The sequence below is a fragment of the Plutella xylostella genome, chromosome 21 (genome assembly GCF_932276165.1).
Source record: "Plutella xylostella chromosome 21, ilPluXylo3.1, whole genome shotgun sequence".
NCBI lineage: Eukaryota > Metazoa > Arthropoda > Insecta > Lepidoptera > Plutellidae > Plutella > Plutella xylostella.
The window spans coordinates 374,068-446,156 of NC_064001.1; the positions used below are offsets into that span (position 1 = coordinate 374,068).

At 40.7% G+C, this 72,089-nt stretch overlaps 3 protein-coding genes across 3 annotated transcripts; 2 read left to right on the forward strand and 1 right to left on the reverse strand.

The window, feature by feature from the left end:
• Nucleotides 1-4,072: 4,072 nt before the first annotated feature.
• Nucleotides 4,073-5,799, forward strand: LOC119690760 (keratin, type II cytoskeletal 2 epidermal-like). Its single transcript, XM_038106499.2, has 2 exons — nt 4,073-5,289; nt 5,658-5,799. The coding sequence occupies exons 1-2, from the start codon at nt 4,231-4,233 to the stop codon at nt 5,661-5,663; spliced, it is 1,065 nt and encodes a 354-aa protein (XP_037962427.2). The 5' UTR covers nt 4,073-4,230; the 3' UTR covers nt 5,664-5,799.
• Nucleotides 5,800-7,053: 1,254 nt separating this feature from the next.
• On the forward strand, nt 7,054-9,473 carry LOC125490164 (uncharacterized protein K02A2.6-like). Its single transcript, XM_048628576.1, has 2 exons — nt 7,054-7,498; nt 8,090-9,473. The coding sequence occupies exons 1-2, from the start codon at nt 7,183-7,185 to the stop codon at nt 9,073-9,075; spliced, it is 1,302 nt and encodes a 433-aa protein (XP_048484533.1). The 5' UTR covers nt 7,054-7,182; the 3' UTR covers nt 9,076-9,473.
• A 50,869-nt stretch (nt 9,474-60,342) lies between these two features.
• On the reverse strand, nt 60,343-63,180 carry LOC119693574. The gene has a single exon (XM_048628641.1). It carries the CDS (start codon nt 63,178-63,180, stop codon nt 60,343-60,345), a length of 2,838 nt encoding a protein of 945 aa, XP_048484598.1.
• Between the last annotated feature and the right edge of the window lie 8,909 nt (nt 63,181-72,089).

Here is a 72,089-nt window from a genome sequence, read left to right on the forward strand (position 1 = left end):
TATTCTAATTTTGAAACCAGAACAAAGAATGGGGTGAAGTATAGATATGCTGTGATACCTCTAAATAGTGGTTATGACAAAATATTATCGACACTTAGCTGAGGATCCTGAGGCGCCGCCGCCGGCCGGTCGAAGCTCCAAAACCACCCCGCCATAAAATACACTTCCACTATCACTCCCATATGCAAACGCTCCCTCCTATCACCCGAAACTCCACGAGAAGACCAAGGGCGAGTTTTCTTCCCGAAGCCTATTTATAGCCTCCCTGACCATCGACTCCCTTTTCTTTTTTTTTTCCTTTTTTTTTTCGGTTCATCCATCGAACTTTATCGATTCCACTCCATCCCTAAGATCCTAGACTACCGGTGGCGCCACTGAGCTAGACAATAACACAACTATTAAATATTTTTAAGGTAATAAACCGATGAACTATTGTTCTATAATTATTGATAATTAATATTATTATTATTTAACTAGTATTTATTAATTTTAAGTCCTGATTCAATTAATTAGAACTAAAAGATACTCAGTTGAGCGTCAAGGAGGCGTAGTACGTAAAGTGTCGCGTAAATTAGTGTTGTGCAAATCTGATCCTCATAATAATAACTTATCACTATGGCGTCATTCATTTCAATAATCAAACAATAATTAACAGAGCCGTATAAACGGTTGAAACATAATATAACCGAATCTAGTATGATATCTCTTTAAACTCTAAGCGTCAACAATAAGACTTGTACTTATTCTAGGTATCTGTCGATTCGAACGACACAACAGCCCCCGAACATTACCATATAAGGAAATGCATCATCGAGTCTAACCCATTAGATGGCACTAGTGTGGCATTTCTACATCGCGGTATGGTTGTGTTTTCCAACCAGCGTATAGTCTTATTTTGCTTATAATAAAAATTTCGCCAATCTATACATAATGTATAAGTCTGCTACGGACGGACTATGTTCCGTTACACTATCCTGGGTGCGCAACCCAGAGAATTTATCGTACGATAAAATCAACGAAAAAATTGTTGAAACTTTTACTGGTGGTGACTACTCAAAAATATCAAATGATCTTCTTCAAATGGTGTGCGGCCACAGGGCGGACATGGTGGAGCAAAGAAGGGAGCTCATTCTGTCCTCCGTGAAAGACCCGCTCATTAAAAGTAACCTGCGCAAGGTTCCTCCTTCTTGTAAATACCTGTTCGATTCTGAACAATTTACACTAGCCCTGGAAAAGGCCGGAGGAGTAAGGAAATCCTTTTGGCCTAAGCAAACAAACAAACCGGCTGCGCAAGCTGGTAATTATGAATATTCTAGAAACCCCGCGCAGGGTATTAATTGCAACAAGCCTAACGGTGCTAAAAACAAAGCTCCCGCGCAGGGATGCTCTCACTGGCCAAATAACAACAGGTCCCAAAGCCACTTTTACACAAACAGCTCTGCGCAAGGGCCTAGCAACTCTAATGCTAATCACAGACCCTCCACCTCAAACATAAAACCAAACAACTATCGCGAAGGGAGGGGGGGGCACTATAACAACAAGCAGCAGCGACCCCGTAAACGACAGGCATCGCCTTCGTTTCGATCAAAAAATAAACGTTACAAATACTGACTCGAGGCCCTTTCGGGCGGGCCAACTGAAACATTTTGTACATACGTGGGCCAAGCTGGGCGCACCAGCACGACTTCTGAAAATGATAGAAGGGTACCGCATTCCATTCTCTCGCAAACCGCCATTGATACATCCGCATCACACAAATCACATTCATACACCTCCTTCAGAAGAAATGTCACAGCTAATATCACAAATGAAAAAAGAAAATGTACTACAGCCGGTACCAAGCTCACCCAGCTTTCTTTCAACAATGTTTCTAAGACCCAAGCCCGACGGATCACTACGACCGATTTTCAACCTGAAGAATCTGAACAAATTCGTGTGTACGCCACAGTTTCGACTGGTGAATATGCACAAAGTTCCAGAATTCCTACAAAAACAGGACTGGATGGGAAAAATCGATATTTCCCAGGCCTATTTCCACGTGGCAATAGCTCAAAGCCACAGATGCTTTTTAAGGCTCATATATCGCAACGAACTGCTGGAAATGACGTGCCTACCTTTCGGCCTCAGCTCGGCGCCATCAGCCTATGCCTCCATAACCGCATGGATAGCACAGCTCCTGCGAGACGAGGGCATAAGGACACTGGTCTACCTGGACGACTTCCTCTTGGTCCACCAAGACCCGACCACCCTGAGCCAGCACTTGGACTACGCGGTCCAACTGTTGAACCAACTGGGTTGGCAAATAAATCGAGCGAAGTCAATCCTGAAACCTCAAAGAACCCTAGAGTTCCTGGGAATCATTTGGAATCCATGGCCCAACACAAAAACCCTACCGGACAAAAAGACTGCCAAAATAAAATCCAGTATAAATCAAATTCTATCCTCAGGGCAAGCCAGCTTCTCAGAAATTCAATCTCTAGTCGGCCTACTGAACTTTTCGAGCTTCGCTGTTCCGAGGGGCAGATTGAATTATCGTCACATACAATCATTCAACCACAATCTGCCAGAAATAGCGCAAAAATTCAATGTACCAATTCTCGCCAAAACAGAAATGAAATGGTGGCTCAAAAATTGTTACCAATCAACAGCCATACATATAGCGCCACCGTCTCACTTCCTGACGACCGACGCCTCGGACATAGCCTGGGGGGCACGGCTGGACAATACCAATATACAGGGCCTGTGGAGACCGCACGAAAGAGACCTTCACTGCAATCAAAAAGAGTTACTCGCAGTCCACAAGGCAATAGAACGAATGCGAACGACATTAGCCAACAAAACTGTAATGCTACAAACCGACAACAGAACAGTCATCGCATACATTCGAAACGAAGGAGGAACAAGGTCTCAGGCACTGATGACCTTAACGTTCAACTTGTTTGCACTACTGGATCGGTACAACATAAAACTGACAACGTTCCATATTCCGGGCATCTACAACAGCGAAGTGGACCACCTATCTCGGAAAATGCTATCACCGGAATGGCACCTGCTGCCGTCAGCGCTGGAAACAATATTCGCCAAATGGGGAGTGCCGACAATGGACCTCTTTGCATCGAGAATAGCACACGTGGTGAAGGACTATTGTTCGATAGACCTCAGCGACGACCAAGCGAAAATGCACGATGCGTTCGCCCATCCATGGTCATTTCAACTAGCTTGGGTATTCCCACCACCCTGTCTGATGCCACGCGTACTGAACCACTTGAACAGTGCATCAGGGATATATCTAGTAGTAGCTCCTCGGTGGGAACGAGTATTTTGGCGACCGGACCTGAAACAAAGAGCGTTAGGCCCACCACACACGATCTGGAACTTACGCCAAGTACTAGTGGATGCAACGTCAGGCCATCCTCCTCCGAAGGTAGACGAGATGACTCTGGAAGTATGGAGATGTGGGGGTGGTCGGATGAATTACCAAACTGGTCACCAGAACAGAAAAAACTTCTACTGACAAGTTGGCGACCATCGACCTTGAAAACTTATAGGCCAGCATGGAATCGCTGGTGTGAATGGGCGAGGACAAAGGGAGTTGCCCCTACTAACCCCTCGGGTTCCGATCTAGGAAGATTTATTATCGACTTGCACCTTATCCATAAACTTTCTTACAATTCTATACTGCTACACAAGTCGGTAGTTTCTACTATGTGCAACACTCACTCATCACACCTTAGTTCAGACAGCGTGGTTAAACATGCACTAAAAGCCGTTGCCCTACAAACCCCAAAAGCATCCAAATCTCCAATATGGGACATAGATATTGTAATAGATTTTATATCTAAATCAGATACTCAAACAAGCAGTTTGTATGAAGCGTCAAGACAAACAGCAACCTTGCTTCTACTATGTTCGGGCAGAAGGGTCCACGATCTCACCTTGTTACGAATTGATGCAGATCACTGTGTGACAATGCATGACTCTATAATATTCTGGCCCGAATTCGGATCCAAAACTGACTCTTATTGTAGGGTATGCTTAGTGAGTTACGAATATTGATTGAGGGTAGCATATGTGTCATTCATTCTGGGAATAAAGTGCGCTCGGTGAACATCAGCTCCCTGGTTTTATTGGAAGATATCCCCCAGGATAGGGACTTCACAGTGGCGACGAAGAAAAATCGGTGCCGGGACATTTGTGCGCGTGTAACGAAAAAAATTCGCGTCGAAAACAATGTCGGTCGGCAAATTAGCGGAGTTCCAAGTGCGCGGCGGCACGTGGTCGTCATACGTAGATAGACTCGAAATGTACTATAAAGTGAATAAAATAAGTGCCGACCTAAAACTACCTATATTAATTGCGAGTATGGGTGATGAGGCCTACGAGTTACTGGTGAACTTGGCGTGTCCTAGTAAGCCGTCGGACATAACCTATGAGGCCGCGTGTGACCTACTACGTGACCATCTGCAGCCTTCCCCGTCGGTGTGGGCGGAACGGTTCAGGTTCAGACAGAGGCGGCAAAGCGCAGAAGAAAACGTTTCGGGTTACGTGGCCGCACTCAAAAAGGCGGCACGTCTTTGCAACTTTGGAGATAAGCTGAACGACAACCTCCGGGATCAGCTCGTGTGCGGGCTGAGGAGCGACGTCATTCGTCAGCGCCTGTTCGCCGAGGACGACACATTGACGTTCACGAACGCGGTGAAGCTGGCCACGTCACTGGAAGCGGCGGAGATAAACGCGGCAGCGGTGGAGGCGCCGGGAGCCAGTGGCGGCGGCGGCGGCGGCGGGGCGGCCAGCTCCGGGGGCGCGGTGCATGCGCTCGAGCTGGCGCAGCAGGGGCGCGCGCGCGGGCCGCAGCGGGGCGGCGGCGGCGGCGCGGGCGGCGGTCCCCACAGCAGCCGGGGCGCTGGTAGCTACAGCAGCAGCGGCGCGGGTGGAGCGGCGTTCAATGGAGCCGACGGTTGGCGTCAATCGCGGGGCCACGAGGCAGTGACGGCAGCAGGGCCCGGCCGAGGGGCATGTCGTGCTTGTGGTGCGCGCAACCATTCGGAGAATAGTTGTCGTTTCCGGGACTATGTGTGCAGCCGGTGCAGGGAGACGGGCCACCTGAGGCGGGTGTGCCCGCGTGCGGCGGGGCGCGGGCGGACCGCGGGCGGCGGCGGCGGCCGCGCCCCGGGCCGGGTGCACTACGGAGCGACCGCTGCGGAACCTGACTCCTGGGAGGAGAACCTCGGCGAGGGCGCCGATCTCGAGGAGGCGTTACACAGCTTGTGTCTAAACGATTACAGAGCGGTGAGTGTACCTATGTGTTTAGACAACAAAATTGTAAAAATGGAAGTTGACACAGGAACAGCTATATCCTGCATTAGTAAACAACTGTATGAGGAATTATTTTCACATAGAAAAATTGAGAAAAATAATATTTGTCTCAAGTTTATTGATGGCTCTAAAGTTCGTCCTTTAGGTATAATAAAACCTTTAGTTAGGTATAAAGATAAGGAAGCTATCTTAGATTTATTCGTAATCGAAGGGGCAACAACGTCTTTATTAGGTCGTCAGTGGCTGGCAGAACTAGGTGTAGTGATACCTAGTTTCAATTGTAACAATGTTAGCGGTGACTCACAGCCTTTGAATAAAGACATATGTGTTTTGTTGGGCAGGTATAAGGAGTTGTTTTCGGGCGGACTGGGTCGGTACACTGGCGGCGCGGCGCGGCTGCGCGTGCGCGAGGGCGCCCGGCCCGTGTTCCACCGCGCGCGGCCGCTGCCCTTCGCGCTGCGGGAGCGCGTGGACCGCGAGCTGGACGCCATGCTGGACGCCGGCGTCATCGAGCCCACCGACTGCTCCGACTGGGCTTCTCCTCTGGTACCCGTTACAAAGGCTGATGGTGGGTTAAGAATTTGTGCTGATTACAAAGCGACCTTGAACCCCGTCTTACTGGTTGATAGGTATCCGTTGCCTAGGATAGATGAGGTACTCGTAGGACTCAATGGGGCGCAATATTTCTCAAAAATTGACTTGAGTCAGGCTTATAACCAGGTAGAACTCGATGATACTAAGAAATACACAGTAATAAACACTCATAGAGGTTTATTCACGTACAATAGACTAGTGTACGGCTTAGCATCGAGCTCGGGCATATTCCAGCGTATTATGTCGACGCTATTAAGCGGTATTCCAAACGTAGAAGTTTTCCTTGATGACGTCATCATAGGCGGACGGACGGAGGCGGAGCATTTAGAAGCATTAGAGGCGGTATTCCAGCGGTTGCAAAGTAAAGGATTAAAACTTAAAAAGTCTAAATGCATTTTCTTAACCGATGAGGTGTCGTATTTAGGTTATATTGTTTCAAAAGACGGCATTAAAACGGATCCTGCTAAAGTTTCAGCTATTACTAAGATTCCCCGGCCGGAAAACGTTTCCGAATTACGATCGTTTTTAGGTCTAGTAAACTTTTATGCAAAATTCGTCAGAAACATAAGTGCTACTTTAGTACCGTTATATGATTTATTAAAAAAAGGCCGTGAGTGGCGGTGGGGCTCGGAATGTGAGCGGGCATTTAAAGAAGTGAAAAATTTATTGGTCAGTTCGTCGGTACTAGCACATTACGACCCATCAGCTGAGCTGATAGTGACGTGCGACGCGAGCGCCAAGGGGGTGGGGGCGGTGCTGTCGCAGCGGGGCGCGGGGGGCGTCGAGCGGCCGCTGGCCTACGCGTCACGCACACTCACGGACGCTGAAAAAAATTACTCACAGATACACCGTGAGGCGCTCGCGATAATATTCAGTATGAAGAAGTTCCATCAATATATTTACGGGCGTCATTTCATTCTGCGAACCGATCATAAACCCTTGGTTTCTATCTTCGGTTCCAACGCCAGTATCCCGGTAATGGCCGCGAGTAGAATGCAACGTTGGGCTATTATTCTATCAGCTTACGATTACGATATAGAATACGTACGGACGGACGTCAATGGTGCTGATGGTTTATCGAGACTACCCGTGTCTAGTAGTGAGAATAGTAAAAACTGTATACTGCCGGAGCAGACTTATTTACATTTTGCTCAGGAAGCCTTGTTATTAGAATATAATGAAATTAAATGTCAAACTGCTAAAGATCAGATTCTAGGTCGGGTTCTAAATTATGTTCGCAACGGTTGGCCTGACAGTTGCGACATAGTGGGTATGCAACCCTATTTTAATAGGCGAAACGAGTTGTATGAGGAGTTGGGTTGCGTAATGTGGGGACACAGGCTAGTAGTACCAGAAAAATGTCGGGAAAAAGTATTAAATATGATACACGAGCCCCACATGGGCGTCGTGAAGTCGAAGGCGATAGCTCGCAGCTACGTGTGGTGGGCAGGAGTGGACGAGGCGGTGGAGCGGGTGTGTCGCGCGTGCGCGGTGTGCGCGGCGCAGGCGGACGCGCCGCCGCGGGTGCCACACTCGCCCTGGCCGTGGCCGGCGCGCCCGTGGACGAGGCTACACCTCGACTTCATGGGACCAATTAGTGTTGCCCAAATTCAGTCTTGGTCTTGCAGTCTTGGTCTTGTTCTTGCGTTTTTGCAAGACCAAGACCAAGGACAAGACCGCGTATTTTTAGCAAGACCAAGACCAAGACTGACCGTGCAAGACTTGAGCAAGAACAAGACATAGCCTGCAAGACTCTTGCGTCTTGCAGCTAGGACTTAGCGCTATTTCACTGAGTAGTTAGGTGTAACAGTTCGGTGTATAGGTAAGTACGCTTAGGAATTCTATGAGATGCAAAAAACTGTATCAAAGAAAATGAAAAACTGGACCTATGCGCATTACGACTAATACCATAAACATAGCGAATAAAAAAATATCTATTAAAATCAAAAAGTAAACTTTAATAAATAGTAATAGACTAATAGGTAATTGCAAGACTTGCAAGACTCTTGCTGCAAGACCAAGACCAAGACCAAGACTGGGAGCGCAAGACCAAGACCAAGACCAAGACCAGGTGTATTGGCGCAAGACCAAGACCAAGACCAAGACCAGGTGTATTGGCGCAAGACCAAGACCAAGACTGGCTAAGTCTCGTCTTGTTCTTGCATTTGGGCAACACTAGGACCAATATTCGGAAAGACTTATTTAATAGTTGTAGACTCCACTTCCAAATGGATCGAGGTGTTTCCGGTACCTAGCACAGCAGCCAATTGGACGATAGACAAGCTCGTTGAATTATGGGGACGATGGGGCATTCCTAAGCAGTTGGTCAGCGACAACGGCCCGCCATATTCTAGTAGCGAATTTGCGAAGTTTACTAGATCATACGGCATAGATCACATATTTGCGGCACCGTATCATCCATCCTCCAACGGGGCAGCGGAAAACGCAGTTAGGACTATCAAACGAGTTGTCAAAAAGGCCATGTATGAAAAACAGTCGATAGATAGGGCTTTGCACACATTTTTGTTGTATTATAGAAATACGGAACATGCGACGACCGGACAGAGTCCCAGCATGCTGCTGCAGGGCCGGCGCCTGCGCACGCGCCTGGACGCGCTGCGGGCGGACGTGGGCGGCCGCGTGAGCCGCATGCAGCGCCGCCAGCTCGGGGGCGCCGCCTCGGGGGCGACCAATCGCGAAATACACGCGGGGGAGGATGTGTGGTATAGGCAATATCTTAGGGGCGAAAAGTGGGAACCGGGAAAGGTCATTAATAAATTAGGTCCTAAAAACATGGAGGTTAGGGGCATAGATGGTTCTCAGGTTCATAGGCACGTAGACCAGTTAAGACGGAGATCTAGGAATTCGCTTGTTTTCCCAGCAAAAGATAAACAAGAGAACCCAAACGTTGTGAACACTTCTGACACAGCAGATGTTGTAACGGTGGGCGTTTCGCCTCGAGGGTCGGAGGCTCAGTCGGAGCGGGGCGCGGGGTCCGTGACGCCGGCGCGGGCGCAGGCCCCTCCGCCGGCAACTCCGTCCGGCTCGCCGGAAGAATCAGCTGATCAGTTCTTATCGCCGGAGTCATCGCCCGCCAGTGTGCCGCCCCAGTCTCGTCCTATACGTACTTGCAATTTGCATAAAAACCCTAAATATAGATTTTAGAATAAGTCAATTGTTATTGCTATGTTCAACGTGTATAGACGAAGAATACTTACATGTAATTATGTGTTTTATTGGTTCTTAGATTATTGTGTAACTGATAACAACTAAAGTTAAATAAATAGGTAATCAGTATTGCCCAGTATAACTACAAACGTTGCTTATGTTTTTAATTTTACGAATGTTAAATGCTATATATATAGGATTAACTTACGTCTTTTGTTTGATTGTTAATGCATTCCTTTGTTATTGTTAAAGATAAGACAAACGCTTTAAATTTAGAATTAGTTGTGTAATTGGTGTGGGGGTATTGTAGGGTATGCTTAGTGAGTTACGAATATTGATTGAGGGTAGCATATGTGTCATTCATTCTGGAAATAAAGTGCGCTCGGTGAACATCAGCTCCCTGGTTTTATTGGAAGATATCCCCCAGGATAGGGACTTCACACTTATGATTATAGACAGTCCGGTTGGAAACTGTTAATGAACAAAGATAACTCAGCGCTAAATCCTGTAACCTGGATCAAAAAAGTTATAGCTCTGTCTGCCGAACGACGAAAACATAATGATGTCAAAAACTTGTTCATCAGTACATGTGGTGCTCCAAAAGCTGCATCCAAGACCATCGTAGGGGTAACATGGGTTAAATCTGTTCTAACAGATTCCGGAGTAACGGCCACTCCCGGTAGTGTCAGATCCGCTGTAGCATCAAAAAGCTGGATCAATAATTCTCCCCTGGATGAAATACTGACTAGAGGTAACTGGCGATCAGGCAATACGTTTGCCAGATATTACCGAAGGCAAGTTCTAGAATCTCAATCTAACCTAATATCAAGACTTTTTGATTCCATATAAATATAAAATTACTTGTAATATAAACACTTAAGTATATAATTTATGATTAAATCCCTGATAAGGGTCAATATGATGATTGACAAAGCATATTTTGTATGATTACTTACATAATTAATTAAGTATAAGTACTTAACATAAGCAATAATGATCACAGTTAAACTTGATTGATGTTTAAAAGAGAAAATATTATTTGACCTTGCTAATTGCTGTCTCTGATTTACCTACCTATTTGTGTCCAATTCATTTAACTAAATAAGTAGTTATTGATATGTAAAAAATAAAACATGTATAAAATCAGAATATTTATTGTTTTTATATTTAAAAGTTTACAAATAAAGTTAGTTACATGAATTCATAATCACACATCTTTTATTAAATCACATAAATGTGGATTTACCAGCTCTCCAGGTACTACATGTAAGTGTGTCATGTCTTGATTTCCCAAAAACACCTTCTAGCTATATTATTTGTCGTAGCAAATCGTATTAGGTACACTGCACTCCTACAATGCGAATACATCTACTAGATGTCATCTAGTCACATTGACGCCCTAAGTCCGCCAGGCGATAATAAACAAATCTCATTATGTTTAGGCTTCGAATCAGCTACAGGGTTTAATAGACGTGTTTTACCTACCAATAAAACACTTATTAAACACTTACCTGATTCGAAGCCTAAAAGATTAGCGCTGCCTGGCGCTAAGGAAATGAGTCAATGAGCAAGATTCAATCAAGTTACCAAACGTCAAAACTCAAACTTGACTAAACTGCCTAGCGGACTTGACGTCAGAGACAGCGGAAATCCGCCACAAAGCAAGAAATAAAAGGGGAAAAACGGATGTTACTCTCATTATGTTTAGTCTTCGAATCAGGTAAGTGTTTAATAAGTGTTTTATTGGTAGGTAAAACACGTCTATTTTGTATAATTAAAATATACACTGAAAAAAATTGCACTCGATTTGTAGGTATTTAACTAGTATTCTGCACCTACCAGCGACTGAAACCTGAAAGTGAACATCCATTTAAATCAGATTCCTAGATAATTTGTTTCACTATAATATTTCCTGTTCTATTGTGGTGAAAATAAACTAGTGGTTTGTCATCGAAACAATTGTATTGGTCAAACCAACAAATTTAGGTTAACCACCACGGAAACAACTTACTCTTTCATACGATTATGATACTTTCAATTACCGTTAAGATAAATACGTGTACTTATATAGGTTTGATTTTGGTTTGGCTAAGTATGTAATCCAACTTTATCACATTTTATAACATATTTTTTCATCCATTGCTTATATTATGTATTAGAACGGGAAAATACAATAATGCAATCGACAAAATTACCCCAAGAGTACCCAAAACAGCTTACAAAAAAGAATGGTCCACAGCGCAACCCTATTAACTGCAGATCAGTATGAACTCCGCATCGCGAGTTATTCCCCCGTACGAAGCTGCAGCTAAGCCGTGAATTTTCGCGCCTGATTTAAATTCACGAGCCGGCGTGAATTATGACGTCACCCGTCAAACTATCAATTTGGATTTAGATCGACGCGCCGTGACGTCACGCGGGGGAAACCATTGGTGTAGCATCATGAAGCAAAATGTTTACAGATAACTGTTTTTTACTTGTTTGTTATACTGTGATGATGATTGAGTACTAAAACGAGGGTGATTGATAATATTCATCTGAAACACCCTCGATCAAGTACATAGGTACTACAGGCCTATTCGATAGTTCATTAACTTGTTTGTTCCTCTTTCCAACTTTATTGCTTGAAAGTCGATGTGCTGAATAAGGTAGTACAATATTTAACATCCTCATCGCGACTTTTAGTAAGACAGTGCAATAAATCAGTTCGTTATGAAGCATCTGCCGTATATACAGGGTGCTGCAAGCGGCTACAGACTGCTACAGGGTGTTGCAGCCGCGACGTGCGATCTTGATTTATGGCCCAATGGAACGATGTCGATGGTCAAATTTAACAGATGTTTCTTATTTTAAACCTCCGAGGAACTGAAATTAAAATCTATAGAGTCTTTGCACAGTTCATGGTTTGAATATTATCGGTTAAATACGGTTATGCCAAGCTACTGTTAGACCTAGTTTAAACTTTTTTGTATGTAGGTATACGGGATAATTCTGAACGACTGTTTGTTGTAAAAGTCTAGTTCAGATAAATTCCTCACGTAATAATACATTGAGAATTCAAAGCTATTTATTAGGTTTGTTTGTACTGCAGAAAAATCATGACATGTTATATTAATTATTCACAAAGTAAAACGCTAAGTTGGAAAAATACTATTGTAACGTTACGACTGTGCTGACGCCTTAAATTAATAATTCAATTCTTCTACCTCTGCACATTTTATATGAACCTACGTACTTGTCTATATGAAACCTTCAAAATAATTTTCCAAGTGAAACGCGAATCACATCTATTTTCAACGACGTCATTTGTCAGTCAAATCACAATTCGTAAGCACTCAAGCGCCACTATGAATTCCACACATCGGTCGTGGCATTAAAATTCTAAACAGCCGAGTAATCCGGCTGGTCCCCGTTCTGCTATGCAATGACGCCTACGAGTCATAACCAGTGGGGTTCTGTCACGATGGTCCGACGAAAGCCCCACGGTCTGGTGGAAAAAGGACAAAACTTGTTTTTTTCAGGAGAACGAAATAACAATGGAATGCATATTATTTATATTTAATGTTTAGAGAGTTGAGGTAGTAATGATTGAATGTTGAAGAAGTAATGACTTAATATCGAAGGAGCAATCAGTGAAGGCCATATTTACAAACAACTAAGTAGTTTTATTTTTATAGCTTGACGAGGAGGATTGCCCTTGCAGTTATGGAAAAAAAACACTTTCAAACGGGTTTTTTTAAGTGACGACCGAATGGCGTAGTGGTTAGTGACCCTGACTACTGAGCCGATGGTCCCGGGTTCGATTCCCGGCTGGGGCAGATATTTGTTTAAACACAGATATTTGTTCTCAGGTCTTGGATTTGCCCGTAAAATGGCAATAGGCCCGCCCCCTATTACATTGGGACTAACATAACACTCTGGCGAAAAGTGGGTGCAGCAATGCACCTCTGCCTACCCCGCAAGGGAGTACATTAGTACAAGGCGTGAGTGCGTGTTTTTTTTAAGTGGCTGTTCATTTTGCCTTAATATTCAGGTAGATAGTCAGCCATAAAGATAAACATTGTTATCATCCATAGGTATTCCACTGCGTTTTTAGCAGACTGAGGCCCGTGTAACCCGCGCCCATGCCTGACTCTCTGACAGCTGAAAAATTTCCCTAATCCCTCCGCAAACTGAAGGCAGACGTGGCAACTGCCGCCGCCACCGCCGCCGGGACTTTTTATATTTCACGCAAATCTCTCGCGCGGGGAAGAAAGAGACAGATACACATGTAAGTAATGGGCTAATAGAAAAAAATACAACCCTCGACAGACAAAGATGTGTAAAATCGTTATAAAGAAAAGAAATGGCAAAAAAATACTCCAATATTTTTATCGAAATCAGTTTAGCCGTTATAATCTTCCCATCATCCACTACATTGTCAAAGGATTCTTCTTCATTTTGTTTACTGACTGTTTCTTCACATGCAATCCATCCTTCGTATTATTTCCTAGGCAAGCGTGTGTACTACTCAAGCAACTACTGACTTTTGTGTAAACGCTATGCTAATACAGACAGTTTGATTAGTTTTCAAGTTAATTAAATTGCCTTTGAATATTATCCGCCACTTCAGACGTAAATGGATCTAGTTAATCGAACTTCAGGATTAATTATATTTTGCCTTAAATATGGTAATGGTGGTTAACAATATTACTGTTTTCAATTGAACGCGGGTTTGTTTTTGTAAAGGATGATCATTAAAACGCAAGTTATTGCGGGTTATTTGAAAACATAATCATGAAGTTCTCTCGCTACAGAATATTATGCTTTCAAAGAAAAGAGCAGCGAAAAAAAACTCTTTACACAAAAATCATACTCTCCGCGTCCGCGGCGAGTGCGCTCCACATAATTCGCGAAACTAATTTCAAATTTCTCTCTTTTCACTAAAAAACAGGGCGCGCCACGAAAGTTGCTCTGTGTCACATCTGCACAGTGAAATATGGCCCTCAGTCTACCAGCTTTATATTAAACTAGAGGTCGCGTTGTGGCGCGGGCTGCAAGCAGCCGCGCGGGGCTTTGATGCTTTCGGTTTAGGTGGGTGTCTATTTTCAGTATGAATTTCCATTTCAGTAGGGTATTGACTTGAATAGAACGTAGCAAATCTTTCTTGCGTTTTGTTATGCCTTAAAAACTGTATTCACTATGATTTTTTTTAATTAAAGGGGTACTGACGATTTTGTTTGACGTGGGAAACAGTTTTCAGTATGAATTTCAGTTTCAGCAGAGTATTGACTTGAATATACCGTAGCAAATCTTTCTTGCGTTTTGTTATGCCTTAAAAACTGTGTTCACTATGATTTTTTTTAATTAAAGGGGTACTGACGATTTTGTTTGACGTGGGAAACAGTTTTCAGTATGAATTTCAGTTTCAGCAGAGTATTGACTTGAATATACCGTAGCAAATCATTCTTGCGTTATGTTATGCCTTAAAAACGGTTTTCACTATGGTTTTCATTATAACAGGGGTACTGATGATTTTTGTTTTATGTGGGATACGGTTTTCAGTATGAATTTTGGTGAGATACGGTTATTCACTTGACTACCTATAACGTATCGAATATTTTATGGGGTTTAGTTTTCCCTAGAAATTTAATTTCAGTATGAAATTTGTAACAGATAGGTATTGACTTTGCCATTAACTTTAGGTATGTAAAGCCAAATTCAAGAAATATCCGTTGTACACTCACGGGCAATGAAAAGGTTCAACTGAGAAAAGCTAAACGGAAAATCTAGCTTAATGCCGTCTTCTGCAACAACCAACTAAAAACGGTAATATTTTTATCCAATTTTAAATTAAAAAATCTTTGTAAAAATTGGGGTCGTATTATTGTGTCGGCATTTTGTGTGTGGAACTTTTTCATTGCCCGGGAGTGTACAACGGATATTTCTTGAATTTGGCTTTACATACCTAAGAAAAACTCCACAGGAATGTTAATATTTGCCTTGAAAACTATTTAAATTATGAATAACGGATTGTCTCACACAAATACGGTAGAGAAACTGATCTATATGGTTATTTTTTGGTTTCGTAAACTTAACCTAGTATTGAGATGGTATAGTTTTGTGTACAAATATTGGATTCTTTAATACCTCATAAATCTGAGTCACCTCCTATTCTATACTATTCTATTGTGTGTAAGTACCTACACCTGGCTCTTTCGAGTGGAACCTTTGTGCATATCCCCAAGGTCTAAACTGCCATCCTAAGCTTGGACCATTTCCCACCACGCTGGTCCACTGCGGGTTGGTGGGTTCAGATATGCAGGTTTCCTCACGATGTCTTCCTTCACCGTAAGAGCGATGGTATACATTGTACATAAGTTAAAAGAACTCATTGGTACATGTCAGCGCCGGGATTCGAACCCGTATCTCTTGCCTGAGAAGCGGGCGCTTACCCGACTGAGCTACCACCGCTCACCTCCATTCGCGCGTTTTTCTAGCGTCTCGGTTATTAGTTTACCTACTTTGTTCTGAAGAGAAACTTTTTCATAGCAACGAAATACACACAGGCTTTTTTATTCATTAATTTCTTACTTGGGTTTGCTGTTTGAGACTATTTTTTTTTTAAATTCTCACTCGAACACACACACTTTGAACATTTCCTATGATTGTTGTTTACAGAAGTATGGTTTACTTCAATTTAATCCATAATTGGAACTATAAACGCGCCCAAACTTTTGTCTATCTTTTTTATTCATTCAAGGTATTTCTTTGCCACAATCGGCTCTCAGGTTATATTATCTAGTTGTGTTGACGAGGGTTTGAGTGGTGTTGTTTCGCTTCGCTCGGCGCTCCCGGGTTTGCGGTATGGTGGTTTGATTTGTTTTGCCTCGCTTCGCTCGGCTCCTCTTTTACGGTAAGGTTATACTTAAGTTGTATTGCCTCACTGCGCTCGGCTATTCGGTGGTTGTGGTATAATGTTTTGAAATGTTTTTCCTCGCTGCGCTCGGCTCTCCAAGGTTTGTGGTATGATGATTTGGATTGTTTAGCCTCGCTGCGCTCGGCTCTGCAGTTAAACAGGCAGTTGGTGGTTAAAGTAATTTAGCCTCGCTGCGCTCGGCTCCTCTCCTGGTCTCGGAATGGTAGTCTCGGTTGTTTTACCTCGCTTCGCTCGGCTCTGCAGTTACACAAGCACATTCTGTTTATTGTACTTTAGCCTCGCTTCGCTCGGCTCTTCGGGTTTTCGGATGTTGGTTTCAGTAGTTTTGCCTCGCTCCGCTCGGCTCTCTAGGTCTTTCCACTTCTTAAACGGGACTTTTCCCGTAGTTTTTCTTTATTGATATTGATAATTATGATACGTAATGCCTCGCTTCGCTCGGATTTCTTTCCTTTATGGCAGGGTTACTTGTCGGATGCCTCGCTGCGCTCGGCTGGTTTTATTTTGGTATAGCTTGTAGAAGAACTATGGCCTCGCTGCGCTCGGCACTTACACTGTGGTAAAGTTGATTTACATTTTGTATATTTTTAGGGAAAATATTTTTTCCTCTAAAAGTGGGGAGTTTTTTTTTAAATAATTCTTTGTATTTATCTTCACAAATGCGCCATATACCACAAATCTGTCTGAAAACTTCAAAGGGGTAAAATTGCTAATGTTGGTAATTTTTTCTACGTTTTTAGGGAAATTTTGATTTTTCCCTTCAAGTGGGGAGTTTTTATTTTAAATAATAATTGTTTGTATTTATCTACACAAATGCGCCATATACCATAGATCTGTCCGACCACTTCAACGGGGTGAAATTGCTAATGTTGGTAATTTTTTCTACGTTTTTAGGGAAATTTTGATTTTTTTCCCCATAAGTGGGGAGTTTTTATTTTTAATTAAAATTGTGTACATTTAACTACACAAACACGCTATACATTCGAAACCCCTCAGACCATCTCAAAGTGATAAGATTGCATATTTATGTAAACTTTCCCATGTTTTTAGGGAAATTTTGTTTTTTTTCCTACAAGTGGGGAGTTTTTATTATTAATTAAAAATCTATGCATTTAACTACACAAACGCGCCATACATTCAAATCCCCTCAGACCATCACAAAACGATAAAATTGCATATTTATGTAAAATTTCCCATGTTTTTAGGGAAATTTTGTTTTTTTCCCTAAAAATGGGGAGTTTTTATTTCATAGAAAAATTAAGCGTACCTTATAAAACAAACGCGCTCTTCAAGTCAAAACTGTCAGACCACTCAATACAGGTGAAATAGTCTAAAATCATGTAAAATATCTCTTTTACAAAATGGCTGCCACTTCATCCGCCATTTTGATTTTTGCAGTTTTCGGAATTTTCCCATGAATTTCACCATATATCCAACCATGTACAAAGAAAAACATCACCCCACCTTCCCCCCTTCTGTGAGATCAATTCACCTCAACTTGAATCGACGTCGAACTTTTTCAAAAATATGATGTCCCGTATTTCTCAGGGTTGCCAGCCGAAAGTGATAAAAATAGTCAAATGTCATTAGTATGAGCCTTTCTGACTAAACTGCATCATTGTTTAAAATCCAAAACGGTTATTTCTATTTTTCAGGTTATTGGGGAAAATCTCAAAATTTACCCTAAAAATGGGGAAATTTTATTTAACTGGTATAGTCTACCCAACAAACTACACAAATGCGCCATACAAGACAAATCTCCCCAACCACTCTAAACATGTGAAACAACCAATCAAAAATCGTGAAAAAAAGTCACTTTTACAAAATGGCCGCCAAAGCAGTCCGCCATTTTGTTTTTTCAACTTTTCGGAATTTTCCCATAAACTGCACCATACATCAGACCGTGTACAAAAAAAATCATCACCCCACCTGCCTCCCTTCTGGGAGATCAATTCACCTCAAGTTGGGTCGACGTAAAAAAATCGGAAAAAATATAATCTCGCCTATCGCCCAGGGTTGCCAGTCGAAAATAATAAAAATGGTCAAATGTCATTAGTACGGGTCTTTCCGACAAAACTGCATCAAATTTTAAAATCAAAAGTGGCCATTTCTACTTTTCATGTTTTTGGGGAAAATCTCGAAATTTACCCTAAAAATGGGGATTTTTTTTTCACATGGCAACTCTACTCGTCAAACTACACAACCGCTCTATACAAGTCAAACGTGTCAAATGCCTCGAACACAATAAAAAAATGCTTTGAAAATCCCCGAAAAAACACGTTTTTATAAAAAAATCTCCCCTCCCCCCGCAATAAAAAAAAAAACATTTTTTGGAATTTTCCCATAAATTTCATCATGTGCCCCACCGTTTGCAAAAAACAGCATCCCCCCACCTCCCCCCCTTCCGGGAGATCAATTCACCTCAAGTCGGGTCTGACACGCCCTTAACTTTACCTCACTGCAACTCGGCCGCCATTTTGTTTTTTTATTTTTTTATATTTTTTTTATAATCTGTCAGACACTCTAAATACACCCTCGAAATATAAAAAAATGTATGGTCACCAAAACGGAGGAACAAAAAAAATTTTTTTTTTTTACAACTTTTTTTAAAAAGTCGAGGTTTTTCTCTACTCACCCGAGCACCCTGTACATTTCCGTAAAACATTGTTATATCAAAAAATGGCTCCTTCTGGGAGAACTACTATGTCAGTCAGTCAGTGAGTGGTAATCCAGCTTTATATATTATAATTCTGTGTTATTCCGCTGTTCCATTGCCTCGCTCGGTGCGCTTTTTGATTCCGTCTGAATGACGCTGCACTATGCTCTCGCTACTATCGGAGGCATATTCGGATTTGTGCTTTAAGAGTGTCCCGCACTAACCCTTAAATCGAAGTCAAAATCAATTGATTTCCCTTTAGTAACTGTAAACTGACAAAGCACGACAGGAATATAATAAAATGATGTATACCTACACCCAGGGTAATTAACTATAATGAATATACAGGGAATTCTCATTTTTACCAATAACAATCTAAACAGTAAGCAATTCTAAAAACTGGCAGACAACACGAGCACCCCAAGAGACGCGTAGGAAATCAGCGTAATGCCTTTAACGCCTGGTAGATAAACAGTTTGTACAAACAAGGACACGTCTTGTGCAACACTTTGAAAACACCCAAGGAAAGAACGGCATAAGGGTCAATATGTTATGAGCGATGGGTTCTCGACAGTTCGGGTTCTCCCAGCAGGCCCGTACATCAAGATAAGTATGTAACTACAGCGGCAGCAGGGTTACTCTATACTGACGAAAAACGAACGAGCGAGAGCTGTCATGCAATCGGCACTTTTAATACAACGAGATAGAGTCGTGGCTCGTCAGCAGCGCAATGATACCTCGTTTTTCGTGATATAGAGTGACCCCCCAGCGTCGGCATTGATCCCGTGAATGGAGAACGAAAGGTTTTGTTAAGAGCCGTTGTATGTAGATTTTAGTGAGGTACGTACGTTGTGCTACACGTGCCGGTTTTTCAGAGGTTTTGAATGAGAGCTTCGTAATGCCTGCGCCTAAATGTGAACAGGCGGAGTTTTTAAAATAGCGATCTCAAGCTCACATGCTGCTCAAGCACATCCACATAAACACCACTGCTACACACATCACACACAACGCGTCCCCGGATTTATAACAGATGTAGCTAGTCCCTTTAACATCAGGGATCGCTATTTTAAAAACTCCACCTGTATACTGTGTATTATTATTATTTATTTATTTATATCTGGGGGCACGGCAGTGCCCCCACCAAGTCGAGCAAAAAAGCGGCACGGCCGTACCATCCTTTATTTATACTTTTAGGCGCAGGCCACCGTACCTATTTGTATTAATAACTAGAATTAGGTATATGATTTTTCAAACACTGAAGTTGGAGATGGGTGAACCGTCGTGGTGAAAGAATTAAGTTAGATTATATACATATATTATATCAGTCGCTAACCATCTAGTTTATCTCAAGATGTCCCATATCCAACCACCATGTTATGTCTAAGGATCAAATAGATTATACACAATATTAAGGAAAAGAGGTGCATCTGAATCGTGTCGAATATAAATTGGTGTTCTCTGACTTGGTTACACATATGGGAAACAGGCGTGTATGTACCTACATACTTTAAGATTAAAATTTGTCATAACAATAAAATTAATAGTAGGTATACAAATGTACATAGGTACATACTTTACATCACTATTCTAAAGCATTTTGGCAAATAATTCAGTAACTATTACAAACGCTAAACCTATTTGTATTGACTTAGGACTTTACATAATAGCTTATGTTGTATGTGTGTAGAGGCACGGGCAGTCTACGAACTTTGAGAATGAGAAACAGAATACACTTTATATAAACTTATAGAAACAGATTTACTACTAACACAAACACGGTAAATAGGTACCAGTAATATGTTCGCCGTTAAATATCAATTTATATAAAACGTTTATTTACGAAATCACTACTTATTTAAATATCTAAAAGATCATTGAATAATAAGCTGACCTTTCTTAATCAAACAAAAACGGCGATTTCCGTCAGTAGTTAAAAATAGATTCAGATGAAATCCCGAGTTTGGCCCAGGAACTTTAAATAAATTCCTATGGTCAATGTCGCCATTCTTCAAATTTCTATCGAAGAATTCATAATCACGTCATGTTTGTAGTATATAGCTGTGAAATAATTAGCCAAATATCTAATAAGTGCTGGTGGAGCAGGCAGTTTTTTTTTTGTGATTCATAGGTATTAAGAATTTTTTTTTATTGTACTACCTATTGAGCTTTACTTCGTGTTTTTCATACAGAATAATAGATCTGTACATTGCACAATTGGATAGTTCGGTTGTTCCACTGTTTCGCTCGACTGGCCCTTAGGTAAGTTACAAATGATAAGTTCGTAATATCGAATTGTAAAAGAAGTTTACACGTAATTTCAACCTCGTTTTTTTCCGTCCATATCTTTGTCGCACAGTGACAGTCGTTCAATAAACATTGTATTGAGTACATTTCTCGGAAGTCTCGGAACCCCAGATCAATGACTCTTGAAATTGAGAATACAATAGCTGTTGTCTGTTTGTTGAGATAAAATTAGTTAGTAAATATAAGTAATGAAGATTTCTCGATAAAATTACAATGATCTATTTTGTTTTCTAACTTACGATAGTGATTAATAGAATATTAAAACACAGACTTAATTCGGAGTTGTCGGTCGGATAACAAAAGTCTGCCCTTTAAGAGGTTAAATAATTACATCAGTTTTAAATCAGACATAATCCGATTAGTAATCTACTTCTACAGGCTTTCGTCATGAAAAAGTACAAGGGTATAAGGTCAAATTCAAAGTAAAATGCTTTTATTCATGGTATAAAATTAAATATAAAATTTTCTGATGAAACGTCTATATTTTACTAAATAGTGTTCGTTTGAAAAAGGCTGCTTTAAAACTCCTTGAAAAATATCTTACCAACAATTTCGAGTTACAAACAAAGTTTACCTCCTCATAATAAAATTGAAAGGTAAGCCGTGAGATCTAGCCGCTATCGTTGTATCTCGTGGTTGATTGATCATTCGCGCGGCGCAACGGCAACAGGTGGGTTACTCTAGATTAACATTACTTAACCTAAAAAACCCCTGATACTCAACTCTAAAAGTCGCAGAACTTTATGAACTGCTATGCCCATAACATATATTACCAAATGACCCACAAAAAACAAAACGGAAATCGGTTCAGCCGATTGGGAGCTATGGTACTCCAGACAGATACACGGATACACAGACGCGTTAAACTTATAACGATCCTCTTTTTCTGTCGCGGGTTAAAAAACGAAACAAACGATAGCTGTCATGCAACCGTTAACCGGTACGATTAATACATCAAAAGCGCTCTGAAACTTAATTTTTCAACATATACCTAGAATGACCCCCCAGGTAACTCGGGTCACGTCTCGTCCCGCCTGACTGCACCGCGCAGGACGAGCGTCAACTGCCGACAACTGTTGTTGCGCCGGGAGTTGCCAACTGACACTGTGTAGTTGCGAAGAACAGTTGAGTGTGCATCTACGTGGTTGCGTAGCATGTTGGTGGAGTGAAGTGGTGACTGCCGTTTCATGCAAGGCGTTAAGATTGTTTTGTTCATATTTTGTAAAAATACCTATATGGAGCAAACATTTATGATTATTATTAAACTAGCTGTTCCCGCGAGCTTCGCTTCGCCTTAAAAAGTTTTCCCGTGGGAATTCCGGGATAAAAAGTAGCCTATGTTCTTTCTCAGGGTCTAGACCATATGTATACCAAATTTCATTCAAATCCGTTCAGTAGTTTTGGCGTGAAAGAGTAACAGACAGACAGACAGACAGACAGACAGACCGACTGACAGACAGACAGACAGACAGACACAGTTACTTTCGCATTTATAATATTAGTTAGGATAGGGATAAAAAATAATTATGATGGTCCTGAAAAGTTTTACCACATGTCGATATTCAACTTATCGACTTTCCCACAGAAACGTAACCTCGAACTAAAATTAAATTATGAAATATTTATTTTATTAAGTACTAGCTCTTGGTCTTCGTTTTGCTTTTGATTTCAATGAAGCTTAAGTAGCTTATGTGTTACATGGCGTACGCATTAGAAATTTACTGAAAATTTATAATATTTTAATCGTGAAACAGTGACACACATCCGAATGAAGTTTCCCATTCATACTATTGGTAGGTCACGCTATAATTCCATAACAATACCTTCTCATCTCATTCAAGAAAATTACATGCGAGTAACTGAATGCTGTGGGTAATTAGAGCACGAAACTAATAAAACTATCACGAATAGAAGCAGACACAAGTTGAAACCAAACCGAGCGATGAAATACAGATTTAATTCCGACGTTTATGACTCACTATAAAGCGTGGACTCGATGTAGGAGGCTTATTGAAGGCTCATTTGTTACATAGTGGGCAAAGATATAATACGATCAAGATGGAGTGTCAGTGCAAAAGAAACGTCTCGACAAATCACACCCCACTTCTACCACTGAGCTGTTAAATATTTTGAATTAGTTCGGTAAGAAGATTTGTGTCTTAACCCTTAATTCACTTCCTGAGTCCCTGGGACTCACATCAAATTTTCAAAATTCAATAATTGTAATGTTTGAGCGGCTAATTTCCCCTACGTCTCAGTACCTTCCTAAAGGGACACGGGCTCCGCGGTGGCGAGAGGACGTGCGCCGGCGATGCGTATTTAGTGAGTTATTGCGTCGAGTGAGTCCCACGGACTCATACAAGTGAATTATGCTATATTTATTTTATTGAATTTCATTTTCGAATGTTGCTTATTTGTCGTTATAATTGATATAAATCATATTTTTTTATATGCTTATATGATATATTTTTTATGGATTGGCAAAATGAATCGAAAACAAGTTAATATTAATGAATCTAAGGACACGCCTGCACATAACTCTTCTGCCACACAAAGTTCGCTGCTCGATTTCATCTATCATGAAAAAAGACATCCCTGAAGATGCGAGCCACCCTGAATCTGAAGATATGTTATGAAAGAAAGTACTGCTGTCTGTTCCATTACGAAAAGAGAATATAAACTGCATTTCTATGTACCAAATGTACAAAACCCATATGTTTGGCCTGCTCAAAAAAGGTATGCTGACGTTGCATGTAAGCAATGGCAAAACCCATTGCACGTTTTTTATTTTTGTATTAGAGCATACATTTTTGTTTTTTTATTTTTGGTTTGTATGTCTTTAAGAGTCAAAAAAACGTAAAAACATATATTTGTTACGAATATTTGATATTTTTGTAGAGGTTTTAAAATACCTCTGTTTTTTTAGGCTCATAAAATTAGTTTCTTATTTTTGGAGAGGATCTCAGAAGTCTGTCCAGTTTCGTTGCTTTTTTCTAGTGCATTAATAAGTACTGAATAACATTATTACATATTTTTTTCAAAAAAATACGTTTTATTTGAGTAACCCACGTTTACAAAATATATGAGTCCCAGGGACTCATACAAGTGAATTACGTTAGTAAATTTCACGAAGTGAATTAAGGGTTAATTCATTGGTACAATAGTTGTCATTAGGTTGAATTTAAAACGGCTTGACAGTAAAAATAATGCAGTTTTTTTGTTTTTGTACGTACGTACCATCTTGTTCTTACATCGTTAGTCTAAGACAGTAGGGCTCTTGCTGAAGTGAGTTTATGAACAATGTGTAAGATGAGTATATTTGCCGCTGAGCCGCAGCTCCCGCAGGAACTGAACACACTCATCACAAACGGACGAAAGACGGAGTAGTTTTTAACTTCACCACAAATGTTCATTAAGTTTATTAAAAGAGGTTTAACATCATTTCATTTGCTCATGTATTTTTTTTCATAATAACTTACCTAATTACTTATGAAGAATAGTTTCGTGGAAGTTGAGAAAATGTTTTGTCTTTGTATATAAAATAGTCAGTATAATTATATTTATTTGCCCTTAGCTGAATTAGGTTCTTAGAACCTCCGGCATAAAATCAGAAGTTTTTTTAGCGCATATCTTATAAACCCTTACCGTATACAAAGATTATTTACCGTGGTGAAAGTAAGCCAGTCAGTTTCTTAAAGTATAATCTATTCACATAATAAATTATGTTTGCAACTATTTAAATTAAGTACTTCTTATAATAATACACCTACATAGTACATTTTGAAACTATTTTATTTCATCGGAGTAAATTCGTACTTGACTGTTGTTATCAATAAGCGTGGAACAATAACGAGCGCCGAAAGTCCACATTAAACTTGTAAATGCGCGAGTCAAATCGTTTCCCAATTATTGTTCACATTTGCATAAATATGTAGCGCGGGCGCTCCCGAACCCCGGGTCACTCTAGCTTACACATGAAATGAAAATCAAAGTTTAGGTGCACTGATGCTGTATTGAAGGTACAAACCGATTGCAGGGCAGTTAAAGAAAGTAAAAAAAAAACATTAAAATTTACTGGACACATTGACTTCAAGCAATATGTATAACAAACAAGCAACATAATACAGAACGGAGAATAAATGTTGCTGTCCACAGAATCAAAAGGCACCAGCTCAGCATGTGTTGGAGACAATGAAAACCACGACACTGGTTTTAAGCTGAGCTTTTTATGCTGAATTTAGTCAAGAATACGAAGAATATATAATATGGCTATTGTTTTTATTTGCTCAATTATTTATAGTTGATCTTAGATTATTTTTTGATCATTATTTTTTTATACTACCTATCTACCTACAATCGATTTAAACGAAGCATCAATCAATCAAAAAACTTTGTTTTGTTCGTTTTTAAGTCAATGTAGAGTGGCCCCGCTGCCGCTGTGTTTGCAGGGCGTGTTTACTTCATCGTCAGTCGATGGGACGAGGAAAACGGTTAGGAATCACTTTGACTGTTTGTTTGGATAAGGAGGTCGTTTTGTGAGTTTTTTTTTCTTAAATAAACGAAGTGAAGATGGTTACAGCCAGTTTTAAAAGGTGTTCACAGTCGATTACAACGATATTTAAATACGAATTAGATGGAGTGTCACATACAAAAACAAAGCTAAATACTGTCCGCTTTTTGTTTAGTTTCCAACCGATAATCATGTTAAGTTCTACCTAATGAAAATAATGAATTAAATGTCATAAATCTTCTTATCAAACTAATTCAAAATAAGATCTCACTTAAAAAGAGAGGTGTTATTTGTCGAGACGTTTCATTTGCACTGACACTCAATCGTAGTTCGGTGTACAATATCGTTGGTCGATTAATAAATGATCTGGATGATTTTTTTCTGGATGTAGTCACAAACTTATTCAACGTAAACAAAATAACTGTGTGATAACAATAATGAATCATATTAATTACAAAACGTAACAAGCGTAACAAAAATATTCAGTTAATACAATTTTATAATCAAAATAGAGTAACAATCCGGATAATTTAATACAATTCATAAAATGTATTTAAATACATTCACAAAGCCGGAGGCTAATAAATAACTCAGCTTTGTCATAGAGATGATTTTCATATTTAATTTTGGAGAATTCGCCGTGAGTTATGAACAGCGCCGGACGCAGGCTCGCCGTCACATGTTGGAATTTAGCCGTTGTGTGTTCTCAGAAACGATTCAAATTCGTTTAACCTGCAATTTCTGTTGCGCGTATGTTAATCATAAATGTTGTGTAATGTGTGCATTTAGGTAACTTATCCCTTTGTTACTGAAAACGTATTATCCTTACTAATCCTTATCCTTACTAATATTATAAATGCGAAAGTAACTGTGTCTGTCTGTCTGTCTATCTGTCTGTCTGTTACTCTTTCACGCCAAAACTACTGAACGGATTTAAATGAAACAGCTAGGGAACAACTAGTAGTTTTATAATTAGGTATGTTCGTAATCATGTTGATCATTATAAAACATCGCGACTTCCGCTTACGTATGTCATCCCGTTACAACCGACTATTTGCCTAAAGTATCCACAGCGGAGAATTTTTCAACAGGACAATCAGGATCATAGTGATATCGCATTCAGCATGGTGCTAGTCATGCAGCCAATGTCAAATTATATGAAAAAGTCATCAACAGATATTTTCATTTATTGACAAGTATATACGATGATTGTTTAAAGAATTAACTAGCTGATCTGACTAGCTAGACCTAGAAGTAGTGTACCGATATAAATTAAAAAAAAACCATTATGTTAATATATCTCAGCATATCGGGTACACTACAGAAAATGTATTTTTAATTGCAATTAATGCTTTATTACCATAATCATAAAATGTAATTATAGTTCTGCCACTCTATTCCTGTTTTCTTTGAAGATTATGCGCATATGAATGAATATAATTTTAAATTGTTAACTTTGTGCATGCATGGGTAAGTGTACTTTAGCTAATGGATTACTAAACCAGTTCTATATTTACACCGCAGTTAAAGTACATTAATTACATTCTGGTATCTCATAACAATACATTATTTATTATCTGTTTCTAAAAACAGTTTCAAATAATGTGTAATATACCTAGCTGTTCTGCTTTCGGATTCTTGTATAAATAAGTTTGTTAGCATTTAACAACACAGTCTCTAGGTTAGATAACAGTGCTGCTTAAAGCCGTGTACCCACTAAGGGACAAATAATGTTGAGTGACTCCTTTCTTCAAACATTTTGTTGAAATGCCTTGTCTCGGTCCACATCAATTGTCGAACCTATGATTGCTAGATGACATGGAGATCTTGCGATGGTCCGCGAAATCACTCGGTGTCTTCTGAGCCACCATACGTTATTAAGTCGCCTAGTGAGTACTCAGCTTTACACAGGCTCAGTCACTGGCTAACATTATTATTCAAATAGCCACGATGCAACATGACATGTCAAAAAACTGACATGCAATTAGGCCATTCTAACGGGCCGTTTATGTAAAATATTGAAGGCGTAATGCTTGAAACTGGCATTTTACAGACACTTGATTTGCAAGCAAAGTGCGGGCCACCGCCATCGCGCCATGAATAGAATTACTGCACCAACCGCGCTAGAGCTCTATGGTGAAACCTGAAATGCTGTTCTACAGGATGTTGCAAAAGTAGTAGAGTAAGCTGACATTTTTAATCAATTTTTGATCTGTAATTTTACCTAAACAGGAAACCCCTGTAGCCGGTCTGACTGCCAGTGGCCAGTAGGTACATCGGAAGCGCGTGGATATATCAATTGTACATAAGTGTAATACATGTAAGTCTGTTGTCCATAGAAGCAGGGAAAAAATTACCCTCCTATGTAATGAGTATCGGGTAGGTATATTTTATGTAAATAACTAACCTAACGTAAGAAAAATACCATAAACTGCATGCAAACAACCACAACAAAAACCGGGCTAACAACAAAAAGTTTCTTCAACAAAAAGTTTACTGATAAAAGGGGTCTCTGCACACTGGCCAGTAGTCCACAAGCCGTCTATTACAAGTCTTCCAAATTTGAATTTCAAACTAAGCGTAGAATCGGCGAGGCCATTATTTTTTGCCCGCGCGCCGCTTGTGGCCGAATTTCCGATTGCAATTCCAATTAATTTGTTTGTGCTTTTGGTTATTACGTTTGTGGTCCCCGTGCGGTCGTTTTTATGATGTTCGTTAGTGAACCGCGACTGTTGGTCGTTGAATAACAGGGTATGATTAAAAACTCTACGTGATTACTTACCAAGGATTTTCTTTCATCAAATAATATGCCAGAAAGCATTTAACTATAGAGTAAAAGGCACATTTGAACTTTAGTCAATAAAACATTATTATTATCACCACGTGACACGGATTTGTAGCAGTGTGACCGGCTCGTAGCAAGCCGCTGCTACGCGTGCTATGGCGTAGCACCGCGTAGCACACATACATTTACTTGAAAGTTTGGTATCTATCTTATTACGTGCAACGATGTGTAAACATTACTTTTATTCTCCAAACTAATAAAAAAATAACAAATTTGATTTTTATGTTAGTAGTTGTATTATTAACTCTTAACTTAATCCGGTTTCCCTCAATTTACAACAATATAATGAAGAAATCATGAGTGAGGCAATAATAACTCTAAGAATACCTTGCATATCTGAGTTATAAAACTATAAAAAGTGTGAATAATCATGAAAAGTACGCAAGAGCTCTGTAAAGTTCGCGTGCTAATCGCAGAATTGCGGGAATTATTAGTAATGCACGCTTCTGCAACGGCATACTTCGTAATTTACATTTTATTTCAATTAAATTGTATAAACGTTTTACAGTTACAATATTAGTATACTCTTTCTATAAATAATTCGCATCCTAAAAACTATGAATAGAATTGTACAAAAAATATATAGTTACAAGGAGTTGCAAAAAGGCCGAATTTTGAAATTCTGAATTCATTTTCGGGCTTAGATATAACATGCTGCACATGTACATTTCGGTTTAGTATACTTACCCTTTTCACAACACCCTGTAGATATTAAATTTAACTTGGCAAATGGCATCGACATTATTTAAAATATTATATTTATATTCCACAAGTACCATATTACTTACAGCCCATGATGAAAAATATCTTAAGCCAAAAGTAGTAAAAAAAACCTTTTTACCCTAAAACTCCTTTCTCGAAGTGCAATAAAGAATAAAGTACATTTGAACGGTAAAGGAAGCGCCCAAACGTTTAGAAAACTTTTAAACACCTATCAAAGGCCTTTGAAAGGCTATTACCATTTAATTATGCACTAATTGAAAAAGTTCCGAGCCAAAAAGAGCCAACAAAAAAAAGCTGGTACTATTCGAAATTTGAATTCAATGTTGATGGTGTGGCTAGATGAAAGTGTAATTAAAATGTGAGTCCATTATTTTTGCAAAGGATAATAAACTCAGATTTCTACGCATACATAAAAATGCATGTTGTTCTCGTTTGGCTAGTTATAATATTTTGATAATTATAAGTTCAATTACCGCCTACTTGTAATTTAATTTTAATAATCTACTTGTGTGTAAGCACTGTAAGCGCAATGATGTCTAATTACTGTAAGTTATAACGGCAATGCAGCATGTATAATTTCAAATCAGCGCCAGTTATTAATCACCATTTAGCAGCCAGCCAATCAGCGAGTTGTCTAAAACGAGCGCTGTGCCGTGATTGGCCGGCGGTGGTGGTAAGTGACGTCTGCATGTGATGTGTTGTCTGTTAGCCGCGTCTGTGAGGTGGCGGCGGCGGCGGCGCACGCTACTTGGGTGACCAGACTTGGCTGATGGGTCGGGACAAGATAGCCGCTTTTTTACAGTTATTTCGACTATATGCGACTAACGTAAAAGAAATACAATATATCTCTGCCTAAGATCTCTGCCTAGTACTTCATAACGGATAACCTCGGCTAATGTTTCGGATAGCAATTCATTTATTAATTTAAACGACATAACTAAGTAATTTTCTAAATCTTCGAGGCAGATATTATTTGTTGGCAATATTTATGGCAGTGTACTTAACTGAGTGTATGGCATTGTACATGCCTTTCTTTCACTTACTTGAATATAGCTTTATTATTGTAATTACATTATTACAAGAAATACTTCCAAGAAGCTCCATCATCCCCAGCCGCGTGGTCACCCTGTGGAATGCAATTTCATTCAATTAACGCGAAGGTGCACCGCCTAATTACGAGCCGCCGCAAACTGCGCCCCGGTGCCTTCTTACACCTCCGCCAGGCACAGAGTACTCTACTAGAAAGAAAGAAAGAAAGAAAGAAAGAAAAAACTTTATTTGACACTGACAGTAATACTGATAAGTTAACTAAAGTTAACTACTACTACCACTGCAGCACGTTTGAAACTGGCCAACTTTCTGTTTGACTCTTCTTCTTCTTAGGCCCTTCTTCCATTACGATACGCCCGCGCGACTCTGTCTCGGAGACTATAGTCGCCGCGAAGTATCTCACATACATTTATTTGAAGACTATCACACTACGATACTGGTATTCTACGCGTAAATATATAATATATGTGAGATACTTCGCGGCGAGTCTCCGAGACTAGAGTCACACGGGCGTATCGTAATGGGAGAAGGCCTTAGAGTGCTGTTGTCCACAAACAAGGTAAGGTGTTGGTAAGCATTTTAGGCATAGTCCACCACGCGGGTCCAGTGCGCACTGGTGAACCCCAACACAAATAAGCTAGTGCTAAAAGTATGTAGATAAAAAAATCCGAAATTAGGCGTGTTATGTGTTAATAATATGTTACAAGAAAAACACCAATTCATGAAATGAAATATAAATTTTGCATAGTAAATCGACAAAAAATCCACTGTGTGTGTGCATACTCTGCGCTGTGTCGGGTTCAGAAGGCTGTAGTTAATGAATTACCGGTTCATTCTTCAGTTTTAGACATTTTCAGAAAACCAAAAGACATTAGCTAAAGCTCTCGCGTGTAGATTTGATAGCGACAATTAGAAAATACCCTCAAATTGAATCCTATTTGCGAAATCTAAAATCACATTATCCATTTTTGCAGGCAAGTATAAAGTTATGTGACAGAATATAATTTAAACCGAATTTTTCATGCAAAGAGCTTTTTCCAACTTTTGCGAAATCAGATTCACCTTACTCAAACTTATGTCTTAAAAACTCCAAGTTAATATCTGAAGTTATGCTTAAACCCGTTACAAAGTAGCTGTTTTATGAAGAATTTTACTCTAAGAGGAGGTAGAATTTAGGTACAAAATTATTTCACCTTCCGACCAGACCACAGCAGACGTAGAAATTTGGAGCCAAGAATTACGAAGTGAAATAAAAATACCTCTTAAAGCCTGGAGGGGAGAGGTGAGCCATAAATTAACCGGAGTCTTGGGGCAACAAAGAGCGGGGCAGAGCGAAGCGGAGCGAGCGGGAGCGACCGGCGGCTCCATATTGTTCTGTCAGTTCAGACAAAGCTACGCAAAACGACGATTACGCGACGCCAGCTCATTATAACTCGTCGAGCACTTGCCGTAAGGGTGACTGAGGAAGTGCGATTTCATTACAATTAATTTAATAAAAAATATCTCTTTGCTACGAGCACATTATAAAAACTTCACCCACACTTAGAATAGGATAGAGAAAATCATAGCCTTTTTTTATTTAACTTCAAAATTATAAAACTTGAATAAAATAACGAATACCAGTCAACCGAAATGTCCCCAAGCTTCTGAGTTCCTTTAATATATTGCTCTTTTTCGAGTTTGCAACCCAATCTAAACCGAGTCAGTACTGTGCATTCTAGAGGAAATTCATGAATAAATAAACTCTCCGAAAGTAACTGAACCTCTGAGCTCTGTGCATTCCGCTCCACACACGATGCAGCTAGGAATAGTTTGTTGTCTAATGTAATATCTATAAGAGTATCTTTGAATATGAGAGGAAAACCAGTCATTTACTTCAATTGTTATTGAGGCCACTATCTAATCAAAATACTTTTGATTTAATCAAATTTTCTTTAAAATGAAAGCAAAGTCAGGGCACTTTGCTATCCTATGCCTATCGTATACTATAAAAACTTAGGTGCTGTAGTTTTTGTCGCTGAAAATAATAATCATTAGCAATGCCATCTCTGTAGGCTTTATAAAACAGATGTAAAACTCCAGTAAAGCCGTGGCGCACGTTCGCCAACTAGCCGCGAGGTGGTCGCGAGTGTGCGCGCGCCCTTATCCCGACGTGAGGCTATAAATCCCGCCGTGCGCTCGAGGTGTAATAATTTTGTCACTTGAAGAGTAGAGAGTAGAGCAGCCGCGATGCAAAATGGCTTCTTGATAACTGACGTGGAGGTGCGGGGGACGCGGTAATTATGGTTATTAAACGTGGATTACAGAGAATTACGAGTAAAAGTGCTATAACTTTTATAACAGGGCATGTTTTTATTTAACCGACTTTTAAAGAAACAGGAGGCTCAATACATTTTCAGGAGTCTTGTATGGTCATTAAATTACAGAGCTTTGAGAACAAAAATATCACTGCTTAGAGGCAAAACCAAATTTACTGCTATATAATTTGATAAATATTTAACAATGAATACAAACAAACTATAATTAATTGTGTTTACAAAATATCAAATGTATTCAGCCCAGACGGAAAGATATCAATCCCAGCTACAAAAGGAAATCCCAAGCTGTTTCTTCTTTACTCGTTAAGTTCGTAAGAAAATCTCTTCATCTCGCGGCGTTGCGTTGTCATAAGGCTTAAGCGTGCTGGGGCTTATCTCAAAAATTTCCTCCATCAAAGTTTACAACGGCCCTGAGATGCAGGAGACATGATGCTACAGTACTCTATCTGCACACTCGTGATGCCACCATAACTAGAAACTATAAATTAGATCACGTACTTCGGATTCTAAAAGTACAAGTTACATATTTATCAGTATAAGAGCCTCATTCTATGCTAGCATTCATCATCTGCCTTCTTACAGGCTTGTCAGAAATGCGCCAGTGGCAGACTGCCCAAGGTAGACTAGACATTTATAATTTATGTACAGTTGATACGATTTAAGACGGCGATACGACTTGCAACCGGTATCGCGAGTGCAATAAAATTGTACTGCGAAAAGCGGTTGACTCGCTTGACTCGCCTTCGTGAGCATTACGTATTTATTTATGTGTACCTTTGTAGTTGATACGACACTCAGAAAGCCTCTTTTCATGTACACTTCTATACTGAAGCTGTATTACTGCCTCGAGTACGCAGGGAAGTGCCGGAAGGGCCTCCCGCCGGTCATCACCGCAGGAGCTTTACGTCGCTTGAAGCTTTCACAAGCTCCCTGTGTTTCGGAATATTAAGGAACATCACATTTTTAATTACTAGCCTTTACCTGCTAGTTACGCTTCGCCTTAACATGATTTTGTGTGGGAATGTCATTGAATATAAGAAAAAATTATTTTGATTTGGATGAGTCTTAACGTAAACTTTGTTAACGTGAACTTTAGGTAAGCACTGTAATAAATAGTAAAGTTTTGTTTAACTAATTTAAGATGTTTTAAAACCATATTTCATAAAACTTGGTGCAGGATTAGGCCGATATCTTTCGTGAAGATTTACAATTCATTATGAAAAATAAATGTACCTATATTGAATTTTTATTTCAATTAGGTACTTATTTAAATGTTTATTTGGGAACCCCAAACATTACTACAGCAAATAGTGACATAAAGCACAAAATCAGTAGCGAACAACCATGTACCTCTTTATACCTACTACTACAGCAGATACCTCCACGCTCGATGTGAGCAGCGAACATCACATTACGGTGGGAGCTGCCGCGGCAACATACGGCGGCGTGACCAGATTTGTACACCGCTAATGATTGATCCCATACGGGCACGGGGTTGCCAACATTCCAATTTTACTCAAATTCAGGGAAATTTGGGGCTTTAAGCTAAATTTAGGTTAGTGATTTTGGGTTAAACTACTACCAAATACTAGACCTAGACTAGGTTTGTCTGCCCAGGGTGCTCCGGTGTATGTGAAACTAATAGGTGACACGTAACTTGAGGCTCCATTAATGCACCCTGTTCCTTATTATTAAATAGCTTACACAATACAAATATACAAATATTCGGAATTAATATTCACTGCAAAAACAATTTGATAAGTAAAGTTACCCAATCATCGACAGCAGAATTTATCAGCGCGTCGAGTGCTCGATCAGACCGCCAATGGGCTCCACGACAATTTTATTACAAATTATTTAACCGAATATTACGGCAACACTGAACGTGCGTGCAAACACACACACACACGCGCAGCTCGCCTCACGTGACGTATGTAGTATTTAACGTCACGATGCAGTGAAAATGTGCAGTTTCAGCCCACATTTTGTTCGACACAATTCGCCGTGTATTTTGGCTTTACATTCCTGCGTAAGCTTTCTGTGGCCTGCGCGGCGTGTCAAAGGATTGCCGAAATGGTTTTAATTTTCTGCCCATCGGTTAGTTTTGCGGGAGCTAACTGTCAAGGTCTGTGAATTAAATGCAACCATATTTAATTGCTTGGAAATAAATAAACGTGCATTAAGTATAATATTAATACTCTTTAATTTCAAGATATTTATAAGGTAGGTACTTACATTAAAATCACAAATAATATTCATTAAACAAAAAGTTAAATTGTAAAAATAAAATTAATAAAGCTTCATTATTTATTTATTGATAAATTTACCTCTAGACCTAGAAAACATATTGCTATTATTTTAAAATAGAAGAAAAGATTTTATTCTTTATTTACAGGTAATATAATCTTACACTGCAAATATAAAAAATGTAAAATTTACATACTAGAGGGGACCATAGTACCTAATTGCATCCTGTTTGTTTTCAACCGATTTTTTCCAAATGAGACTCGGACTATGGACCGCACGAAACGATGTTGTTAACTCATGCACAATTGCACAGTCAAATCCTAAATATATACCTACCGCGTACATTATATTATATGTACATAGGTACCTACCTACGCATTCAAAGTACCCAACACTCCTTTGTACTCCTCGATACGGAAACGCAAAATTGCAGTGAACAGGAATAAAAGTTCGGAACTCAGTCGGAACATGACCCACACGGCGACCGCAACGAGCGCGCTACAAAAATAACCGTTTAAACTGCAGGAAATTACGTCCAACTGAAAACTTGCGAATTTACTCCCGCAAACAATTGGCAAAAGAATCAAGACCCCTTAATGGATAAGATAGTTTCATAAGTAGGGGAAACATTGGGTCGGGTTTTGCATAGTCACCGACGCTCGCTCGGCAACTTGCCAAAAATTCCCGCCAGAGATGAAATTTAATACGCGCTCCCTGAATATTTATTTATGATAATCCTTAATGATTTATCCTTGGCGGACTCCCTCCGCTAATCATTTTTATTTGCTAAACTCCACGAGTGGAAGTTTTAGCAAGGATCGACAGATCGAGATGTTATTTTATTGTTGCGTTTGTATTTTGTAGTTTCAGCTATTCGAGCTACGGTGTGGTGAAAGTGAAGACCTACAGAAAAAAAACGTAACTATTGGATTCATCACGACCCATTACGTCCCCACTGCTGGGGCACGGGTCTCCTTCCAATGAAGGAAGGGTTTAGGCCTAGTCCACCACGCTGGCCAAGTGCGGGTTGGTGGACCCCAACACAAGCAAGCTTGTGCTGAGAGAGTTGTCGGGTAAGTGGGCAACCCGACTGTCAGATGTTTTCAAGCCGCCCGAAGGCCTCTGACTAGGCTTAACGACTGCTGCCGAAGCAGCAACCGGGACCCACGGCTTAACGTGCCGTCCGAAGCACGGAAGCGTCCAGAAAAGCACCACTTGAAATTGGTCACCCATCCAATGGCTGATCGTGTCAGTTGTTGCTTAACCTCAGCGATCAGTTACGATCACTGAGGCCCGCTCGACTACGGACGCTTCGATACTACTATTGGATAAATATAATAAAAAATAGATAATAAATATGATAGACTCACATAGCCACGTGGAAGGTCCAGGGCTCGGCGGGTTCAAAGAAGAAATCCGAAGGAATCCTGATGTGCACTCACAAAATTCACTTGAATGCTTATAATATTAGTAAACAAATATAATGCCTAATGGCAGCTGGTGATATTTAACCAATATTCCCAAATTAACATTTATTCCGATAATCGCGACCGCACACCGATCACAATAGCAGAACAACACGACGAAGACTGACAACGCCTGACTTCTTGTCAAAGTAAAATTAACCTACCATTATAAAAAGGAGTAGATGGATTTCATATATATTTACACAAATTAATCTTTATCCAATATGATTTTCTTTAAGTAAGTAAGTATAATTACATTACATTTAAATCTACCTTTCTAAAAGGGTATTGTACAATTCCTCCAGTATAAGGCGCGGCGCTCACAAACCGCCTGAATCCTCACCAGCGCTCATAAAAAACATCTCTCTCGACGCATCGTAAAACTGCGGCCTCGCCTTTACTACATTCTCCCACCACAACATACCGCATAATAACCCCTAATCTCACCGTAATAAGGTCCAAAACGCTCTAATGACGCGCCAGTAAAACCATAAGGGCAATAAAACATTAAATAGCACAAAATGTGAGTTTCTGCGTAAGATATACACTTACACCATGAATAAGTAATAGTATCTTAAGTCGTAATAGAAGACTCAATGAATATGAAGATAAAAGAACAAAAGTGTCGTTGTGAGCACCGATCGAGCCGAAACAAAAGACGAACATGATCCGTGCGCCCGGCGGCGGCGGCGGCACAGTTACCTATTGATCATGTAATATTACTTGTGCAAACAATAAAACCTAATATTGATGGCTCTCGTAATTAATGAGTTTGGCAAAGGGAACTTGTTTGTTTGTGTTTCCATCAAGCACCGCCATTAATTAGCTCCCAAAGGTTAAATGATCCGGAAATTTTCGCGTATAAAGTGGCTGAAAGACAATAAACACTATAGTTTAGCTTACGAACGAAATAATAGAAAAAAATAACGCAGTATAATTATTTATATTGTTCAGTTTATGTCTGTTTGTGTTGGCAAACGAATGCTCAAAACTAGAGATGCCACGAATATTCGGCAAGTATTCGGTATTCGGCCTATTCGGCCAGTTTTTTCAGTATTCGGTATTCGGCCGAATAGTCAGTGGTATTCGGCCGAATACCGAATACTTAAAAAAGTAGCAAATATCTTATAAAAGGGAATAAAAAAATAACAATTTAATCGAAACATTTAACTATATAATTAAAAAAATTAAAAAACCGACTTCAAAAAACCACTAAAATGTAAGAAATAATTTAAGGTTTACACAAATTCTACTCGTATGTGACAGTACAAATATACCTAAGCAGGAACTGTTCTCTTTTGATGTTGGTGCGGTGACAAAGTAATCTGAAGAAATATGGCACCAACTTCAAAAAAGAACAGTTCCTGCTTAGGTATATTTGTACTGTCACATACGAGTAGAATTTGTGTAAACCTTAAATTATTTCTTACATTTTAGTGGTTTTTTGAAGTCGGTTTTTTAATTTTTTTAATTATTATTTTATTTTATAGTTTTTAGTTTATTTGCAATATTTTTCAATCAAAAGTAAGGTGCAAATGATACCAAAAAGTCCTACTAATCAATACGAATCATTCAAGCCTAAACACGAAGTAGTTGCTATATACCGTTGAGGAGTTCCCCTGACTGCCTTCCGTTTCCATCATCAGATCAGCTCAAGGTCACCATCATATTTTTTTGTTATAAGAACTATATTTACATTCTTAATTTCATTAGAATCGGTTAATATGTGCCCAAAATGGAAATTCATACCCTGTTTTTACCCCTTTACCCACCCTTGGGGGTGAGATAAAATTCTGAAAAAAAAATGAGACCACCTGGGAGCTCAACCCAATACAACAAAAAAAGAATTTTCAAAATCGGTTCATAAACGGCGGAGTAATCGGTGAACATACATAAAAAAAAAATTAAAAAAAAAAAAAAAAGATCCCGACGAATTAAGAACCTCCTCCTTTTTTTGAAGTCGGTTAAAAACAATAATTAATTGTGAAAACCTGAATACAACATCGCGCTTGCGACGATTGCGCTTTTCTTCATAAAATATACAATACCTGCTACTGAGACACATGTATTTTTTAACAAAATATATAAGGTTTGGCTACTGATTCGAGTTGGTTGACCACCAGTTGTACGGATCTGCCGTAAGATTAAGCAGAACACCCTTTAAATAAAACTTCAACTTATTGAATTATACTGGATCACTTGCCGAATATTCGGTGGCCGAATATTCGGTATTCGGCTGAGAGCGCCGGCCGAATATTCGGTATTCGGTATTCGGCCAAATCACTATTCGTGGCATCACTACTCAAAACTCTCTCTTTGTTCAAAAACAAACTTCGTTAATAACGAATTGCCTACGGTTGGGATTTGAATATTTGAACTGTTTATAATAATAAGCATAAATAAGTTTAACTATAACAGGGTCTTTGATAAATTGAGAGTAAAACATTTTTATACGTTTTTAAAACCAAGCAAAACCACGGCCAAAAGCTCACTCCACTAGTTTTATTTACTGAAACCCTCCCTTTATCTAGTAGGCGCAAGTGTGGCTATCAATCTCTGGCTAATACAGCACTCTATTGTGTAGGGCATAGAGTCGTTAATAAATGACAGATGGTGTAGACAAACACGAGTCAAATGGCTCGTGACGATTCCAAGTGGAAGAGAAAAACGGCCAGAGAGAGAAAAAAACTTTTTTGGGAGGTATTTTGTATGTTATTGTGTTTTGAGTATTTGTATTGTGAATTTGTCTAGTTAAAAACGTGTAATTACGCTCAAATCCCAGTCAATTTATCTTTTAATATGGAAAAAGTTTACTTTCTTTAAACCAATTCCACTTTGAACCAAGTTAAACCACTGAAAATTTCCTAAATAAATTACCAATTCACTCAAGTTACGGGCCAAAATAACACATAAATTACGCATCCTTCAAACGATGACTTTCAAAAACAATCTTTCAACTTCACAACAGAACGCTTCATAACGTAAACAATGTCAATATGAAGTGTCGCTTCGGCCGGGGCGGAGTGAGTCGGCGTTTTTTCAACTCAGTGTGCGACTGTGTGTCCCGGGAAAGGAGAAAAAAAGAAATCCCTTTCCGTAGCCTACGAGTGGAGTTCATCGTAACGGTTTTATTCGCAATATTTATACCCAGTTTAACTATTCAAAGGAGTATTTATGCTTGAGGGATTCCATTTATGGTTGTTGAATAGGATTTGTGCCTCGTCCGGGGTAAATGGATGGAGCCGACGCGAGTCATTTATTAAAAACTCTGGGAATGTAATGAAATGTGTGTTAGAATCGTATCCTACATGTTTGATATTGGTGAATTATTAATTCCTTTAATTTAGGATAGGTTATTTCCTGAATATCGTAGTATTAGGTAGATAAGTAGGTACTTATTATTTTGACTTCAAGACAAACCTGTGAAAGTAAAAAGTACCGTAAGTAGCTCACTACAATAAAAGTTCTTGGATATGCAGATAAAAGAAACTACGGCATTGACTCCGGATTGTAAATAACCACATGAAAACTGACTATGCGATTGTATTGTTATATTGTATCCCCGTACCACGAACAAGTATGACATTTATTTATTTTATCATATATATTCCTGTAACATCAGTAGCCATGCAAGTTGCGCAACGTTGTGGCGAGCTCTGGCCATATTGTACGAAGTATCTTCAGGGCCACGAATAACTCAAAATTTGTCCCCTAGTGGGTGCTTTGCGTAGCTAGGCACCTATATGCCTCTCGATAAAGCGGGTGGTTACACCCCGTATAACATAATAAGGACGCGATACCTTCGTTACACGGTCGTGTGGCTCCACTGCGAACTGCGAGAGACCTTGCCTTGTATTAGGCCTATTCTTATTATTATTACATTTATTTTCAGCAGAATTCTCGCGGAATAGAGTCCAATACAAAGAAAATTCAATTGTTAGGTATCAGAGCTGTTGCAGCTGATCTGAAAGCTCATTCTAGACCTTAAAATAAATTTAATGTAATTTTGAGCGTCGTGTTCATGGGAATTCACCCTGATGTACATCATGTTTTAACGAGAATGGCTGGAACCTAAATACCTAAACTCAATATTTAAAGGAATGCTTTCTAAAATCCATTCGGTTCCCTTGGAAAACCGTTCAGAAGAGCCATTAGTTTCAAAAAAGTAAAAGGAACTTAATTACTCTTTCCCAATTAAAATAGCGTGTTAAACGAACACCTTCACCCAAATAAATCAAGGGGCAACCGAAAACCGGTTTTCTCCAAAATTATTACCGGTTTTTATGTTTCCTGTCGTGCCTGAAGACCAGTGTTGAAATATGATTATGTTTCACTTTTATGCCTCTTAACCCCCTCGGGTTTGTACCGCCCCGACGTAGGTACATACACGTTGTGTACAATTGTAGGTACATGCTCAGAGTAATAAAATTAACCTTATTTTATTGCGGTTCGTGTATGTTCAGGAATCCGACTTTTATTGTGGAGCTGTGAGGATGCGTAGGTTTGCGTGCGAAAAAAAGATATCAAATTAGAAACAGGTGGCTATAAATAGAATATATATATACTGACATAGAAATAAAAAATGTGCCATATATATTTTTTTTTACATATTTAATTGCCATACTCTGTGTAGGTATATACAAGAACAAATTATTCTTCGACAGAGTGAGAATATTCAACGTTTCAATAACTTTTTTATGAATATCAGGGTTAGTTATCAACTTACTTCTTTTGGCATGGATAATTTAGTTGATTATAAATCTGTATAGTTTTCAGTTTAATACCTACTTTTTTGCTGTTTCCAAATATATATACCTACATAATTATATAAAGGGTCTAAGCTCAGCTCCCAGTCCAGCCAGCCCTCCCCCAAATATGAACCTGGTAGTTTTTCACCGGTTTATAGTCGCCGCATATGCTCACTATAAACTTTTATTGGAAGGGTCAATGCTTCGCTCTGCTCGCTGAGGAATCGTATTTATTTTTGATCCAAGGACCTAATACCTAACACCGGAGGACGCTTTGTTGAACATTCTGTAGGTATAAGCCCTTACTTTGCATACAAATTGAATTCAACTTTTGTTTTGGGAAAATGAAAATTGAAAAATATAACGCGGTTCGGCCATCAAATGTATTAAAGTTCAATAACATCGGTAAAGATACAGTTAGTTTCAATACAAATCGATATTTCAACGTATTCAGCTGTAAAAATTCACATAACGTCACATACCTAAATAACAATTTAATAAAGGGAAATATCGACGACCGAATGGCGTAGTGGTTAGTGACCTGACTACTGAGCCGATGGTCCCGGGTTCGATTCCCGGCTGGGGCAGATATTTGTTTAAAACACAGATATTTGTTCTCGGGTCTTGGATGTGCCCGTAAAATGGCAATAGGCCCGCCCCCTATTACAATGGGACTAACATAACACTCTGGCGAAAAGTGGGTGCAGCAATGCACCTCTGCCTACCCCGCAAGGGAGTACATTAGTACAAGGCGTGAGTGCGTGTTTTTTTTTTTTTTTTTTTTAAAGGGAAATATTGGTATGTTTTTTTTTCGTAAATCAAAGAGCTTTTGAACTAGATTACCGGACTGGCAAAATGAACCAACACACGTCATACAGCCTCAGTTTCCGGGAAGTGCCCGGGCCACGGGACACGTTAGAGTAAATTCGTTAGTTCCCGGAATGCTTTGAGGCCAATTATTATTTTATTGGAAAATTCTATTACTGTTTCATTAATAATTGTTTACTATTGGTTAGCTCTCCTCTGTAATATGAACCTTTGTTGATAATATTATCTGGCTGTATGTTATTATAAATACATTGTACGTACCTACGATTCAATCCCCTTTTGAATTTTCAACTTTTTCCACCAGGTAAAAAAAAAACCTATCTGCTATTTCTTTCAACCTTGCCTATCCAGTTCGAAGCGATCGAGACGGATGTAAAAACAAGAAGCTGTGAAACGTTTGGTATTTTCCCTTTTAATGGAAATGGCATTGTTATCTGCGGCCATCAGCTCCGATTGTTCAGTCGTTTCGATTCCGCGCTGTTTTCATATCCGATGCCGATCAAATCATATCGGGATGTCGTACGCAGATGTGCCGCCAGGGGTCACTCTCGCTTACGAAAAACTAAGGCCATGTACAGAAAAAAAGCTGGCTAAAGCTGGTTATCTGCGCCGATCTGTCTGTTTCATACGATTCCCGAACCAGCGCTGATAAGCGCTTATGCTTTAAGCTTTAGCCAGCTTTCTTTCTGTATAGGGTCTAGTAAGTTTCGGAGCGCTATTGCACGAGCTACGACTTTTTTGCGTTACATTATGACACGTACCTACATAATTATAAATCGGAAGACAGTTCTCGTTTTTTCATTTTCTGTAACGGTAGAGTGACCCTCCTGATTCAGGGATCGCCACCGGTAGCTATTGTGTCGATGACGACCGACAGTCATGTTGGTCGGATATTAATAGGTATTCGATTTCCAGTAGGTATACCTCAGTACCTCACGTCTTTTCAACCCCATGTCTAACTTCGGGAATTAATTAGGCATTCGGGGTCAATCTAGTGGTGGCGGTATCTTTAGTTAGATATATTATATATTATATTTGACTAGACATTCATGCTGGTGGTGTCACGCGCCTTGATAAAGTGCGAAATGAGCACATCAGAGGGTCCTTCAAAGTCGCACCAATCGCAGAGAAGCTAAAGGAAACCCGACTGAGGTGGTTTGGGCATGTTATGAGGCGAGAAGATGACTACGCGGTAAAGAAAGCCATGCACATCCCAAGTCAATCGAGAGGAAGAGGACGACCACCAGCAACATGGTGGTCCAATATCGAGAAGGAGATGAAAGCCCAAAACCTGACCACATCGACAACCCGGGATAGAATATCCTGGCGCCGAAGTACGAGGAGGCCCGACCCCAGCTGAACTGGGAAAAGGGCAGGAGAAAGAAGAAGATTTGACTAGACATTCACATAAAAATGTAATTCAGTACCCAAATTACGAATCATACGAACCAATTTTCAAAGTAGTAGAAATTGAATCGCTTAAAATAATCGATTCTCCATGCGGCCCGGTGGAAGTATCCCTCTCCGGCTCTCTTCTTCTTTCTATTAATTTTCTTTGAACTAGTCTTCAGTTGCTCCTCGATTGATGTTCACGTCTATACAAAACAGCGGCCAAGTGGGTGTCGCACTCTCGTAGGAAGGGTTCTGTACCATCGTATGAGATTTAGCATAGCCTTAAAACAATTTTATGTTTATACTGAATTGCTATGTTTATAATTAACTTACTTTTACTTTTATATTGTTCTGTGAATGATGCAATTGGTCGTCAAGTTGCAAGTCACCACTGACTACCCCTTCGGGGATTACAGTCCTGAGCACTATGTATGTGATCTTAGGTCATAACGCATCATTACTGAATCGTGTTAATTGAATGGCTACTTGATCCCTGGTTAATTTAATGAATACCATTTTTAACGGTTGTTAAATTTATTTATTGATATTTTTACAAAAAAAATACTCATTCTATAAAATAGGGATCGCTTTGATTGAGGAACCCTGCACTGAACCCTGAACTGTCTTCTTTTAAATAAAAAGGCCTCAATATAAAGGTACATCGTGTAGGCGTTTACGGATCCCATTTATTACGTGCCCCAGTAACAAGCAAACAATAGCATGAAACAGCTTCTGTAGAAATAAAACGAAGGATATTACATTGATGTAAGCATACTACGGATAAATAAGGTCCATCTATCAACCAAAATAAGGGTCTAATGTGTGAGTAAAACTAATAATATCATTTTAATTTTACAGCTGAGAAATTACTAAATTAATTGTTTCCAAGAAAAAGATAATATTAAGTAACTTACATTATTATGATTAGTGGAAACTAATAGGTAGTAAAGTTCTCTGAATCATGTTAAAATTAGAATTTTTGTATAATTCCATGGTATGTCCTTAAATATCACTCAATAAACAGGGAAGTAGGTATTTCTTTTCCATGTTTTTACGTAACTGTCCGTCGAAAAAAATAAAACATCTTGACGTAGGAAGTTAAACGATTCCAAACTCTGGTCGCCGCACCTACACCGCCTCACAAGATGTTGGAACTTTCTGCTAACTTACTTTAAAGCTATATTTACTTGTTCTACATTATGTAAAAGATATAAGTAAAGATAAAAGATTATTAGAATATATTTATTTTATTTGGAAAACTAACAACTTTCATAAACTATTTAAGGAAACACTAAATATGATGCAATCATAACAGTAAAGAATCAAACAAAGTTAATATGGCTACGGCTAGCTAGGAGGGCTTGTCCAATGCCCATAATCATGCTACAAAATCACCAACTATACAATATGCATGCGTGTATATACCTAAGCTCGCGTTAAGTAGCAGAATCCCCCGATCGTCACAGTTGCCGCGTGTCAGATTTATCGCGCAACTTGCGTCGTAAATACGACGCGCCTGCGAGCGGCGTACTGGCGCTTTAAACTGCTTTATTCAGAGCCAGCACGGGAACTGGATAGGCTTCTTGTTAGCTGTTTCATGAACATTCATTAGGAAGGAGAAAGAGATGGAGGTACTTCCTGAGTTCTTTGAGAATAGGCCTTAAACAGTTGGCATATAGGACAGCGACTGGATGAGGTAGGAAGAAAGCAAAATAGTTAAAAAAAACATCATACATTTTAATCACTGACCGTATTAAACTCTGAATTCCAGCGGCCGCTCATCAATGTAACCTAAAACGGCAAATAAAATTAATCAAACGCACCAGTTGTTCCCGTTTAACTAAGCGACATAATTCATTCACCTGGGGAACATTAACCAGACGGACGTGCTCGCCATAAACTCACAGGACACTCGCGGCGTAAATACTGCGCCCAAACACATGACGTGTACTTATAAGTGCCCATATACAAGCCCGGCCTGCAAAATTATACCAGCTACCTACGTAACCGCACATTTCAAACAAGACTTAACCGTATTTCAGCCGCAGTTAGGCACAGTTTTGTGCGGTCAAGTGTGCCAGGGCACATCTGGCGAACTGTAGGCCTAGTCATTTGTGGTTGTCCACCGCCTAAATACTATGAAAATGACCCGCTTTAACAGCTTAAATTAATATCGTCTAGTTTCGTTCAGTAGTTAGAGAGTGTAGTGTAGAGAATAATTGAGTTTTCAAACGTCTGTTTCCTCAAGTAGATGTTTCAGAGAAAGAAACTATTTTTTACAATACCTTCTACCTTTTGTTTTCATACAATCATAGCAGTTGGGCGTATCGCGAAGTCATAACAAAATAACTTACGAAGTAAGTGTCAAATTCAATTCATTTTATTTGAATCCGAAAATCGTAGGCAAAACAAGTTCGCGATAGATACACAGGACTCTGTAGCCAAAAGGACAGTCAATCTCATGATCCACCCAGCACTCACAATCAAGGAACAAACCCCTGAAATTAATCAGTGAAACAATTTAAAAAAGGTTTTATATTGTGTTAGAGAGGTCCGCTTCAGTTTATTTACAAATTCCCATTTTTCACCGCTCTCGGGATAATATTGACAGGCAAAATACCGACGTATGACGCTATTGTTCCAACTGAGAGCAGAATATAACGATGTTGCCTTTTTAGGAGGATTTCATCCGTGAAAATTAATGACAAGATTGTCATGTTGAATTAATCTCCCTTTAAATTTGGTCATTGGTAACTTTACGGCTATTTACAAAAAGGGATTTTAAATGAAATGTTGAAGTCAATAAAATTTTCTGTTCAAGTACCTAGTAGGTTAGTCCATTCTATCAATAACTATAATTGCCAATAAAATGAAAACCCTGAATATTTATTACATCTGATATTTTTTTTTCTCAACTAACAGTTGGCTGTGATAGAGAGCTGGTGGTGACGAAAATAATGAATTTCTAATGTAAAGACTAGTTTGACCCAGTCATAAAATTAATACAGATGAATGTGCAGTGTTCCCGTCTGCCCAATGGTATTCGGCCTGAGCCGGAGCGCTAAACTGCTGCTAACAGCGCACTTAGTCACGAGGGATCAACTGCGCCGTCCCGACGAGTCCCACTACTCACCTGGACATTGGCTGCGACGGCTTTAACTCGCAGCCTGAATATATCCAATGAGTCCAGGACCTAGGGCGGCAGATCCTAATTGGCAGTGATCGTACGATGGGGCGATGCGTTTCCGTCGTGCGATAAGTTCAAACATACACACATCTTCAGAGTGTCCTATTTGAACTTCGCAAGTCATCATACGATTGCTGCCAATTTAGACAACACCTTCTTAAGATCCAATACTGTATTTTTATTATAAAACCTTTTTGCAGACCGAACACATGGTGTTAAAAAGATATATTAAGTGGAAAGGAAGTGACAGAGGTACAACTTTTTTCTATGACTTACGTAAATTCACGAAAAATCATTCTTCATAGTAAAATGTCACATGACTCTCAAAAAAGTTTCTATGGAAAAGTTTTTTTCTCAATTTCCCAAAGTTATTCAGATTGACCCCCTGAGTCAACTACCACCTCCTGTAATGATGGTCCTTGGTGATTACTTAAGAGGAGAGTATAGCACTTGCTCGTCCATACAAAAAGAGAAAACGTTTTTATCCAATTTCCATGATTTTTTTGTATGTTATTGACACAAGGAATAACTAGGTTTATAGCTTTTTATTTTTTCGAATTTTTTTATAGGTTCAAAGTTATAGGCACCTCAAATAACGTAATTTTTGTGTGTTGAATCAAGCCGTTGGTTGAACAAAAACAATGTATTTTTTTTAAAAAAGCGAAACTTATAAACCTACCCCCTTATTCATAGAAAAGTTACAATACGTTTTAACTAATAAACTGTTTTGTCCCTCTCTGTCAAGAAACAAATTGTTCTTTGTCGGAGAGGGACAAAACAGTTTATTAGTTAAAACGTATTGTAACTTCTCTATGAATAAGGGGGCTAGAATATATTATGCTGAAGCGATTGACACCAAGATCTAAGAGATTGATTGATATTTAGTTAATGTAAAACGTTTTCTCCCGAAACCAGAATTTCATTAAGAAAAGTACCTATTGTCAGTCGCGTGCTGCAGTGTATCTCTATCGCACCCGTGCCCGGAGCATGAGAGCGCAAGCGATAACAAATATTTTCCTAAATACCTATTTCGCTAGAATCGCGAAGGTATACTCTCCTCTTAAGTAGAGATAATTATATATGTAGATTTTCAAATCTAGGCTAAAGTATTCCGCAGCATTAGCGATCTAATCAAATTAGCTTTGAATAGAGCAAAGAGACGTAGAATGACCTCGCCGTCCCAACATCTGTTTGCTTGCAAACTTAGCCGTAGAACATTCGAGCAAGTTCGCTGTTCCCGTCATAGTACCGTCGGCAAGGCACGAGTTCTCATGTTTATTTCATTTTATTTACTCCCCCAACACTGCCCGTGGAATCACGAGGGGATTAGGAAAAGTTGGTGAAGTACTAGATAACATTATCACTCTGTATGCTTTGTGTGTAAGGAAAACGGGGGAACTTACTACCAACACACGGGACTGATGCTGCGGCTAGGTGCTTTTGAAAAGATACCTATGTATAGGGTGTTAAAAAACGTATTTGGAAGCCGAAACAGTGAGACTCAGTGGCTCATTTTGAACAACTTTTGATATCATTCGTAGCGTCAGCTGTGTTTTAGTTTGACAACCCTATGACAATTTCTTCTGAATCACCTTCATCTGATATAAATATCCATACTTATTTATTTGCATGCGAAAAATATACAGCAGTAACATAAAAATATTTGATAGGAAAAGTTCCAGGTGTATAATACACACGCGAGTATTGATTGGGCCGGCCCGGATAACCGGATGTCCGGCGCTCGGGTCGCAGGTAAAAACTTTTTTCACCCTTTTCCCGTATTGGATGTAATCTGTGTGCACTGCCCGGGTTTCGCAGCAATATTCCGATTTCTGACGGTTTCCGGTATCGATGCAATTACTTGCGCTTTAGATGCCCTTTTTATGTGGCTGAATCTTGAATTCAATTTCTGTTTCAAACTACAAGACCGCTACATGGGTTCGTTATCGATAGATAGATAAACGTCACAAATACGGCGCTGAGGTTGGTGAAACGCGCATTAAACGAGTTTATCGACGTCGATAAGGAACCCGTGCAGCCCTACCAGAACTGGTAAATTGACATTGAATGCATACAAATATAATAGCTAGGTGTTGTGTGTATCCCGCATGTAAGAGTATTGTCATTGTTCAATTCTGAATTCAAAACAAGCCCGCTTCGGGCAACCGCCAAACAAAATGGCTGCCAGCGTAAACGGCGCGAAATCTATTTAATCCCAAATACTCTGTAACAAATTCAAAATTAATATCAAAATTTACGTGGCACGGTACAAGACGCTTATGAAACTCGTTCCTGCAGTGAATTTATAAGCAGTTAATTATTTCCGAGTGTCCTATTGTTATTTACGATGTAATTACTTGGGGCTTTTCGGCTGAGAATTGAATTTAAATTTAAACTTCGAACATTGGGTCTTGATGGATGTCGGTAGTTTGTCTATGGCGCTCAATCTTCTTTTGTTTGTTATTTAGCTTTGTAATTATGATCTATAAATAACATTTCCTTACTCACGCAAAATATACGAAGTATAAACGCTAATATGTCAGGACTTGAGGTACTCTTGGCTAGGCTGAAATTTGACGCTGATGTGATAGTTCTTACTGAGTGCTGGCTACCCTGTGCTCCAGTAATCCCGCCACTGTTAGGCTATAACTCATCTGCAACCAATTCTCATCAATTCCAGAATGACGGTGTAGTGGTGTTCGTCAGGAAAAATGTAGCGTATACTGTAGAGGAACCACTTTTTCATGACGGTAACTGCCTTGTAATAAATATTGGCACTGAAACGGCAATCGTCTGTATTTATCGCTCCCCGTCATATAAAAACACTGATCGCTTTCTTGCGTCACTTGATGACTTACTAAATAAGCTATCGTATGCAAAAAATATTATCGTTACTGGGGATATCAATATTCCGATCAATCCCGGGAAGATCGATTCCTCCTCAGAGAATTATCTTACCCTCACATCGTTTCATGGACTACTTCCAGCACATACTTTTATTACGCGTGACCTCAGTGGCACCTGTCTAGACCATGTTCTGGTTAAAACTAAAAAGCCCTCTACTACTATTGTACCACAATCTACCTTGACTGACCACAAATGCGTACTTTTTTGCCTAAATCATAAAATAAGTAACACCGAGACCTTTTATCAAACTAAAGTAAATAATGAGAGCTTAGAAAAAGATATTTTGAATATTGACACTAAACCGATCTATCAACAAACTGATCCAAATCAGTCAATAACTTATTTAATAAAAGCTATTACCACAGCCATTAATAAAAATACAGAAACTAAAATTATACCTAGACGTAAAAAAATTATGAAACCGTGGATCACACAGGGATTATTACGTTGTATGCGCCACAGAGATAAATTACACAAAAAATCTAATCAAAACTCTAATGATGAAACATTGAAAATAACGTATAAGCGATACAGGAACTTTTGCAATGGACTACTTAAAAAATTAAAAAGACAATATGACAGAGACAATATTTCAAATGCAGGAAACGATTCTAAAAGACTTTGGAAGGCTATAAAGGATATTACTAACACCTCAAAAACTAAAAACTATCCCAAGGAGCTACTTTCAGCTGAAATTACTCCTCAGGTTGCTGTTAATAAGGTAAATGAATACTACGTTAAAGTAGGTGAATCTCTTGCGGAACGGATCCCCCAAACAAATGATGGAGAAAACGAAACTATAAATGACAAAAGTTCCAATAATAACTCTTTTTTTCTAGGGGACACAGATGAAAGGGAAGTAGAGCAAATAATAATGGGATTAAGGACTACCTGTGCTATGGGAGTTGACCAAATATCCAATAAAATTCTAAAAGACTTCAAAGATTTTCTTGTACCTCCGATCACTTTCATTTTTAATCAATGCTTACAGTTAGGAATTTTCCCAAGAGATCTCAAAGTATCCAAAGTACTTCCTATTCATAAGGGCGGGGACAGAGATCGTGTCAACAATTACAGACCAATTTCAATATTACCGTCCCTATCAAAAATACTAGAAAAAATAATTAATAAAAGATTAGTCAACTACCTTGAGAAAAACAATGTACTATCAAAAAATAAGTTCGGCTTCCGACAAAATAAATCCACTGATGATGCTGTTTTGTCCCTTACGGAATTTGTTGCTACTAAATTAGATAACAGTAAAAAATGCATTTCTATATTTATAGACCTTGCTAAGGCCTTTGACACGGTCTCCGTCCCACTCCTTATGAACAAATTAGAGAAGATTGGCATAAGAGGTGCCCAGCTGGAACTTTTTAAAGACTACCTATCTGAAAGGCATCAATGTGTCTCTATAGGAGAGCATACTAGTGCATTACTTCCCATACTTTATGGAGTCCCACAGGGCAGTATTCTGGGACCAACGCTATTCCTGATTTACATATTTAAATAACCTATTATCTATGAATATGAAACTAATATCTTATGCTGATGATACTGCCCTGCTCTTCTCTGCTGACTCCTGGGAGGAGGCTTTCACTGAAGCACAGAGGGGTTTTAACGCTGTTGGGAGCTGGCTCAGACGTAACTTACTGTCGTTAAACGTTGAAAAAACCAAGTACATGACTTTCTCCATTCGTAGCTCTGGCCAACCATCAGATGACTTCACAATTTTTTCTCATACATGTCCTCCCGGCACAAGAAACTGTAACTGTCCATCTCTAGAACGTGTCAAATGCATAAAATATCTAGGAGTCTTAATTGATAACAATCTAAGCTTCAAACCTCACATTGATCTCCTAACCACTAGAATAAGAAAATTAATATTCATATTTAAATCATTAAGACATATTCTTGACTCATCCAAATTAAAACAAATATACTTTGCACTATGCCAGTCTTTACTTAATTACTGCATTTCGTCTTGGGGTGGAGCTCACAAGACTAACTTGAAAAGCGTTGAAGTTGCCCAACGTGCTATCCTGAAGGTCTGCACCTTCCGGCCTTTCCGCTACCCTACTACTTTACTATATGAATACTGTGAAGTACTCACCGTCCGACAACTCTTCTTGCTAAGCATCATAAAGAGACAACACAGTGAGCTGATATTTAATCCTTCCATCCTAAAAAGGCGCAGAAAGCATACAATCTGCAAGAGTAGACGCTTCAACACAGTATTTATACGTAAATTCTTCTGCTTTCTTGGACCATTTATCTACAATAGAATCAATAAAACTAAATTCATATACTGTCTGAATGGAGGGCTTTGCAAAAGAGAAGTTACAAAATGGCTACTGACCCTTAATTACGTTGACACCGAGGACCTCCTCGCTGTAATGCAGTAGCTATTATGAATCGCTTTGGTACTGTCAAGAGAGTACTTATCTTATTTATTATTTATATATATGTATATATATATAATATTTATTTCTATATATGTATATACTGTATATTATATGTACCTATACATTATACACATACAAATATATATTATACTTTATCATTATTACTAATATTATTTATAATAGTTATAGTATACCTACGTATTTATAAGTAATTAGTTAGATACTCAACTTAAAATCACCACTTTTTAATTAATTCTCTTTCATAGTTTCATAGACTACTCAAAATTACTTTGCATGAACTGTAAAAAATATTTACCTCTTAATTACCTACCTTTTCCTTGTAATAATTAGCAAACTAAAATATAAGTAATTTAATGTAACGGGTTGGGGCGCTGTGAGCTGAAACACAGGTTAACACCTAGTTTAGCAGCAGATGCTACTTACTTGCCATTGTTGTACACATGTTGTTCATAAAATATTAGCTAATAAGGTAAGTTTTAAGATATGTATATTTTTGGAAATAAATAAATTATTATTAAATTATTATTATTATTAACATTATCATTATATTTTTACCTAAAAAAAATAATTTTATTTTAAAACAAAACTGATACACATCATTATAGTATAAACGTATAAAAGGATCATTCAATCAAATCCTAAAGATACAAAGTTCTCTTGGATTGGTTCGTATCGTATACATACTTATATAGGTATATATAGGTTTATACGATGTACACACGGCAACGTCAAATGGTCGGCAGGGCACACTAACGTAGTGTATATGTGCACACTAACGTTGTCTATGTGTGCATAAACGCAGAAATCGGTTTACACACCAGTAACAAACCACACACACACACACACACAACAGCACAAACGAGTTTGCGCGTAGGCAAACGCCCGTATACCAGCTGTGACATAAAAATATCAACCGGTAGTGTTAGTGAAATAGTTATAAAATTGATGTGAAGCAAAATTTCACTACCTGTGTCTATACACTTCGTAGCTCATTGGTAGAATGTTGGACTAATAAAACATAGGTCGTGAGTTCGAGTCCACGGATGGTTATTTTTATTTAACTTAATTCAAATTTTGCGTTAATTTAAACACTGTTGAGTATAAAATTAATATATTTGAAACTGACAAATAAATGACTAGAAGCTGCATAGCTGTCGACTATTTCTCTTCGCCAAAAATATATGATTCGTTCTTCATTTGAGAATTAAAACCATTCTACCCTCATACAATATGAATAAACGAAATTGTTTTTAGTTTTAGTTTCAATTCACCTCTGCATCTGCAAAGTGATTCACTTTGTGATTTGTCAATTTAATTAATTACTCTTCGCAGTCAGTATGGAAAGTCACTTAACCATGTTCAAAAAGGCGGAGAAAATCGTATTTATATGAACAAAACATTACAATTAGTGAAATCGCAAGACGTTTAACGGTAAGTAACATAGAATTGTAAATATTTTATTTGACTGTTAGAATATTTGTATTTGTATAAGCTAAGTATTTGTTTTTTTTTGTTTGCAGAGGAGAACTGTTCAATTATGGGTTCACCGATACGCAGATTCGGGACATGTAGACAGTAGTCGTCTATACGGATGCATCACCACGCCATCAAGATATCGTAGCTGCACATAGCGCTGATCCGTTCTGCAGCACCCGTTCTACGGCCACAACACATAATCTATCCCTACAAACCGTACGGGTTCACTTGCGTGCTGCTGGGTTGCGGTGTCGGAAGCCGACGAAGAAAATTGCTCTAACCGATCAGATCCGACGATGTCGAAACAGAGTGCGTTTTGCGACTGACTATTTTAAACTTTGATTGGTGCAACAATGTGGTGATATTTAGTGATGAAAAGTCCTTTAAGTCAGACAAGGATGGATGGTAAGATATTATGGCGAAAAAGTGGTGAAAATTATAGTTATTGGGGTCAGCTCAGTAATTTTTATTTTTTCATTTGTATAAGATTTTAGTTATTTTGTTAAATACTTATTATTATTTACAATTATGGGTAAGCCATGTCTTAATGATGTTATTGTTACTGAGGTTGGAATAAGTTATCTTATTTCTAGCTAATTAACATGTTGATTCATATAACTAATGACTTGCCTATTTACTTTAGTAAAACAGCCAGTCCATCCTTTTCTGTAGTTTATTATGATTTAAAACTGCTAATTGAAAATTTTCCTTATTAATATAAACTACAACTATGTTTTAAAACGAAAAACAACAAAAACGTAACATCCTTAATGTTTATGTTACGGCAAGAATAAATTTTGTAATTTTAACACTTAATAACTTGTTTCATTTACTTTCTGTGTTGCTTTTATTCGTATTTACTACAATACTATTATTAGCCATATTAAAAAATAAATTAAATCTATAAAAAAAACAAAAAAGGAATTTTGTAAGTTCAGAGGGATTTGAACCACCATACCGATTATTGTAAGTCTTGTATCATACCAACTGAGCCATTCAATCTATTACAATGCATTGCAAAATTTTGCTTCATATCATAAAAACAATGAATCATTGTCACTAGCACAACTACATGCTTACAATATCCGTGTGTGGGTTGCCCAGAACTAAATAATTACGTCGACGTCGCTGACACACACATACACTACCTACGTTAGTGTGCCCTGCCAACCATTTAACGTTGCCGTGTGTACCTATAAGGCATCTCCGCATAAGCCGAGTTCATTTATTTAAAACTTCGAAACCCTTTTAGCTTTAGTAATTAGTTTCTGGAATCAATATCGAGTTTTTGAGGCTTCCCAGTACCTACTGGCTGCCAGTTATCTGCATCCAATTAAAAATAAAACTTTAGATGGGAATTATTCAACGCTCTCCAGAGTTTGTAATTTATTTGCCAACAAGTTTAGCTCACAGCGCTTTGTTTTTGTTGTTTAGCTTGAGCTTATCTTCTCATGTGAGAGGTATTTAAGTAACTCTCTTATGGCAAGAAAAAATGTGAGCTTCGTTTATTTTTGGAATACTTAAATAGTCTACTGTAATCAGATGACTATCTATTATCACTAATCTTTAATAAAAACATAATATCATTATGGAATTTATAATAGAGATGTGGTTTTCATTCTGTATTCGCCTATCGTAAGCTTCACAAATGTTTTACTTAATTAAAAGCGAGTCTTGTTAAAGACAGAAGTCTCAGTTCGCGAGCATCTTGAATCTGCTTGGAACAGAGCTATAAATAAAATACAGTTAAACTGATCCGAAGCTCCCTTTGTAGCTAAAATACAGATAAAAGCTGGATTCTAGTCTAGTGCTTTTGAGATAACCACTCGAAGCGCGGACTTGCACAATATCGTTCACAGTCAAGCGCGCGGCCCGGAATTACTCGGTCTCTTTTACACGTTTTATATGGATGTTTTGTAAACGTTTAAGTATGTTTTTAACACTGGGCTTTGAAAAAATTAAAAAATCTAAACTCTGCAGAAAAATCCATGGATAAGAAAAAGACAAAAAACAAATTGATTATAAACATTTCCATCAAGTCTAAAAAACAAAACTATTCACCTGTAACTACATAGTTTACTCCACTCCCAATACAACGATAGACGCATTGCAAAACAGCAATTTATAACACCTTCGTATATCTCCAGTGGTGTAAACAGCAGAGGTCCTCAGTTGCGCCGCCCGCCCCAGCCGCCCGCCCGCCCCGGCCGCCCGCTGGCCAGGTTCCAAACTGTGCAGTTTCATATATTGAATTTATACGCTTATTACGTGCGAGATAACGACCCGACTTGCACTTGCGGCCGACAGTACGCGCGCGCTTACCTACCTATAGTTTATATCTACCTTTGTATTCATTATTGTTAATAATATTACAGTGAAATAGTGAGAGATGCTGCAATATACATCTGCATCAGTTTAAATCCAAGATTTTAGATAGATAGATAAAACATTTATTCAATTTTCCAACACAAAAATATACTTATGAAATAAATATCATAAGCACTTCACAGCAAAAAAGTAATGCAAACAATAAATGGGCCTATTATGTAGTAACTTCATGTGTAACTAGCTGTTCCCGCGCGCTTCGCTTCGCCTTAAAAAGTTTTCCCGTGGGAATACCGGGATAAAAAGTAGCCTATGTTCTTTCCCAGGGTATAGACCGTATGTATACCAAATTTCATTCAAATCCGTTCAGTAGTTTTGGCGTGAAAGAGTAACAGACAGACAGACAGACAGACAGACAGACACAGTTACTTTCGCATTTATAATATTAGTTAGGATTGTTGACGAGGCGCCTTAAATCCTAGCCAGCCGATATTCGATCAATACATAATGAGACCATGACATATCGGATACCATTAAACACAAGTCTACAATATTTCCTTTTTGACTTTATGAAAAACTAGCAAGTTTGTTGAGTCGTAATAGTAAAATTACAGTTGCATGCGTCCAGTAATTAGAGCTGTGCGGTACTACTGGTATGGGGCTTGATCAGTCACTCCGTATTATGTCAACCATTAGCATGAGGCGTGTGCCACCTTTTGCTTTATATTATTTGTTCAACTAATTTGTGCTACGTTACAAATTAGTTGAATAAATAATATAAAACAAAGCGTAGCTGACGTGTTGACGTAAAACTCACGATAATTTCCACGAACTTCGTTCCGAGTTCAAAAACACAAAACTTTCCAACGTTTATATTGTAACGTTACACGAAAGAGTTTTCAGAATAACATTTCTAAAAAAATAAATTAAAATATCTCCCGTGGGAGTCGTTTTTACGCAAATGCCTGAGAAGCTGCCGGGGAGTTGGCAATATGCTTACACTTTTTGTAAATTTTCAACTGAATTTGTAAATTTAAAATGGAAACGTATTTTTTCGAGTGAATTTTTTATGATGTGCCAATTTGAATGCATGAATGTAAAGGTCAAAAATTGTTTTAACAAGTATTTACTACCCAATATGATTACTACATAATAATATTACTGGTGAATTTTTTTAATGAATTTGATATAAACTGAAGCACATTCAAAATGCTCTGAACTGTAGGGTAACGTAACGTACCTTGGGACGCTTGTACCTCGGGACATTGATTGTATTTTAAAAACCGGCTAAATAAACACATTAAAATTCTACCCTAGGCATAGTATTTTACTCGCTTGGCAAAACTAGTGAGTCTCGTGATCATACCAGCATCTAGTGTGTGGTGAAGACAGTATGAAGTTTTTTGGAGTCAAAAGTAGCTTTTGTATAGTTTTTTGTGTTGCTTTATCTCATTGAGGCATGCTCAAAATAAAGACATGGATGTCACGTATAACTTTTCAGTTACTAAATTTTATGACATGGCAATTATCTGAAAGATTCCTATTAATTAAAAATAAAGATATTTAAATTTTGGTTAAATATTGCTTTTTTGTACCTTGGGACACGATTAAATTTGTACCTTGGGACACTGTTTCCTAAGGATTCGTACTATGGAAAATGCAAACATCTAAATAACGCCTTATATCTCTGTTCTTATTAGTGCCAGAGTGAAACTAGACAGAAGAGAGATGCAGTAAATAAATAAGAACAGAGATATAAGGCGTTATTTAGAAGTTTGCATTTTCCATAGTACAAAGCTATAGGAAACAGTGTCCCAAGGTACAAACGTGTAACGTACCTTGGGTCAAAACAAGCATTTTTACTTTTATCTTAATTTAATAAAATCTGGCCACACCAAAGCTTAAGCACAAATACTAGTGATAATAGATTATATATCCTACCGAATAAAGAAAATTTCACATTAATATCTTAGTTGTACGCTGCGATAGCTTCATTCAAAGTTGGGGTAGTCGAAAATGTCCCTAGGTACGTTACGTTACCCTATGTATCTGTATACCTCCTCTCAAAATATTAATGTCGTTGGTGCTACCACACCACTTCTCCACGTCACACCGCGCACGTTACGACGCCGTCGCCGCTGTAAACCTTCAGGCGAACACTTAGAGAGCAACCTGATCCCACAAAACTGAAAATGGATGAAGGCAATAATCGCCCGCAAGATTTTCCACACGCTCCGGCGTCGTGACCCAAAAACGTCAAGCGAACCGAGCGCTTCTCGCCCTATTTGAAATGCATAAAAGTTAGTTTAGGAGCCGCACTACCTCGCTTTATAGCTACTTACTGTCGATCCCAGCAAATATATGTGGACCTCCCCCGCACCGGGAATACGTCCTTATTGTGCCCGCGTTTTGGTGAAAAAAGGGAGACGGGGGGGCTCCCACGTAATTAGCTTCGCAGCACCGCAGATAGTTAATTTCCTCGAACAGGCAAAACCTCTTAACGAGCTTCGGTCATTAAGGAGTGCTTGTAGGTCCTGCACCACGAACAGACTATGAACACTCCGTTGTTAGGAAGCTAAAATTACAAAAGCATCTACTGAGTGAGTTCGTTTAGTGGATTGCAATTAATTATTGAGAGACAACTGTAAGTTCCCGCTTGTCGGACACTTGGACGGTGACGGAATACTCCAACTTTGCACCTTCAGTCTAACTCTTCAGTGGAACTCGAGAAGTCCCGATTTCAGAATTGGAATTTCTTTATTGAGTTTCGGCGGAGGATTCCTTGTACCGTTCAGTTTAATTTGTTTGGAAAACTGTTTTAAAGAAGATTTAAAATCGTAAGGATAGGAGTGGCTTCTATTTCATAAGTAAATGCTGACGGCATGTGCAATTGTTAGTTAGAAAAAAATCGTGGTTTACATTGACATCCCTCAAAAAATCCATAACTGCCACTTGCAAATATGAACCTAGAGGCACTTACACAGTTCAGCGCTATTTGAGCCGTAGAGCTGGTGGCAGGTTACTCTATACTGACGAAAACCAAACGAGAGCTGTCGTGCAATCGGCACATTTGATACGACGAGATAGAGTCGTGGCTCACGCAGCAGCGCTCTGAAACTTATATAGCAAGTTCATATTTCGTCGTATAGAGTGACCCCGCTGGAGCTCGCTCCGTCTGCCGGTAATCGCATAAAAACTGCTCGTAATCTACTCCCATGGCGAGAGGAGGAAATTGAGTGACGCCGCGCGCGATACTACTGGTAGGCAGCACAGAGTTGGGGATAAACAGAAACTATGATATGCATGGTCAAATTATTTTTACTGGCTTTTCAATAATATACGTAAGCATAAAATATATATTTCATCACTATGAAATACTGAAATGCTCATTTATTCATAAATACATTGATCATATTATTATATCAGTCCGTTCGACAAAGATTGGGTAGGTCTTTGTCTATAATGACTATATGCAGTGTTATTTCAGAGGGATGACGATAGTTTTGAAGTCAGCTGTGGTTGGTTTCTTTGGGCTGGTTGGTAACGTATTAAGCTATTGTGGAGTTAGCTAGTTGATTGGCACAGAACACAAATAATATAAATATTTATTTTAAAAAACTGCTAAGTACTCCTACTGTACTAGAGGCATATCGCAATGATGGCACGGCGGCGGTGGCGGCGTGTCGAGTCGCACTCACTTTTGTTTTACGATCCCCGGATATTGGCGACGCCATCACTCGGTGAACATTGAGATTATCGGGGCTTCTTTTAGATTATTTATAGACTCGTAGGACGCGTAAAAGAACTGGTAAACATTTTTTCTTGCGTTATTTTCTTTTAGATCAGAAGGCTTTTAATTAATAGTTGAGTTCGTGGTAGGGCACCGACTAAAACTTGATGCCAAAGAGCACACAATAGAACAGTCACAGACACCAAATGTGGTCAGGTTAAAGAAGTCAGTCTTACCTAATATTCCAAAAAAATAAACAAATGGTAAATAAAAATACCAAACTACAAATTAAGCCTACCTCTATTGAAGTCACAAGTCTCAGTTGTAATAGAACCTTTAGGTAATTTCACAATAAAATACAATCAAACAACCTTTTAGCTAAACATAGGAAAACCCTTTTACTAGACAAAGGAGAACAATAAACAGGGGACAAAATAAGACATCCAAGCACAACAAAAACCTTATTTATCATGGTACCAAAAGGGTTTTGACGATACGCAATATATTTTATATTCTTTACATTATTGTCTACCAATGAGTGGAGTTCCTCCCACGCGGCCGGCCAACCACAAACTAGGCAGAGCCTGTAATATGTGACCGTTAGTGTGACGCACCCCTTCGATACAGCACGTCACATTAAAATCGTTTGTAGAATCGTTTGCGAAAATCGTTTGTGAAAATCGTTTGTGAAGCTGATCGAAGAGCAAGCAGGGATTCTTCTTATTGTCGGGCAGGAGGTGCTTGAAATGAGAAGGCTTTTTTCTTCTATTATTTGGAGGCTTCTTTGCTTCTTGGAGGCTGCGAGCGGAATGATCGAGGCGGCCCGGACCGCCTATATTTAAATGCGCTCTCCGCCGCGCGGGCGGTGGGAGGCGGGGCAAGAAATGCGTCGACCAATCAGAGCGCTTTGCACCATAAGCGCCCTCATTGGTACTATCTACTATCTATTATCGCGCCTAACAAGCCTCATAGTTTATTTATTAATAAACAACTTATACTAGGTATATTTACAAACTATTACCTAACATTATACCTAACTAAAAACAATAACTATAACTTTATTAGATCTCTACCTACCTATAGACATAACCAAATAAACTTTATTAAACTTAAACAAACAAATAATTATAAACAATTAAATCAATCATCTAATCTAAACAGTCTTGAACATCTCTCCCGCCGCAGCTCTTGTAGCTGGAATCTTGCGTGTTCAAGTGTTGACTGGCAGGATGACCAATTTCTTCGTAGGCCGCCGGAGTACCCCTCTGTTGGTGCGCACGTCGACTGCTCGCACCTCGCCGTCTGGACCGGGGTAGGTAGACACGACGACTCCGTGGGGCCAGCAGTTCCGTGGTAGAGTCCCGTCCGCGATGAGCACGAGGTCGTCTTTCTTGATGGCCCCGTTGGTGGCTCGGGGCTCCCGCCGGTGTTGCAGCTCCGGTAGGTATTCTCGTACCCAGCGCGCCCAGAACATGTCTGCCAGGCGTTGACTCTTCCTCCAGTCCTTGCGGCCGGCCTCGTCGTCCTCGGTGAAGGCTCCCGGCAGCGGCACTCGTGACGGCGCGCCCAGCAGGAAGTGGTTCGGCGTGAGGGCTTCCTCGTCGTCTGCAGAGGTCGACACGTGGGTGAGTGGCCGACTGTTGATGGTGTGCTCCGCCTCGACCAGTAGTGTAGCGAGGACCTCTTCTTTCGGCGCGCGTTCGTGCAGTGTGACTTGCAGCGCGTTCTTGACGCTCCGCACCAGCCGTTCCCACGCGCCGCCCATGAATGGCGCGCTCGGAGGGATGTACCGCCACTGGATGAAGCGCACCGACGCCTCCTCCTCCATGGCTGCCAGCGCTGCTTTCTTCAACTCGACGTCGGCGCCCCGCAGGTTGGTCCCGTTGTCGGAGTGAAGTTCGGAAGGACAGTTGCGCCGCGCGATGAACCGTCGCAGCGCCATGATAGCCGAGTCCGTGCTCAGGCTGCCGGCGACCTCGAGGTGTACTGCTCGAGTGGTGAGGCACGTGAACAGCACCCCGTACCTCTTCTGCTTCGTACGACCCACAGTGACCATGAGAGGGCCAAAGTAGTCGAGTCCGGTGTAGGTGAACGGCCTTTGATGATGCGCGAGCCGTGTATATGGATGGTTGCCCGTCGACGGCTGCGCAGGTGTGGCCTTCCGTATGCGGCAGGCCAGGCATTGCTTCACTTCGCTGCGCACGGCGTGTCGTAGTCTCAGCACCCAGTAGTGTTGCCGGACTTCATTCGCAGTTGTCTCGAACCCGCCGTGGTGAAGCTGTTTGTGTACCCAAGTGATGTACAGTCGGGTCCACCGATGATTGCCGTCGAGTACTGCCGGTTCACGTTGCGATGGGGTGATGTCGGCGGCAGTCGCTATTCTTGAACGTAGTCTGATGATCTTCTCTTCGTCGAGTATGACTGATAAGTTGTGCAGTCGACTCGTAGTAGGTATAGCGACGCTTTTCTGTAGCGCAGCTATTTCTTCAGCGAAGTTTTCTTGTTGTTGCGAGCGTAGCCACAGTTGACGCGCGCAGTGCATGTGCCGAGCGCTGAGAAGTAGGTACTTCCGCACAGCTGTCTTCACGGCGGGCGTAGCGGCCCGCGTAGCTGTTCTCGGCGTAGTACTTGTCCACGCAGGGTCGGCCTCTTCATTCTTCTTAGTGCGCTTATGCAGCACTGTTTGTTTCTTCGCACGTAGTAGTTCGATGAATTGTAGTACCCGTGCCGTCGCTCGAATAACTCGCATGAAGTTACTGAAGCGAGTTATGTCTGGCAGGGCCTCAGACAAGCGTGTGGCGGCGACAGTGACGAGTGTTCGCTCTTCCCCCGTGTCTTCTTCGATGATCTTCTCTTCTCGCGGCCAGTGCTCCTCCGGTAGGTATAGGAAGGCGGGGCCGCGGTACCACCGGTGACTTGAGTTGAAGTCCGGGGGCGTGTCGCGTGTCGCGTCGTCGGCTGTGTTCTCCTTTGTAGGTACCCAGCGCCACTCCTTTGTTTTCGTAGTGTCGCTTATCTCGGCTACGCGGTGTGCTACGAACGGCTTGTAGGTACGTGGGCCATTTCGTAGCCACGTGAGTACTGTTCTTGAGTCCGACCAGTACACTCGACGACTCGGCTTCAAGTCGTGTTCTTCTATGGCGGCTTGTGCGAGGCGGCATCCCAGCACGGCCGCTTGCAGTTCGAGTCGCGGGATGGAGACCACCTTGTTGAGCTGTGCGACTCTTGCTTTTCCGCTGACGAGTGACAGGTGTGTGTTTCCCTCTTGATCGATGACCCTCCAGTAGACGACAGCAGCATATGCAGACGAACTTGCGTCGACGAAGACGTGGAGCTCGCGGGTGGCCGCGCCACTGTATGAGGCGTAGCAGCGCGGCACGGCGAGGCGCGGCAGCTGTTGCGCGTGCTCGATCCAGCTCCTCCATGCTCGTGCTTCGTTGTCTTCGAGTTGCGCGTCCCAGTCGATGCCGGAGCGCCAGACGTCCTGCAGGATGCGCTTCGCTTGCACGGTGACCGGCGTGGCGAGTCCGAGCGGGTCGTAGATCGACATGACTGTCCGCAGCGCTTCTCTCTTCGTAGGTGTGCGCTCGCCGCTCAGTATTGCCTCGGGGATGCGATGTTTGTTCAAGTTGAAGGAGAGTGTGTCGTCCTCCGGGTGCCACACCATGCCCAGCAGCTTCCCCGGGTCCAGTTGCAGCAGTCTAGGGTCTTCAGCTTCAGATGACGACAGCTGAGCGAGCACGATGCGGCTGTTCGACGTCCACTTCTGCAGGTCGTAGTTCGCGAAGTGATGTATCTTGTTGACTTCAGTGGAGATGCGCACCGCCTCTTCTTCTGTTTCGTAGCTCGCCAGGTAGTCGTCCACGTAGTGATTTCTCACCACGGCCTCGGCTGCCTCCGGGTAGATGTCCTTGTAGCGCTCGGCGTTGCTATTTTTCACGTAAATAGCCGAACACGGTGATGAAGTCGCACCGAATATAAAGCTCTTCATGCGATACTCGGTAGGCGGGCCGGCGCGTCGATCTCCCCTCCATAGGAAGCGCTGCATGTCGCGATCTTCTTATCGGATGTGAACGCGCATGAACATATCTTTTATGTCCGCGCTCACCGCCACTGCATGTTGCCGGAACCGCATGAGGACCCCCGGGAGTGACTGCAGGAGGTCTGGGCCGGGCAGCAGCATGTCGTTGAGACTTGTCCCTCTCGTTCGAGCGGCGGCGTCGTGGACGATCCTCAGTTTCTCCGGCTTCTGAGGGTTGATGACAGCGAAGTGAGGCAGGTACCAGATCTTCTCGTTCTTCTCACGCGGCGCCTCCTCAGCGTAGCCGCTGTCGAGCAGCACCTGCATCTGTGCGTTGTACCGCGTCTTCATAGCTTCGTTCTTGTCCAGCTTCCTCTCGAGTAACTCGAGTCGTTTCATTGTACTCGAGTAGTTGTCGGGTGGCCGAGGGTCGTCTTCCTTCCACAGGAGGCATGTTTCGTAGCCTCCCGCCGGTAGTGCGCGCGTGTTTTCTTCTAGCTGCGTAAGCGCGCGTCGCTCGGCCTCTGTGAATGATTTCTTCTTGTCGACGCACAGCGACTCGAGTGCGAAGTGGTCCCGCATCATTTTCTCCATTGTCTCTTCTTGAAGCGGCTGCACCGTGAGGTGGTGCACGCGCTGCATTGCCGGCTGTCAGTACTGCACGCCGTGTAGCACCCACCCGAGCATCGTGAGTGACGCCACAGGTTGTCCGCGCGCGCCCGACTTGAAAGCGTGCGTGAGCAGCAACTCCCAGTTATCTTGCCCGAGCAGGATGGTGGCGGCGCCTCGCTCGTAGAGGATGTCTTCTTTGATGTCCTGCAGGTGTGGGCAGCTCTCGATGATCCCCGCAGGCACCGTCTGAGGCGAGACACCGATGTCCGGCACTGTGCGCGCGCAGATGTCGACTTCGCTCGTGTTACGCCCGCAGATCTTCAAGTTGACTCGGCGCGACTCACTGGCGTCGATCTTCATGCCCGACACCCCTTCTATGTAAAAGGGTGACGGCGGTCCCATTGCTCCGATCTGCTGCGCGACTGCTGACTCGATGAGTGTGCACGTCGACCCGTCGTCTAGTAGCGCGTAGGTGTCGAGCGACCCCTTTGGCCCGGTGACTCGTACTTGTAGTATCTTCAGGAGCCCCGTTGCACTTCTTTCTTCTCGCGCTGTTGTTACTGCTTCAGATTCTTGCGATTGGACGACTTGCGTACTGGCGGTCGATACGTAGGTACCGCCATGCAGCAGCGGATGGTGCATGTAGGTACACCCGTCCTTGTCGCACTGCTTCGGCTTGCAGGAGTGTCGGTACTTGCGGAACTTCATGCAGCGGAAACATAGTTTGTATTTCTTCGCTATGTCCCACCTCGCAGGTACTTCGGCTCGCTTCAGTGTCGGACAGGCGGCAGCTTCATGCTTCTCACCGCAGATGGGGCACGCAGGCTTCGCAGCTGTAGTTGTGTCGACGTGGTAGGTGCGCGCAGTCTTCCTTGGCGCGGGCTCCCGCCGGTCACTCGCTGCGATGTCCATGGGCGCGAAGCGGCTGCACCGTGCCGCGGCCCGCTTGGCGAACTGCGTCAGCTTGACCAGGTCGGGGATGTCTTCAGGCTGCTCGGTGATGTAGGTGTAGCACTCGTTGCGCAGTGTGGCCGGCAGCTTTTCCACGACGTTGTTGACGATCTCCGCATTGTGTAGGTACTGCTCCTTCTTCAATGCCACCACTGTGGCCGTCGCGTTGGTCATCGTCGCGGCGAAGTCGCAGATGGCCTTCGGAGTGTCGACGATCTTCGGTAGTCTGCGCAGCTTCTCCATCTCGTGAATGATGAGTGCGTCTGGCCTCCCGAATTGCGCAGACAGCAGCTCCATCACTTCTCTCGTAGAGGGCGTCCCGATGAACAGGCAGTGGACGGCCTCCTTCGCTGCTCCTTTGATGGCTCTGCGCAGTCGAGACAGGTTCTCTTGCTCCGTGAGGGACTGCGCAGATTCTTCATAGGCCGCCTTGAATGGCAGCCAATCACTCGATGCCCCGCTGAACGTTGGTAGCTCGTTGACATGGCGCGGCGCGGCGACACGTTGAGGCGGCGACGGCAGCGCACGTGCAGCGAGGGCGATGGCTTCGGCTAGCTCCTTGTAGTCGAAGGCGCTCGGTCGTGGGTCGTAGCGATGCTGCACCGGACGCGGCGGCTCGTACACGTGCGGCTCTGACGTGTACGGGTTCGGTGGCAGCTGTACTCTCGGCTCGTCGGCACCCATGGGACACGGCTCACGACGTGCAGACGGCGGCGCGGCGTTCTCCAGTGCGGCTCCCGGTGGACTGGCTTCGATGCGCGGCTCTGGCATCGATGTCCGGCGTGGGAGGCCCGCTGTCGCTCCGGCGTCTTCTCTCGGCACGGCGTGATGTGGTTGCATGGTCAGCGCGAGAGTACTTTGTTGTACCCACTCGGACATGCGGACACCCCTTATGGTGGAGGTGTCGTCTTCTTCTTCTTCATCGTCCGTTTCTTCTTCCAGCATGGCCACCCGTACGGCGGCTAACTCCATTTGTTTCTTCAGAAGCTCTTCCTTGGCCTTCAGCAACTCCCGGCGGCGACCCTTTGAAGACGCATTTGAACATGCGCGACGTGGCGTGTGCGACTTGACGGGCTTCGGCGTCGCAGGGGTAGGCGCGGGGGGCAGGGACACGGGCTGTAGCGGAGGCGGGCGCCGTGACTTCTGAGGCGGCCACGGTGCTTGATGCTTCGTTCGATGTGTCCGTGGATGCTCCCGTCGACGTGTAGGTATCCCCGCTGCTCGTGGTTGCCGTCGTCGCGGTGGCCTCAGTACCGGTGCTGTCCGTGGCACCGGCTACCGAGGCTGACTTGGAGGCGCTTCTTGTGTTCACCATGCTTGATCTTCAATCCGGCGCTCGAATGGACCAGAAAATGTGCTTGGTCCACAATACGGCTCGAATGGACCAGAAAATGTGACGCACCCCTTCGATACAGCACGTCACATTAAAATCGTTTGTAGAATCGTTTGCGAAAATCGTTTGTGAAGCTGATCGAAGAGCAAGCAGGGATTCTTCTTATTGTCGGGCAGGAGGTGCTTGAAATGAGAAGGCTTTTTTCTTCTATTATTTGGAGGCTTCTTTGCTTCTTGGAGGCTGCGAGCGGAATGATCGAGGCGGCCCGGACCGCCTATATTTAAATGCGCTCTCCGCCGCGCGGGCGGTGGGAGGCGGGGCAAGAAATGCGTCGACCAATCAGAGCGCTTTGCACCATAAGCGCCCTCATTGGTACTATCTACTATCTATTATCGCGCCTAACAAGCCTCATAGTTTATTTATTAATAAACAACTTATACTAGGTATATTTACAAACTATTACCTAACATTATACCTAACTAAAAACAATAACTATAACTTTATTAGATCTCTACCTACCTATAGACATAACCAAATAAACTTTATTAAACTTAAACAAACAAATAATTATAAACAATTAAATCAATCATCTAATCTAAACAGTCTTGAACAGTTAGTATCGTGACTGCTATGCCGAAGCATAGAATAACGAGTAGTACTTAATAAAACACGCGAGTAGTTTCAAACAGACTGACGTTTATTATCACTTTGACACAAGACATACATTAGTTACTATAAAGAGATAATAGATGGCGCCACATACATTCTATAGCACAGTTTAGACTATTATTTTAATACATATATACTAATACCACCACTTATTAAAATAATCTAAACACAGTTACTTCTTTACATCAACAATACCAATTTTCTTAACAAATTTACTATGCTTCTCTTTACATAAACTTTTAGTGAACAGATCTGCTGGCATTTCTACAGTACTCAAATAATTTATTTTTACTTGTTTATTTTCTACAGCCTCTCTGATAAAATGGAATCTTACATCAATATGTTTGCTTCTTTTGTGGTACATAGAGTTTTCTGTAAGTTTCTGGGCACTTTGGTTATCATTATACATTGTTATTGTCCCATTTTTCCTATTTACCAGTTCATGTAAAATGTTCTTAAGAAAAATAGCCTCTTTACTGGCCTCACAAATAGCCATATATTCGGCTTCCGTGCTCGATAATGCAACAGTTTGTTGCTTTCTACACTCGTGAGAAACTATACATCCTGAGTATATAAAACAAAAACCTGTATAGGAGCGCCTATCAACAGTGTCTGACGCCCAATCTGCGTCAACAAAACCAACTATGTCTGATACATTTTTAACATACATTAAACCTAACGATCTTGTACAGCTTAAATATCTTAGCACGCGTTTTGCATGTTTCCAATGCACTTCATTATAGCATGTATTAAACTGGCTCAAATAGCTCACACAAAAAGATATGTCAGGTCTAGTTAGAACTGCTAGATACATTAGACTCCCTACTAATTGTTGATAAGGATATTGACTCACACATTCTCTCCTTTTTCTAATTTCAAATTTACTTCCATAGGTGTCTCTGCACTTTTACAATCTTTCATATTAAATTTTAACAACAATCTTTCAATAACTTTTTCTTGATCCACACAAATCTTATCTTTTTCTATTTTTACATTCATACCTAAACACTGCTTCAATTCACCTAAGTCTTTTAACTTAAAGCTGGCACTTAACTGGCATTTTAGGTAATCTACATCTTTGTTACAGTTCGAAAACACAAAGAAATCATCAACAAAGAGAGCTATATAAGTTTTATCATTAGCATCACATTTTACAAATAAACATGGTTCATAAGCAGATTTCTTATAACCTAGCTCGATTAAACAATTTTCAGCCTTTTTATACCAGGCTCTTGCTGACTGTTTGAGTCCATAAATGGCCTTTTTTAACTTTAGGACTTTACTCATATTAGCTTCACATTTTAAATTCTGGGGCAATTGCATATACACAGTTTCATCGAGATGGCCATTTAAAAAGGCAGTTGTGACATCAAAATGTCTTATATTTAAATCTAAGTTAACACTAATAGCAAACAACAGTTTCAAAGTTGAATATTTAATTTATTATTATTAAACATTTATTTTCAGATATAACATCCATAGTGAATTATTAAAACATGTCGAAAATTGTTAGTCAAAATATTAATATCATAGGTAGGTACATGCAAAAATTAAATTAAATTAGATCCGAAATAATAAATAAATATACTTAAATGTCATTTTAAATGTAAATTAAATTTGATTGAATAAAGTGAAATAATAAATTGAATTAATAAATCGAATTAATAAATTGAATTAATAAATAGAATTAATAAATTAATATATTCATTTCTTATTTCGGTTAATGTGTACACCTACGCAATGCCTCACAATTGGACTATCCATCCTATCCGCCAACACACTGAGGATAGCATTCGAGCTGCTCCGCGTACGCGATAGTAACGAGGCTGCTCGCTTACGCATGACGGCAAAGAAGTCATCCACTCTGGCTTCAGCGAACATACCTACCTGATGCGGAGCAGAATCTCGGCAGCCCCAACACGATCCTCAGTGCGTTATTGTACTGGACGCGCAGCGCGCTGTAGGCCCGGCGCGTGTAGTTGACCCACAGGCTGCACGTGTAGAAGGACTGACAGTACGCTCGGAACAAGGTCAGCTTGACTTGTCGAGTACAGCGTGCAAACCGGCGAGCCAGCATGTTGCACCTGACCGCCAGCGCCCTGCGCTCCCGCTCCATATCCAGGTCGTCTACGAGCGTCTCCGTGACCACGTGACCCAGGTACTTGAACTCGGTGACTCTGTTTAACTCTACTCCTCCTAAGTAGACTGAAGGAACCAGTCTCTTTTTTATATTTGGAGCCTGAAAGACTAACAGTTCACTTTTTTTAGTATTGTACCTAAGTCCGTGTGTTTCCGCATACGACTCGCAGACTGCCAGAAGCCTCGTGAGACCGTTGATCGATGGGCTCAGCAGCACCATGTCATCTGCATAGCTTATGTTATTGATCATAACGCCATCTATTGAGCATCCAACTTTGGTGCTGCTGAGCTCACCTATCAGATCATTCATGTACAGGTTAAACAATTTAGGGGAAGACAAACCCCCCTGTCTTACCCCACAGCCCAACCTATACTCACCACTGCTGGAATTAGACCATCTAACTGTGTTAACTTGATTGTCATACCAGTAGCGAAAAACTGAAACCAACTCCAGTGGCATTTCTTTCGCAAGCTTATCCCAAAGAATATTATAGGACACCCTATCGAAAGCCTTTGAAAGGTCTAAAAAGCACGCATAGACCGGTGTCTTTCTACTTGTGTAGTATTGAACAGTTTGCTTAAGACACATAATGGCGCTCTCAGTCGACAGCCCTGCGCGGAAACCGAACTGCCCGCTGTGCAGACGCAAGCATTTGTCCAAGTGTTTATTAAGCAAACTGTCCAATACTTTGGCTATTACAGTGGCTAGCGAAATTGGCCTGTAGTTATTACTGTCACTCAAGTCACCTGTTCTGTTCTTCACCACTGGCACAACAATAGTTTTCATCAGATCCCTAGGCAGATAAGAGTGTCCAATTATAAAATTAAACAAAAGCGTGAGTACTCTGGGCAGGTGTACACCTGCATATTTCAAATGTTCGACGCTCAGCCCGTCATGTCCTGGAGATTTACCTCGTTTCATACAATGGATTGCAGATGTCACATCCTTCACAGTATACTGTATATGAGGTGTATCAGCAGACACATCACGGGGGTGATCGCCAAGTTGAGTCAAGTTATTTACAGATTGTACAGGAGAAACAATAAAATTACTTTTGAATAGGTTAGCAATATCTGTACCATCAGAAACACCATCTACAGTTACAGGAAGGCTCATCCTGGGACTCAGTCTGTCAGTCTGTTTCCAAAATTTACTAAAATCTTTATTATCATGACTCGTTGCAATGATATCCATCTTTATCTGATTCTCATTGTCTTGACACCACTTCAACTTGTTCTTAAAGACCTTTTTGGTGTTTTTCATGTAGTCATATATGTACCCAGTGGAAGGTTGGCCATACAGCTGCCAGGTCTGAAAGGCCAGCCGAGCCTCCCTGTGCGCGTCCGATACATGTTTGTTCCAGCCAATGACATACTTCTTACGACTACAGCTCCTAATCTTACTACAGTGAAGTGCGGCTTTCTGCATAACAGTAACAATATTATTGTACATTCGATCAATGATTTTCATTTAAGAACCGGCGAAAAGGTTTCATTATAGACAACACCCTGTACTTGGGTAAAACCTTTGGCCACTAATCTGGCTCTATATCTCACTGTATCATCACTATTTAACTTCTTTTTATACACTCACTTACACTGAACAACACAAGCATCACTGGGTCTGTCCACTAGCTCCCATGCCTCATTATCATGGAATGACTGCAGCTCCTCCTCCATTGCTTGGCACCATTGTTCCCGTTTTGAGCAGTTCATCACATCTTCATAGGTTAAACTTTCTTCAAGTATGTCTTCATTAGTCACGCACACATTACTGAAACCATATCTTTCTGGCTTTTTTCTCTCACGCTTTCCCAAGCTGGGTTGCTCAACTGGCCCGAGTTGTACAGCCTCATTCTCAAGTTCATAAAACTCATCAGCACTGGATGAACTTGCTGTGCACTCACTATCAGGTACATAAGTACTGTCATTCAGATCTCTTAGTGATTGCTCTTGTTCTTCCTCCTCTGGTACATCTGGCTCCTTCTCCCTCACGACAGCCTGCGTCATTTCACAGCTTGATTCCATGACAACAACATCTCGGCTGTTCACTATGCGCTTTGTGACAGGATTATATAACCTATAACCCTTTGTGTTCTCTGCATATCCAAGAAGTATGTATCTTTCTGCCTTTTTGTCCCATTTGAGTCTCTTTTCCTTTGGAACATGAGCCATTGCCGTGCTCCCGAAGACACGTAAATGGCTAAGATCTGGCTTCCTCCCTGACCAGAGCTCATACGGAGTTTTCTGTAAGCCTGAGGCCAAGGTTCTGTTGCGTAAATATACTGCCGTGTTTACAGCTTCAGCCCAAAATTTCTTCTCCATATTAGCATCAAATAGGAGGCACCTGGCTCTTTCCACTATTGTGCGATTCAACCTTTCGCACATACCATTTTGCTCCGGCGTGTAAGGATTTGTTTTCTGGTGTATAATGCCACACTTTTTCATAAAACTTTCCATCTCGGCTCCACAGAATTCCCCACCATTGTCTGTTCTCAGTACCTTGATGCACTTCCCTGTCTGCTTTTCCACCATAGCTTTAAACTCCTGGAAGTATTTCATCACCTCGCTCTTTGACTTTAATAAATAAATGAATGACATTCTGCTGTAATCATCGACAAACAGGAGAAAATACCTTGACATTCCTATTGAGACAGTCTCCATGGGACCGCAGACATCCGCATGCACCATTTCTAATACATCCTCACTTCTGGTACCTTTGTGAGAAAATGGTTGTCTCGCTAGCTTTCCTTCACAACATGTGACACACTGGAACTTGTCAATTTCTGCCTTGTCAGGGTAAGAAATTCCCTCCACAGCGCCATTCTTCATACTGTTCAAGTCTTTACTGTTGATATGGCCCAACCTTCTATGCCACAACATACTGGTTTCCTGCATTGCTGTGCCAACAAACAGACTTTCTTGTTTTATGTTCAGTTTGTACACTCCATTTATTAACTGTGCTTTCCCAACAAGTACATTATTGCGATTGTATATTCTGCAAATGTCTTCACTGAAAATCACTTTGTTTCCATTTCTGATCAACTCACTAACTGATAGGAGATTAGTTGTGAGGTTAGGAATGCACAACACATTTTTTACTGTGATATCAAACTCTGAACCATCCACTAAAGTCGTCAACTTCGTGTTTCCTGAGCATAATACTGGTACTGTAGTTTGGTTAGCTACTACAATCTGTTTCACGGACGAGTTGAAGGTAATATCGGATAAA

Coding starts and splice junctions, on each gene's coding strand:
- LOC119693574 (XM_048628641.1), bottom strand. CDS start 63,180: ATGCAGCGCTTCCTATGGAGGGGAGATCGACGCGCCGGCCCGCCTACC.
- LOC125490164 (XM_048628576.1), top strand. CDS start 7,183: ATGCAACCCTATTTTAATAGGCGAAACGAGTTGTATGAGGAGTTGGGT. Junction 7,499..8,089: donor GCTACACCTCGACTTCATGG/GACCAATTAGTG, acceptor GGGCAACACTAG/GACCAATATTCGGAAAGACT.
- LOC119690760 (XM_038106499.2), top strand. CDS start 4,231: ATGTCGGTCGGCAAATTAGCGGAGTTCCAAGTGCGCGGCGGCACGTGG.